This window comes from Pagrus pagrus (genome assembly GCF_965226575.1).
Source record: "Pagrus pagrus genome assembly, chromosome: 7".
In the NCBI taxonomy this organism is placed as follows: Eukaryota; Metazoa; Chordata; class Actinopteri; order Spariformes; family Sparidae; genus Pagrus; species Pagrus pagrus.
In genome coordinates this window covers 3,074,293-3,146,381 of record NC_140191.1, presented here as the reverse complement: position 1 = coordinate 3,146,381, position 72,089 = coordinate 3,074,293, and the positions used below count along the sequence as shown (strand labels likewise).

At 41.6% G+C, this 72,089-nt stretch overlaps 2 protein-coding genes and 1 pseudogene across 3 annotated transcripts; 1 reads left to right on the top strand and 2 right to left on the bottom strand.

Moving 5' to 3' along the window:
• The first annotated feature begins 20,188 nt into the window (after positions 1-20,188).
• onecutl (one cut domain, family member, like) lies at positions 20,189-34,476 on the top strand. Its single transcript, XM_084356936.1, has 3 exons — positions 20,189-20,504; positions 20,954-22,338; positions 29,156-34,476. The coding sequence occupies exons 2-3, from the start codon at positions 21,306-21,308 to the stop codon at positions 29,464-29,466; spliced, it is 1,344 nt and encodes a 447-aa protein (XP_084213062.1). The 5' UTR covers positions 20,189-20,504; positions 20,954-21,305; the 3' UTR covers positions 29,467-34,476.
• Positions 34,477-36,180: 1,704 nt separating this feature from the next.
• On the bottom strand, positions 36,181-49,305 carry LOC311260359 (cathepsin S-like). Its single transcript, XM_084358085.1, has 8 exons — positions 49,221-49,305; positions 45,678-45,802; positions 45,418-45,540; positions 42,114-42,266; positions 40,667-40,891; positions 38,441-38,606; positions 38,090-38,192; positions 36,181-36,560 (listed from the first exon to the last, which is right to left on the bottom strand). Exons 1-8 carry the CDS (start codon positions 49,237-49,239, stop codon positions 36,461-36,463), a joined length of 1,014 nt encoding a protein of 337 aa, XP_084214211.1. The 5' UTR covers positions 49,240-49,305; the 3' UTR covers positions 36,181-36,460.
• A 3,453-nt stretch (positions 49,306-52,758) lies between these two features.
• Positions 52,759-66,212, bottom strand: LOC311260071 (cathepsin S-like; annotated as a pseudogene). The gene is made up of 13 exons (XR_014624894.1): positions 66,185-66,212; positions 65,671-65,795; positions 65,456-65,578; positions 64,816-64,968; positions 63,505-63,726; positions 62,228-62,393; positions 61,617-61,719; positions 60,382-60,477; positions 59,963-60,020; positions 56,144-56,362; positions 54,024-54,193; positions 53,053-53,157; positions 52,759-52,856 (listed from the first exon to the last, which is right to left on the bottom strand). The product of XR_014624894.1 is annotated as a cathepsin S-like (transcript).
• Positions 66,213-72,089: the final 5,877 nt, after the last annotated feature.

The following is a 72,089-nucleotide window of genomic DNA, read 5'->3' as shown; positions in this document are numbered from 1 at the left end:
TAACTTATGATGGCAACGTTGTTGTTGTTTTACACTGATGTACCTTAAACTTGCCTTTAAATCCTTAAGATACAACCTAGACATGTAATAAGTGTTTTCATTACCTGGTTTAAAAATGTTATAATTACATCTACTCCTTCTACCTCAATGGAAAACCCAGAATTTCTCAATATATGCAAATATTTGAATGATCTAGAAGTTTAACTGCAGGATCATGCATCACATTTCTGTAAGTTTGATACTAGAGTTTAGCTTTCGAACTAGCTGTGATGTCAGAAACTCCTCTTGCATACATACATCTTAAACTCAGACTCAAGGTCAGCGCAGAGACGCTTTCTCCCTTCAGCAGATGAATATGGGAATAACCTTGTAGTGTCAAACTCTGCACATACATCAATCTGTTCAGCGAAGGTCAAATGTCCAAGTGAAACAATACGCAAAGACATTTTTGAGCAGATGGGGACTTAAAGTACTTCTCTGTAACATTAACTATCAAGCAATAAAGGTAAAGTTAGAGAAAAACATTGTCAGTTATAAATTAATAATCATTTAAAATTCCAAATCTGTGTGGATGTGGCTTCATTTAAATACTGTGAAATTCCCATTGCTGCATGTAGACACTTAACTGTACCTTTTCGTAACTGAACTCTATCCACTTTAAACCAATGAGAAGAGCGCGAAAACAATAAAAATACTGACATTTCTTATGTCAAATAACTGTTACTGTTCTAACTTTACAATGTTAATGCACCACTTAATCAGAATGAATGTAAAAGAAAAAAGAAAACATCAAAACTCACTAAATTACTTTTCACATGTCTAATGGTTGTAGCTACTCCTCAGTGGACTTATTTAGAAAGTTTATCATTTCAGTTTTTGGGTGTTGTGTATTTATAATCAGCTTTTTCAACTTTTGCTACACAGACATGTTAATAATATTTGTCTAAAATTATATGAAAGTCTTCCACAAACCTTGGGAAAATGCTGCTTTAAACTTACTGTTTATCTTACAATGTGTCCTATTATTGCTCAAGTCATTACCATTAAGTTCACGCTTTTTTAAAGAAATGTCTCAATAATAATCAATAAAAACAGTGTAACTGAAAGCTTTTTATCAGGCGGTAATAAATATGATAGACGATGATAGATTTGTGTGTTTTTGAGGCACAAACTTTCCTCTTTATTTATTCGATAGTTGATGAGTTGTTGATGATAGTCTTGCAATATATTATAAACGACAGAATGACCTGTGCGGAAAATTGGCAAAATCTTATCACATTATCATATTGTGTGAATAATGCGATTTCTAGCCATAAGAATTACTGCTGGTGCTTTTTTTGGCGCACACAGGATACAAGAGATGCATCACCCACATAAAATACAGTCACATTTTATAATCAACTTTACCAAAATTAAATTTAAAAAGTACTACATGATGCAGTACCTTAGGCCAATACTTAAAACTGTATTGAAATCTGAAAAAAGCCTCGAAAAATACTTGAAATACGAAACACAAAACCAGGTCACTGCAGTCTGGAAGCCTTTCACAAGTTGGCCAGAAGTTTGCAACCCATTGAATGTACATTTCATATACAGTAGCTCAGAGTTTCCACACCAGGTCTTCAGTTTGACCACATACACAATCTGCCGGAGGGGAGAAAAAGTTTGGTAGATTTTCCTCTCTCTCTCAGACGGCCTTGGGAGTTTGACTTCTGCCCTGCCAGTGTTTTCCTCCTCTCCGGGCTTTGAGGGTTTTTCATCTCACCAAGGTGCAAGGGCAGCCACTTCTCTCCTCTCCCAGCCCCTTCTTCCTATCCAGCATGCACATACACATGCCGGATTTCCATTTTAGCTATAGCGTGAGATTAGCAGCTCCACCACCCCAAGGCTGGCTTAAGACAGAAGTGCAGACATCCAGCAGTGTTGGTGGGATGCATGCGGGGGAGACGATCCCCAAAGACTTGTTTGAGGCCGCTGCGGATTCTGTGGATGAATCCTCAAAACGCTCATGTGGTTGTTTAGGATGAGCTGTGTTGTGAAGTGTCAATTTGTTGTCAACTTGATGGCCCCACAAAGGGCGAGCTCTGCACTATATGGAAAACAGACATATTTAAAAGCGTCTATTCTACCGACAGATTTTTGTCGGAGAAAGACAGTGACATCTTTGGTGTGATAAAGTGAAACATCTTAAACCCATGGCTGTTTTCTGCTCCGCACTACATAATATATATTCCTATTTTCAGAAAAGATTAGATTACATGTCTGTAAACGTCCTTCTTGTATTTTTCTTTCCAAGAATAGAAATCTATCATTGTGGATGCCAACCTCTTTAACCTCTCCTCATTCTCGATCAACTGGAGCAGAACTTGCATCACTTCCTCCTCATCAGAAATCAAATCCTGCTAACAACTGAAAAAAAAATCCATGACCTGCTTTCAGTGATTTCTAGTATTGGTTTTATTTGGCCATATTTTGACCTATCAGATACTATTTAGGTGAATCCAATATTATTTGTCATGCTTAAAGTGCTGAAATTAGATTTAAAAAATCATCAGCAGCATCATTTTTTAGAATCTCCGTCCACTTTACTCTGGTTAATCCACAGAACATGCTGTCAAAAGCCTTAAAACAGACCATTTCTTCTGTGGCATTTGCTTTAAGCAACCAAACAAAATTCATTTTGTGTGTACTGATCCGTTGATCAGAATCTTCAAAGGCAATATCTCAAAACTTAAGCAAATAAAGCCGAAACTAAATGTGTATAAACTGACAGTTAAAGCCACTTTTGGGTTATAGCTATATCTCTGAGAATTAATGCGCATTTCTACTTCAGTTACCAACCAAAACATCATATTATTTTGAAAAGCTCTTGGCAGAGTTAAGCAGGATTACATGTAGGCCTGCATTAGCCAAACCACAATGGTAGGACAGCAGGCCATTTGACCACAAACATCCAACAAGCCCGTCAGCCAGATCCGGCATCCTGTGGCGTTAGCGCCCGTTACAACTGACCCGTAACATGTGGCCCAACTACAACTAAATTGTGGCTGAATTATTGATACAGTGGCGTCGGCCGCTTTGCAAGTGGGGGCATGAAAGGGAGCCAACATGGGAATGGTCTGCTAATTTTATATGGAAGCCTCAGGGCACATTCCTCCCAGTGAAGACCAAACATATTGACATATGTGTGTAGGGGGAGAGACTGTATATAATATCAGCCTGGTGTTGAAGGAGAAAAATGGACAATTTGACTCCACATATAGACTAGACCTCAGTCAACATGTGTTGTGTGTTTCCCATTTTTCTGTAAATATGGCTATACAATCTGAGGTTGTGGACGTTGAGATGATGCATGTATGGAGAGCTTGGCAGGTTGGAGTAAATATGTATGCAATATCCTTTTCACTTTTTGCCCTCCTGCTTTTAAGATTGCTCCCCTAGAATCATTACAGCTAAACTGTCTGTTTCACATTCATTTGTCAGTGTAATATCAATACTGTACGGAGAAATGGTGAGATGAATTGTGATGTATGGGATCAAGTCGTTTAGAAGGGTATACCGGGGGGGTGGGGGCTGTTTGTAGCTAAGCCAAGGTTGTTGACCATCAGTGAGCTGGCTGGCTAATTTCTCCAGAAGTGTCCAAAAGCCTTTGTGTCCTCGGTGCACTTTTATTTCCACCTCTCTTGGAATTGTGATGACCGTGCCTCGGGGCGACAGAGACACCTTGAGGAGCGCCCACCTTTAAATCCGCTGCTCCATGACTTCAACCATGACCCCTCGCTGGAGGGATCCCTCAGGCGAGATTTAAACGAGCTCCCCCAGGTCCGCTGCGGCTCCTCTATTCACCGTCACGTTTTTAAAGACATGAATTGGCCCTCTCTGATGGTTGATTGTAAAATTTATTTGAATTAAAGAGAGAAGATTTGGATAAATTGATATAAAAAAACATACATATGTGGGTAAATGTGCCGTGACATGTATAAGTAAACACCGTGCCCAAGAGAGAAGAAAAGGGCTGGTTTTATAGTGACTGTGACAGAAAGACAGAAGGAATGCTGTGGGCCCTTGCGACATCCCTTTTCAGTTTCTTTCTTTCTTTACCCTGCTCTCTTTTTTTTCCTTTTTTCTTTCGAGGCTTATCCATAAAATAGAAGGAAATCCCAAAGCTCAAAATACTAAAACACCTTTACTGTATTTACATTCATCAGACTCCTGCCGTTTTTTCTTTTAATTTAATCTTTTTTCAAATCTTCTTCTTTCACGTTTTAATACTATCGCTTACATTTTTACAATTCTTTTCTCTCTCTCTCTCTCTTTTGCTATTATGGAGGACGAATGGCGAGAAAAGCATACAATATACAGGCTATTGATCCACGCCCATCACTGCAGAAAAAAAGTCAGTTCAGGGGGTGGGGGAACGGAGGGGGACTGGACACAGCGATCGATAACCTACTCTATCAGCCGTTTCCATGGCAACCGGCCGAGCAAGGACAGAGGGCTGCCATGCATTTTGCACCTGTCTATTTCATATACCTATTGTGATAATGAAAGTGTCAGGGAAACGAATGCAAAGGTGACGTGGGGCTCCAGCCCAGCGTCAACTTCCACAATTAAAGAAATTACATAAAGGTTAATAGCTCGGTGGAAAAGAGAGGTGAAAAATGGGAGCGAGGGCGGGGGTTTCTGAGGGGATTTCGGTGACCTCCTATTCTCCCTGATGTGGATTGAAGGACGCTCGGAGGCAAACTAGGTTGCAGCAAGTCGGGTGTAAATCCGGATGTGTGGGTTCCGGGTTATTTTCAGAAAAACATGCACAGATGACAGTTTGAAATCGGCAGTTGTTTCCTGACGGTGGAGACGGGGCCTCTTTTGTGGTTGACCCCAATTTGGAGGTCGAGCAAGCATGATCAATGTGCTGGCCATTAGCTCACCATGAGCAACTGTAGGCACAAAAGCAGAGAAATATAGCAGGGTAGATACAGAAAAGGGGCGAGGAACGGAGAAAGGGAAGCGGCGCCGTTAGTCGAGGTTAGCCGAAGCTTCCTTCAGATCAAAACCCAGCAGGCTGAGCCAGACAGACTGTCAGGAGAACTTGACACCCAGACAATCACAGAGTCTCCGTCTGTCTGACCGAGGTGGGCATTGAACTTCCAACACTCTTTGAACCGGAGGCTCATTGGCTCCAGAGCCTTGGTGCTGAGCTGGGTCGCCCCTAAGTGAAGGGGATGGATATCATGATCTGGGGCCCGTGTTGATCATGTGCCGTATTGATCGCCAATCGAAACTACTGCTGAAAACGCAGGATTGAGAGGGAGAGAGGCAGAGAGATAGTGGGAGGGAAGGCAATCAGCTGTGGCTTCTCGCTACGGTCAGTGGCCCTGTATCAGGCTGCTGTGGTCGCCAACACTGCTGCAGAGGAGGAAATGGCGGTTTCAGAAAGTGTTGTACACTACGAGCGCAAGGTATCTAGCTTACATGCATTTCTTTGAGGGTTCCCATTCTGTACTGGTCTATTCTGGTCTACTCTCATTGATGCAGCAGTCATGAATGACAAATCACAAACCGCAATGGATTTGCTTGAATGACAGCAGAGTGAAACTCGAGCTTGAACGCAGTATGTCGGCAAGTGGCAAACTGCACCACTGTGCACAACACAGCGGTTCGCCTCCAGCACCAGAGGCACTCTGTGTTTTGTGAGCTGTGACAGTGAGCTATTGACGGGCACGTGGCTCTGCCGTGTTGTTCAGGGGCCACTGGCCGCTGCACTGACCTTTGACACCACATCCATGGACTGGCCTTCATTGTTAGGGGAGAAGGAGGAAGAAAGAGGAGCAGGAGGATGAGGGAGTTGAGGGGGGAGTGATGACCCTTGGGTTCCTTGCGTTTGGATTTCTCCCTCCCCCACAGCCTCACCCCTCCCATCACAACACCTCCATCCATCCCTCCCCCCTTCCCTTACCCCTCTCCCCCCACACACACTCCACCTTATGCCGATCAATGACAGTTTCATGTGGCTTCTCTGGGCCTGCAGTGACGTGTGTCCTATTGATTTATCGACATTACTCCAGGCAAGCGAACCCAGAAGCCCCCTCTCTCAGTAGGCAGCCAGGCTCCAGCCCAGCAAAGGCGTACCTCCCCCTGTGCCGGGTGGGCCCATGCCAAGTCATCCAACTGTACCAGCCTCTCTGGAAGCAGCAGCGCATTAGCTGCACACAACCGAACAGTATTTTCATGTGGATGCATGTCTGCGTATGTCACTGAGAATGCTTTTAAGCATCACCCCCTCCCTCTGCCCATCTAGTTTCTGCCTGTCCCCCCTCTTCTCCCCTGCACTCCATGGGACATGTAATGGGGACAATGAGTGAGACACCCTGGCACTCACAAACACATTTACTGTCGCCTCCGATTTCCAGAGGCGACTATTCCACTTTTATGGTTAAAAGGTTCTTTTCTTTCGTCCGTGTCAATGTCATGCCTCTGTGGCCATGGTTCATCCTTGTGGCTATTGCTCTCATCTGCCCCTTTTCCTATCTTTTACTGGGGTGGGGGTGCAGATCAGACAAGCCCATCCTTTTACACTCAGCCCCCACCCCCCCAGGCTCTCCTGTGTCCAGTGAAAGGCCAGTGGATTCAGGGAGGGGAGGGGTAGAGGGCAGCTGGACACTCCCCGTGGCCTGACTAGCCGCTGATGTGGGGGTCGTAGAGGGGGGGGGGGATACAACACCATTAGGATAGGACTGCTGCGATGGCAGCTGGCCTTAAAAAAGGAGAAGGAGGAGGGGGGTCAGGGGAGACTCAGAGATCAGTGACCTGGCCACAGTGTCCAGCTGGGGGGTCATTTCACGGCCCACCTCCAGCCACGTGCTGGATGACCATCTGGGGATCTGGCAAACCCCAAAACAGAGGTAGCATCATCTTCTTAGTTGCAGGGACGACAACAACAAAAGTCAAGAAATCTGTCAGCCTAATCTGGAGAGAGGTGGGAGGGGGCACTGCAGCTGCCTGTTGTTGTTGGCATCAAGTGTGGTGCGCATCTGCTGTTTAATGCAATGCAGTGCAGTGTTTGCCCCTCACTTGTGCTCTGATCTTGTTTATTAATTGCAGATGTGCTCAATCCTTCCCATACTTTTAGTTTGGGATGATTATTTTCAACATCATCTTTTTTCTCTCCAAATAATTGTTGAGTCTACAGTGCATCAGAAAATAATGAAAAATTCCCATCACAATTCCCCAGATCTGAACGTGTTATCTTCAGATTGCTTGTTTTGTCCAATCATCAGTTGAACTCTGAACAATATGTAAGTTACAATAATTTTAAAACAGAAAAAGCAGCAAAAACTCACATTTGAGAATTGTGTTTGCCACTTTTGCTTTGTTAATGATTAAAATAGTTGTTTTATCTCATAGTAATTTGACGGCTTGGTTAATCAATGAATCGTTGCCGCAGTACATCTGATTCTGCCCTCCATCGGTCTATATACTGAAAATGAATAAATGAGATGCCTATAGTTTGAATATCTGCTGGACTGTACTGCTGAAGTGGGATCCCTCAGAGGTGAAAGGTGTTTCTAAATGGGATTTCTCCTCTAAAGTGCAAAGGAGCACAGGGGGTCACTCAGCAGCCCAGATGGACCGCCAGATTCTCTTTTAGCTGAGACGTTCAGTTTGATGGCCCTGATCGGCGAACAGATTAGCACTGGTTTGTTGTCAGTGCTAACCTCACCCTCCTCCTCCTCCCTTTTCTCCTCCCCTTCTTTCTTCTTCCTCCACCTTCTATCCTCCCCCATCCTTTCATCATCCTCTCCTTCTCCCCGAGCCTTCTGTCTTAAACTGTTTAAGGTGATCGAATTTTGCCCATCCTCCCAACGTGGTCGGAGGGGATCAAGGGTTGCTGACCCCAGCCTGATTGTAAAGGTTGCGGAGGGGAACCTCCATAATAAATAGAGGTCCCGCTAAACAGATCTGACCTTCTAGATGTTTCTATGAGCTTAAAAAAATCTCTGTCTTTATTTTTGGGGATTCTCTAATCCCTTTAACATTTATCATTGTTCTGCTAATGAAAGTGATCTTTGCGTTCATGTCTGATAGGTTTCTAATTAGATTCACATAGACCCATGTGGAAATGATCCAAAGGATGAGCCAAGGGAGGATTGAAGCGGTGGAGTTATTGCTCTCAGAAACACCAGAGTGCTCCCAATGTGCTGAAAGAAATTCATAAATGTGGTAGAGGGATGGGGTGGGCTGCAATTGTGCATCAGTGTAATCTTTGGTCAGCACTTCTTCATGGCCGGTACTGTGAAAGGAAAGAAATCCTCTTCTGAAATTTGATTAATTGCTGTCTCTCCGCCTCTCAATCCAAACATTGGTGGAAATGGAGGCCAGTTGACAGGACAGATACATCAGCCTCGCGAGCTGCAAGCCCCTGGCAAGCAGAGGCATTTCTTATCCTGTAACAGGATATCCACATACAGCGAGGTGTGGAAAAGTGAGAACTGCATCGTCTTCATTTGGCCATAACAAGGGAGAGGGGGAGGAGGAGGGGAGGAGAGACGGGGAGGGGAGTCAGCCAGCCAGCCAGGCAGGCAGCTCGCTAGGTTGGGCCGAGGCGTATCGATTGATTTCCCAATAGCCTCTGGTCCATGAGCGGCGAACCCTGGCCCCGGTTGCTAGGTGACCACACCATCCAAGATGGAGAGTGGGGTGATGAAGGGTGACAGCAGCTCTGAGGGTCAGCGGGGCCAGTGGTCATTCTGCAGCCCCTTTGGGACGCTCCGGACATGCAGATAATGCAATGAAACTGGACCTCAGCACGCAGGGAGAGACGAGCGAAGCAGGAATATAGAAAGACAATACCAGGAGAGGAGAGTGTTGTCCACCATCTTTGTTCTACTCGCCTGTGATCAATGCAGAGTCTGCGAATCGCTTTGTCGCTGCATGTATGTTTATGACGTACATTACAGCAAAATAAAATTGGAAAGCAGCTGTTAGATTGGTTTTATGGAGATTGTGTTTGCTTTCAGGTTTCACGTTGTGGAGATTTCCGCAAAAAATAGATTCCTTGAAAAATATTTATGACACCCGTGTGATTTCGAAGGGGCTGTTGACCATATATGAAAATATTGATTTGACAAACAAAGGGCTATTCAAATAGTCATTGGCCAAAACATATTGCCTAAATTTGAGGATGAAGGATATCGTCTTTTCACAACCACAGTAAAAAACACACGGCTGTTCTCATCACCGGACTAAAGCAATTTGCTCAAATGTGCAATTTACTAAATCTTAAAAGAAGCTGAGAAATTTATTGTCATAGTTCTGTCAAAACAAATACGCAGCCCTGAGTTGTTAGGGTCCACAGCACAGAGTGAAATTGAAAATGTATGCAGAGTATGAAATAAAGCTCTTTATAATGACATATCTTTACATTTATAAAAATAGGCTACAGGCATGTGAGTAAAACATTTTACAGCTTTTTTTATTAAAGTATGACTCATGACAAGACCTCTCCTCATAAAAAATATATGGTGTTACTTATATAATCCTCTGTTTTAAATTTTAAAGCCGATGAAATGGTTGCAGGATAAATGCTCAGTGAATGCACGCTCCTCAAAAAAACATCCGTGATCCGAACAGTACAAAAGAAAAATACTGTAAACATGAACTGGCCATAATCTATATCACATATTCCACAATGATACATGATACCGTAGCGCTTTTCTACATATCGATTGTTCCACTGTGCGAGTGAAAAATGATACGGAGGGCAAAAGAGAAGAAGAAGAAGCAGGAGGAGGAGGTGGTGGTGGTGGTGGTGGTGGTGGTGGAGGAGGAAAAGAAGAAGAGGGGAGGGGGGTGGATATAAACTGGGAGACAAATGTAAAAGGATCTACATCACACTGTAAGCTCTGCACTGAGAGAGAAGTTACCAGAAGGCAAAAAAAGCAGCACAGAAGGGGGTGGGAGGTTTTGTGTGTGTGTCGGTGTGTGTGTCGGGTTGAGGGTCACGGGGAGAAACCCATCCAGTCGGCCCTGAAAGGCCACCTTGCATTCTGGCTGTTGCCTGTGTTCTTCCTGTATGAAGGATTTCCCTTCATCCTGTGCCATGCCTCTCATGTCCTCCTCAGAAGGAGCCTGAGCGTTTTCATGTCTGTTGGAGTTCCATATCCCGAGGAGGGAGGACTTATGTGTCTCTGTGTGTGCGCTTGTGTATTTTCCTCCATCCTATCTATTAATAATATTGGGGAGAGAGAGAGACAGGGAGATAGAAGTGGATGTTTGCTTTGGTACAAGGCAAGATGTTTCTCTGTTGCAGCCCTAAGCTGTGAGCATTCAGCTCTTAAATATTCCCTTCCCTTGTGACTCAAAACTATCTCTTGCCCTAAAGGGCTGCATGGACCTCCCTGGCCAAATATCCACATACCTTTAACAGCAACTGGCAACCGAAATTTTCAAATGGGAGGATTTAGGGCCTGGATGGCTGGAGTAAGAGTGAATGAGGAGGAAAAAGGCAAAAGAGCAAAAGTACGAACCAAACTGTGTCATTTATTACAAAAAATATAAACTTTGTCCCCCAAATCTCGACCAGTGCAATAACTGAAAACCTTGACAGGTGTGCTGACTGTGTCTGATTCTGATCTCAGCTTTGAGAAGCCTCAATTTTTAGGACTCGATCCACTTTTCAGCTTCGAGCAATTTCCAGAATTACGTCTTTCTCCCATGATCCACAGAAAGTTTCGACACCTTTTGTTTCTTATAAACAAGAATATTATATATGGTGTTGTGCTGGATTCACTTAGTCTTTCTTGTCGCCGCTGCAACTTGTTCATGATGCTGTTGCTTGAATTCTCCAGCACCCAAGAGAAAGACCGCATTAACCGTGTGCTGGCCTCTCTTCATGTGCTTCCAGTGCGGTATACAATTGATTTTTTCCAAACCCTCTTCTCACTTCTCTGATCTTTAAACCTTCAAATATCTTTGAGGTTCTCGTCTTTGGATCTAAAACTGCTGCATGTTCCATGTTCAAGACTCAAACCAAAAAGTCCTCAAAACTTAACGAACAAAATCGTTGCCTCTTCATCATCATCATCGACTTCTTAAACTAAAATGTATTTCTGTGACCGTTGTCTGATCTGCGGGTTCAAAAACTACTTGGTTAAGCGTCTGTAAAGATCACGGTCAAGGTTAAATTAAGCCAGCGTTAAATATTATACGAAACAGAGTTGCACTTTTGTGACCTATCCGTCCAACCGAATTCCCCCACGACAAGGTTTTACTTACTTCCACTTTTGCCTCTGCCATAATTTGCATGGCCACAAGATGTCCTTGAGTCTTTTTAGGCATTTGAACCAGCGATCAATGCTGTTGTTTTCACTCTTGAGGACAGTCTCGCTGCAAATGGAAACTCAAAGGGGAATCGAGCCTTTGCTGTCTCTCAGACTGCGGAAATCTTTAGGTTTAGGAGTGACCCCACAGTTTACATTTCTATTCCTCTGTATTTGTTCCTGCGATCACTATTTGTACGCCACAATATGTCGACTGTATCGGTGCTGCTTGTTCGCTTGTTGATTTCTAACCTCGCCTTGAAAAATGTTGAATTTTTTACATCTCCCTTGTTAACTTTTGCTCTTTTAAAATGTGCCTTTTAAATAAAGTGACCTGACTAAATTACCACTTGAGGGCCCCGGCGCCCAAGACAATCCTCCAGCTGTGTATTTGTGTGCGAGCGTGTCACTCTTGTGTGTGTGTTTAGCAGCGGAGAGCGAGGGGGAGGTGGATGGAGATGGTATCAATCGCCAAGCCAGGCCATTGAATGTATTGATTAGTTACCTTTCTTATTAACATGCTGATTAAAGAGAGAAGGGAGAGAGAGAGGGAGAGGGAGAGGGAGTGAAAGAGAGGCGGACGAGGCTGCACACACACACACACTCCTCGCCTCGCCTCGGACGGACGGACGGAGGGGAAGCAGCAGCCGCCGCGGCCGTGAAGCAGGAAAAGGATGCAGAGTGGATTTAACAGCCGAGCGGTGGAAGGAAAATCAGGGAATAATTGGGAAGAGGAGGAGAGAGGGAAGCAAGACATGCAAGAGAAGAGGAGGAGGAGGATGAGGAAGAGGAGGAGGATGAGGAGGAAGAGGAGGGGGTGTGGGGGGGGGTAGATGCAAAAGGGGGGTGGCGGTGTGGGGGGGGGCAACCTGACTGGAAAACCAAGGAAGGAAAAAGAGAGAAACCCTGCTGCCTTTGATCCCCCACCGAGTTACACTGGCTGACTGGCTGGAGAGACTGACACACACTTTTCGGCTGTGAGACACACACATTTACACCCACACACACTCATGAGCTCACACACACACGCACACACCTGCACCCTCACTTAAGCACACACACACACATACGCACGCTGTGAGGCTGACAGGCCGAGGCGAAAGCATGCATTATCGTGGCAGAAAATAGCTCAGTGTTTGTGTGATCAATATGGAGGCTTTTTAAACTGTATTTTTATCAGCAAGTGACCATGTTAAGCAGCGCGCGGTGAGGGATTTCTTAAGATGCACGCCAAGGTTTTCCGAGAAAGGCGTTTTTTTTTTTATTCCGAGAGGGACCGGAAGGTGCGGAGGGCACGGTGGAAGAGAGGGAGGGAGGGAGGGAGGGAGGGGAGGCAGAGGATGCAGGGAAGATGCAGACTTGTTTATTTGTATGTTGGTGTCGAAGCGTTTTGAGTGGGTGTGTCTGCATGTTTGTTTTTGCATGGGAGAGGAGGAGGAGGAGGAGGAGGAGGAATGATGGAGGATTTCACTAGACAGCAGAATCAGACCAGAAACTGACACGGTGTCTTCTCTGAGAGCAGTTGCAGGCAGATTATTGTAGTTTGCTGTGTAATTTGGTGGCAGTTTCAGTGACTCCTGCTGTGTTTAATGCGGTAATGATGAAGGCGAGTGAAGCCTGCAGTGTTGATGCTGCAGGCCTGGGAGTGCATGTGTGTCGTAGAGGCCTTGTGTTGTCCATGTTTCTGTTTTTTCTTGTGTGTATGATGTGTGTGTTTTTAATGTGAACTCGCTTTCTTTAAAAATTGGCTGCAGAGATGTCTCACTCTGCTAATTTTTTTTCAGTCTTTAATTTAAAGAACAGGATGAAAACAACAACAAAAAAAAACTTTTAGAATTATGATTGATTTCTGTAGATGTTAACTATCCACAGAAATTGGCCGAAGAGACGTCTCACTCTGCTCATGTTAAACAGTGTTTAATTTAAAAAAAAAACACAGGGTACCAACAAAAAACTGTTATAATTATGATTGGAAGTCTGTTATTTCTGCTGCTTTTTTCTCTATTTATCTGCTTATTTACTTCCTGACTTTAATTGTTTTATTTGAAATGAATAATCTTTTCAAAAATTACCTTAAAAATGACCAAAATGTTCATTATATGTATTAGAAATCTGTGTTCAGGAATGAAACAGAGAAACAATTATGCAAATAATATTCATTGCCGATCATGTGGCAGCATGTTGGTCTTCACTTAACACCCAATCCACCCAAAAAAAATACAGCAGATGATTTATAATTAACCTCTGTGGTTCCAGGAACTGCTTTTAATGAGTTGTTGGAGCTTTAACAACTAATGTTATATCTCAAATTAAATGCGAAATATAACAAAAATGTAATAAAACCTCCTCGGTGGGAGCTCAGGACAATAAAAGCAGAATTCCTGCTGCTTTAACAGACTGTAAACTTTGCAGGAAATATGTCACAGAGGAAGAGCCATCTGGATTTTTCACATTTAAAAAAAAATAAAATTCTCCACCTGTGGCCAAACATAAGTGGAGGGCTGGACTCCTTCCTCCTGCTGTAGGCTCGTATGACTAATGATGGAGATCCACTAATTGTTCAACTTTTTACAAAAAACTTCTAATGAGCACTGACTCCCGAGCTGAGAGAGAAAAGAAAAGAAATAAAACTCAAGACAAGTTGGAACTTATCGACCTTTGCGCCCCCTTGAGCTCCGTTTTGCATAAATTAAACACTTTTTCCTTTTCCCCGCGCGGCTCGGGCCACCAGATAATTTCATTTGCATAAGGAATGCGGGGCCCAATTACAGAGGGAGGTGTTTTACATTTTATATGAAAAATAGTTGTAGGGCAAATAGGAGGCTGATTAAAAATGCACGGATCGATACTGGCTGGCGCGTGCTCGTGCGGAACGCGCGCTCACACAGAAACACACACACACACATTTCTAAATGAAGAACTTCATAAGAATTAAAGCTTTTATTTTTTTACTAAAGCAAAAAAAAAAAAAAAATGTCCCTGCAGCGATATTTTAGACAATTTAATGCATTCAGAAGATCATTAAACTAATGTAGCAAACAAACACTCATCAATTAAATATTCAGAAATATCCCCCCCTCATGTGAAGGTTGGATTCTTGCAGGTGAAACTAGTTTTTATTTTTTTTCCTCTCTCCCCTCCAGTTCTCGCCGCCGTAACGCATTATTGGCTCATCTGCACAGGAGGCGAAAATCCAGTGAATTAAACGAGTGGAATTTGCATTAATCCAGATATGATCGATAATAACATTATTCACGCTGCGAAGTCAAAGTTCCACATCACGGCGTACACGATCATTACTGCAACTAAAACCTGCAAATAATAGAGGGGAGGAAAAAAAAAAATAATGTGATTATCATTCATTCACTGTTACAGAGCTCCAAGTCTGTCCTGCAAACAGCTACAGTGTTTTTTTTTACTTAATCTTATAATTGTACTTTTTTTAAAGGGACTTTTGAATTGGAGCTCATCTTAGAGGAAAAATCGATTGTCAGGCAAATATGGAATCATTCAGATATGATATACAATGATTTCTTTAGATATTTTTGCTTTAACTTAAATATAAAATACACTTAATGAGCTGTGTGAGAAATATGCAGGTAGAGGTGTGTGTGTGTGTGTGTGTGTGTGTGTGTGTGTGTGTGCAGCAGGCCACACGCTGCCCATGCAGATGCACAGCAGGCCCTGCGTGGAGACATGTGGCTGCAGGTTACATGTGTGTTTACTAAGAGGGTTCATGATCCATGTGCCTCATGTTAATCATTATTATTTTTATGTTGCATAACAGATCAGATCAGACTGATTAAAGCCCCTTTAAACCTCCCAATCATCAATATTTATGTCGCACAGTCAGTCCTGCAGGTTCACAGTCAATATGCTGCTTTTTTTTTTTTTTTTCCATCGATGCTAATTTCTCACATTATTGTTATCATCATCATCATCATCATCACGGTCATTATTATTATTAATTTGGTTCGCTTTTTTCTTTCTTTTCCTTTCAGATGTAATCCGCTCAAATTAATTCAGTTATGGATTATTCACATTGTGATCTGTGTAACGCCAGGTCTCGTGGTAATAATTGATTTTATCGATTGGTTAGAGGTGGGAGAGAAATAAAAAAAAAAAAGGGGGAGTTGACAACGAGAGAGAAAACAGAAGAGTGTCAAAGTAGCACAGTTTCATTAGCTGCATGATGCTGTGTGTAGTTTAACTGTTGAAACGTCTAAAGGCTGCTTTCGATTCATAACGAAAAATAAAAGCATTAAAACATTTTATTTTTTAATATCAGAATATAATTCTCTAATTTATCTTTTTCACATAGTTTTATTTATATTGTCACTTTAGTCTTTTCTGCAATTAAACATACAAACAACCGTTTATATATGTTCAAATAATTAATATTGACAGATGCATTGTAGCACTGCTGGTTACCTGCTTCTACTCGAAATATATTTATATTTCAAAGTTCATAGCGTTAAAATAAAGACTCAATAATGATCCACTTTCAACATTGTGTCCTACAGAAAGCTAAAAATAAAATAATAATAATAAAAATAATAAAAGTAATCACAGATATTTTACAGATGTTTATAACAATGTAAGAGTTTAAAATCATATCTGTAGAGTTTCACTTCACACCTGCAGCTCCTCCAATAAAAGTTTTCCTCCATCTTTATATCTCTGCTGCACATTTTTCATTTTCAAATTTGATAAAAAGAAAATAAATGATCGCACAAACACCAAAGCGCTTCTACAGGCTGTGAAGTCAATGTTATGAAATATTATTGAATTAAAAAATACAAATTAACCTCAAAGACGCTGCGAGAACAAATTCAGCTGGTGAATAAAGTTGATTCAGATTTTTTTTTCTTCTAAATTATTATTTTATCAGTTGTAGCAACCGAAACTTACACTGTTGTTTTTGTGTTTAACACATGTGGACACGAGGGACGTGCGTGTGTTGTGAACGCTGATAGGTCGATGACACTGTGTTTGTTGTGTTTCACTGTCCTGCGTCACAAACTGACACCTGAAGTTTGACTACAGTTATTTTATTTTTTGTCACATTCGGCACGATGGTACACAAGGTAAAGTACTTTTACGCAACAACATATGGAGGCTGTGAGCTACAGCAGGAGTTCACAGTAACGGAGGTGAAGGTCCTAAAATTATATATAACATATAAGAAGTTATAAATGATACAGTGAAAGAATATAATGAGAACAACTGCTGAAAACGATTCATTTAGCCCATCTTTAACTTCCTGTCAGGAAGTTTTCCCACCTGGAGTTTTTATTTCAGCACTGAATTTATTTGTATTTATTTATTTATGTTTTACTCCTGTTGAAGTTTGACTTCAGTGTGTGTGTTTTTGTGTTGAGCTGATTTGTGTCACAAAAGTAAAAAAAAAAAGATTCAAACTTCTAATGATGTTTTTTTTTTAAATGCGCCATCTTTGCTTTTCAAAATAAGAGTTTAAAACACTGACTGTCCAACACGTGCTGTATTCTGTGTTATTATATGTGATGTAGACAATAAATAACGTGGGAAATTAACTGTGTTCTGTGTTTTGTGTGTATTATATAATGTACGGTATCTATATATGTGACTGTGTGAAAGAGTGTGTGTGTGTGTGTGTATATATAAATGTAGGCTACTGTACACACACACACACACACACTCACTCACACACTGCAGAGGCAGAAAAAGGCAGAGTGAACCTGCGTGATTTGGGTTTCAGATGACATGTTAACCACTCATTACAGTGTGTGTGTGTGTGTGTCTGTGTGTGTGTGTGTGTGTGTGTGTGTGTGTGATTAAATAATGCAGAGGATATTATCCAGATTAGATGAAAACAAAACGACCCATTTAGAGTCAGAATCAAACATCCTGCAGCACCAACATCATCATTATCTGTCTGTTCTATAAAAAAATGACGACTATTATTTTTTATTATATTTTGAAAATAAATAAATAATCATGTTGATGTCTGGGAGCTTTTTTTCCTCCATCTTAGTGAAGAAATCAGAAACAGAAGGAAGCTGTTTCTAATCCTCCAGATCAGGTTCTTCTTCCCTGATGGACCCGTCATTTAGATTCTGTTTATTTGTTATTTATTTATTTATTTTTGGCTGCTGTAAACAGGAAGTCAATATCTCATGCAACCCCGCGCGTGCGCCCCATCCATTATCATTTCCCAATAAGTGATCACGTTTGCTCGGTGATTAAACAGCAGATTTGGGGGGCGTAAAGTGGTCCGAGAGTACAGTGGATGAATAATGTTGCATTTCTCTCCGTCCTGCTGCTGCTGCTGCTGCTGCAGCTCGGGGATGCTTGCAGGCCTTTGGGGGGCCCAGCATGCACTGCGCGTCCAAAAACACCACGCTCCTGCTTATCTTTTATTTTCTACTAATAAAATATGAATGTATGAATCTTGACGAGTCACCATCCTCATCCCTTGTTCTCATTTCTCACCATATAAATAAAAAAATGTTCTGCCTCTCCTTCTCCTGATTTTTATTCATTTCCCAGCACGTGAATGGTCATTTTAAGGTCACACCGATGTCCCCTGACCCCTGACCTCCTCGCTATTGGCCCGCTTGTAATATTGTGCTGCGGGATTTGACGCGGCCGTACACGTCCCTCAGGATGAGAGCATCAGCTAAATGCCTCAAATCTAAACACGCTCAGTATTGGCTTTAGATTAAAAGCTTATTCTGCGCTCGCCATATTGAAAGTCACTTTGGATGAGAGCTCCGGCTAAATGGCTCAAATGCGAAGTATTCCTCGGTTTATTTATGGCCTGTGTTGGTAATGGGAGGTTTTGAAGCTTTCTACTGTCTCTCACTGTAACGTCCCTCTGAGAGCATCAGCAGTAAATGTCTGTAAATGTAAATGCTTTGGCTGTAATGTTGCTGATCCTGCTGTGAGGACAGTGAGTCTGGATGAGAGCAGCTAAATGGCCTCACGACACAACATCCTGAGCTTCTTGTGCGGTTAAATTCATCTGTTAACTGGGAGGAATGTGAATATATTTCCCCTCATTACGCATGAGTGGATGCCTTTTTCCAGTATGAGATTATAAGTGGCTCTAGGTTGACAAACCCAGACCCCGCACACCCCGCCGGGTGTCAGTTTCTCTGCAGGCCCGCAGTGTAAAAAAGTTGGGGGGGGGGCTCTCAGCTCGGGTGTCAGCCTTGCTTCTCGGATTTTTCAGCCACAGAAGGTGAACTTTCACCCCTACTTCCAAAAGGACCTTTTATTTTCGCTCTGTAGCCGTTGACCATTTTTTACCTCCAGCTACTCGCCATCCATACACGCATCCCTCCGTGCAGGCTGCGCGCGGGGCGGATCGATAGGGCAGCATCTGCTCCGGGAAGCCGGCGGTCCCACACCGCGCACCGCTCCGCTGTTTCCAAACGCCAGAACTGCTCATCTCTGAAAATTAAACTGACAGACAGATATGATTAGTATGCGCTCTGCCTCCCTGCTTCTGTCTGTCTGCGCGTTTCCTCGCTGAGGCGCGCGAACGTGCACGCACGGGCCCTGACCACGTAGACTAGATGTATATTTACGCTTCTCACAGGCGCCGGTGCACATAAATGGACACCGATATCACGTAAAGCAAACGTGCACACAAAGCATAGGGTATGTGTTCGCGCTCTCACGCACAAAATCATCATAAAGTCACGCACATACTCAAAAGTTAGACACTAATCCAGCCATATTTATTGCGCGTTAAATGAACCCAAAAATGGCATTAATTGGACACTCTTGCACACGCACACGCCTCCAGTAGACTGGGCCTGCAGTGTGTGTGTGTGCTCGGTGCTGCAGCAGCAGGTCGAGGGTCTTCTGGGGGAAAAAAAAAAAATGGGTCGCATTGATCTCGTTGAGGGACTTTCCGGGCTGAAGTGTTGTCTGTGTGAGTGGATGGAGCCACGAGCTGAGTGCTGATTAAGAGCTGGTCTTAAACACGAGCGTCACTTGACAGCGTTTTACTCCTAAAAGGTTAAACAGGAGCAACCAAGAAATAAATAAATACATAAATAAAAATGGGTGCAGAATGATTCTGGACTGTTTGGCACTAAAAGGGGAAGAAACAACAGGATGTGGCCTGGTGAGAGGATGGCGCACAGCAGAGTGTAGATGGATAGATTTTTTTCTCTCCCCCCTCTGGAGTCAATAAGTTACTGAGGCGATCTACATAATTGCATATTCATCCTTAATTCGTTCTTTAAAATCATCTCAGGGCCTCCTGGTCCAGTCCTGAGGTGAGACCAGAAATTAGAAATTAAAGTAAAATTCTAATAATAAAAAAAAACATCATAATAAAAACAAAGAACCCTGAATTTCTTGTGTATTATCCAGCTATAACTCATCGCATCTCCACCTCAGAGATGATTGTTGACGGTGACAAACAGCAGCAACAGCATCACTTGTTACATAAAGAAGAACTGAGCGACATTAGTTGCAGCTTGTGAAAATCCATTGATCAGATCCAATAAACAGCCGAGCGCAGCAGAATGACCAGGATGCGCGCACACAATTCATAAGTTGTTTTTTTTTTTGCATGCAATCAGCTGAAGAAGACTTAACCTGTGGGGTTATGAGAAAAGGGAGCATCTCCACCTCCGCACCTCCCCCGCCCCGTCACCCCCCTCCCCTCCCTCCCTCCCTCCCTCCCCCCGGAGAGAAAGGGTTAATTGGAGTAGGAATTTCATCGCACATCTGTCAGATTTTTAAGGCCGTGACGCACTGAAAGCAGAGAGTCAATGTGAGCAAGGGGGAGGAGGAGGAGGAGGAGGAGAAGGAGAAAGAGTTGGTGGTGAGATCGATGAAGTGGCAGGCAGAGGGAGGAGGAAAATCTCACGAGATAATGAAAGAAAAAGAGGAGAGCTGCTAGTGTAGAGCGAAAAAACGAGGCTAGACCCGGAGATTTTTTTGGGGGGAGAGTGGGAAAACAAAGACCGAGAAACGGGAGCTGAGAGAACCGAGAGAGATCCGTCTTTTCACCGCAGATGGTTATTTTTTTTTGCACTCTGGTTTTTTGGTGAATGTAGCACCCCGGGGCGCAGCGGACCAATTGTGTGAATCTGCAGGGCTGCTCGGCGACACAATCGGAGACATGCACAGGACGGACAACAGCCGCGGACGCGCTCTGAGAAGTGGATAATAAAAAAGGTAGGATTTTGGAGCCTCTTTTTAAAAAACGCACACGCGTCGATATATGTAATGTCTCTGTGTCGCCATCATGTTTGGTAATTTCGCTCAGATTCATTGCATGTGATGTAAATATGCAACAAAAAAAAAAAACGCACCGGTAATGTCCAGCTGCCCTCGCATGCGCGCTGCTGCTTGTATTCATAACTTTGCATAAGAAGATAAAATGTTCCCCAAAAAAATGAGGTTTGGTTGAAGTGATTAAAACACGGTTATCGGTGTGTTTTTTTTAGTCTGTTCCGCGGGATGTGAGAGGTAAAAAAATGACTAAAATGCTTCTATTATTGTTTCTGTTTGAAATATACAGAGTGAAATAGTGTTGGAGAAACGTTTTTCGGCTGTTTTTGCTTCTCTGTGACGATGAAAGTTTAAATCCAGCGGAGTAACAGCGCCTGTCTTGTCTCACGCAGGCACAAAAGCGAGGCTTCTGCCGAGGAACACAGCTGAGCAACCAAAGAGACAAGAGAGCAGAGTGCTGATGCACAAGTGCGAATAAAAATCACAGTTAAAGCTCCCGATGCTGTTGCAAACTCGTTTTTCTGGGAGTTTGAGGGAGTTTGAAGACAGTACTTAACGTTATCAGATAATTAATTAGACACCCCATAAGCCCGGAAATCAATTAATTCACAAATCAATAAATCCATAGTCTGGTGTAACAAGAGACCTTCCAGACTGTTAGCCCCGGCTGCTGAACAACAATAACAAGAGGAGAGCAACAACACGCAGGGGCCAGAAACACACATTTATTTGTTGAAACTGAAGATGGATGGGAGTCTAGAGGAGATGTCCCTCCACAGCCACGCTGACCTGGTTCACAGCCAGGACGGCCGGGCCATGCTGCACTCGCGGGACCTTTCAGCTGCTTTCCCCAGGCCTTCCCTCGGGGGCCCCTCCATGTCTCTGGAGCCCGAGACACGTCCCCCGGGCTTCGACCACTCCATGTCGGCACTGGGCTACAGCGGCGACTCCCCGTCCAGCACTGGCAGCACCTACACCACCCTGACACCCCTGCAGCCCTTCGACGACAAGTTCCACCACCACCACCATCACCACCCCTGCCTCCCAGTCAGCAACGTCATCGGCAGCTTTACCCTCATGCGTGAGGACCGAGCACACCTCAGCACCAACTTCTACAACCCATACGGCAAGGACCTGGCCATGACCCAAACCCTGTCGCCCCCCACCACGGGTGCAGGTCTGGGCTCCTCCATGCACGGCTACGGCAGCTTGGGCAACAGCCCCAACGGCAATGGCGGCCAGATGCTCCACGGTGGGTATGACGTCCATGGGGGGAGCATCTTCTGCAGGACATCGGATTTTGGACGCGAGATGTCACCACCAGGCCTTGGAGGAGGCGATGTGTCAGTGGGGCATCAGCTGAACAAAATGGAGGCTCACCAGCACGCCCCCAGCCACCACCCTCACATCTACAGCCAGCACTACCAGCCCCACCATCACCCAAGCCAGCAGGCCTCCAAGATGGCCGAGCACCTGCACTCATCGTCTGCCTCGTCCTCGCCCGGCGATGGCAAGCTGCCGGGCGGCGGAGGCGGCGGGGAGGAGATCAACACCAGGGATGTGGCCCAGAGGATCATCACCGAGCTGAAGAGGTACAGCATCCCCCAGGCCATCTTCGCCGAGAGGGTTCTGTGTAGGTCACAGGGCACCCTGTCTGACCTCCTGAGGAACCCCAAGCCCTGGGGCAAGCTCAAGTCCGGCCGCGAGACCTTTAAGAGGATGTCCCGCTGGCTCCAGGAGCCCGAGTTTCAAAGAATGGCCTCGCTCCGGCTGGAGGGTAAGATCTGGCTTTACTCTCTATCTGCCTTACACACACACACACACACACACACACACACACACATATGTACGTACACACACTCATGCTCATACAGAAACCACAACAACAAACAGACCCACTCTCTCCCCTTGTTTTCCCCAAACACCTTCCTTCTCCATGTCTTCCAAAAAAATTCTCCTCTCCAGCAAATCAGTATGCAGCTCAGGTTGAGACATGAGGAAAAGGAAAAGCATCATACTGATGTTTCCCTTCTTCACACCGCTGTGAATGTGTTACTGGTTCGTCTATTGTCTCAACAGCCTGGATAATCAGAACTTAGCAGCATATTGAGGACAGTTTGAGTAAGAAAGGGCCATATGTGCCGTTCCTTTGTTTACTTTGCTCCCAAACAGCTCCTATTGATTTGTACAGTAGCTACAATAAAAAAGCCACAGACATTTGCCCTCCTCTCAAATGAACCATGAAGATCAGTGTGAGCATCGGTTGGCAATTTAATCGCTTTTGAGCCCACAAAATAATTTGTGCAGATATGCCATTCTGGAGCGATTGATTAATTCGAGCAGTGATTTATATCTGCTCAGCGCGCGGCTGAAGTTGAGTTGGCAAGGTAGCTGATGCAAATTAGACTTGAGCCTTTGCCAGACGTCTTTTATCAACGTCGTCACCGAGGCAATTACTGCGAGGCTAAATACAAATGTTGTTCCTGCTCGGAGGCACAGCACCTCGCAGGTTTTGTGAGATTCTTCATATCTGGATAAACAAGAGGATGTTGCTTAACTGGAGGCGCATGTGATCCTTAGTGCTGAATCGATTAGTCGAGGGACAGATAATAAGTTGACATCTGTTTTATTGTCAGTTAATACGATTCACTCATGAAGCAAAAAAAAAAAAAGCTAAACATCTGCTTCCTTTTTGTGTTTTATATAATTGTAAATTCAATAAATTTGGGGTGTTGGACTCAAAATAAGCATTTTGAAGACGTCACTACTGGCTCGAAGAACTTGTGATTTTTTTTACATTTTTCACAATTTTATGAACCTTACTAAAATAAAGAAATGAATGTAAAGGCACAAAAATCATTTGTTGTAGGCGCAGTCGCATTTATACGGATTTAACAGGGTAAAGATTTCTTTCTTTTTTTTTTTTGAAAGGCACATTGTAATCTGCTGCTTGACATTTAATATTCTTTGGGGATGTGGATTGAAGACACGACAGCACGCTGTACAGTGCCGTGTTACAGTGTTGTCCCTCCACAGGGACCGAGGGCCCATCTGATACACGGAGCACAGAAAGAGATCCAAGTGAACACAGTAATATGAGACGAGCATAGACGAGTGTGTGTGTGTGTGTGTGTGTGTGTGTGTGTGTGTGTGTGTGTGTGTGTGTATGCAAGTGGTCTGCTCACTGCGGGGGTCTGTGAGCAGTACGTGTGTGTGAGCCTGCCCAGTTGATCACTGCTTCTCGCTCTCTGTCAGCACCTCGACTGATTAAGCCCAACAACACAATAGGGTTCATAGGTAATGATTGTGCACTCTTGCAATCCCTTCACAATTATTGATCTTTGATTGTTCGGCTCTGAGAGCACATGTGTACATCCTCCATTCAGCAAAACGTTACAACAATCACACCCCAAAACCTCTTATCTAAAGATGACTTATCTCCTGGTTTTGTTCTGTAATTTGACAGAAAATGTGGGTTTGATTAATCCAATCCCGCGGCGTGTGAGTGCTTTGTATGCAAAAAATGGCCTCTTCCTGTCACACAAAAACCCTAATCTGCCTCATGATAAAAACAGCCCTTTGTTCGTGTGAGCAGAATCCTAATCATCAATCATTCCTTCTTTTTATTTCCAGCATCCTTGTTTCTTCATCTTTTACAAACACAAACATTATTTTAACGAGCCGGCCCTTCCAAGTCAGAGCAGCGGATCAATCAGACTCATAAAAAATTAAAGTCCCTACACAGAGAAGTGTGCTAATGTTTGACAATGCTCCTCTCTCGCTGCTCCCACACACTCTGAAATTGCATATTTAGTTCTTGGCAAAGCCACAGTTTGGACAGCTCGGCACTTTTCTACATAACCTACTTTCCGAAGGGGGGGTTGTTGTTTTTTCCCCCCCCTGGCCAACCCCCTTTTGTTTAATTACAAGCCTCTATTGATTTCCATGGGAAAGAGCAGCACGCCTTGCCCACACACACCTCGGCCGCATCGGCAAATCGAGACTGGAATTAGAATGCGCGGTGCCCTGTGCTCCCCAGTCTGAAGATAGCTCAAGTGCTCTCTGCTTCACGCCTCAAGTTTTAAGATGATCCTCCCTAATGCAGCACTCGCTTAAATACATAGAAGGCCCCTTCAGTGTCAGCCAGCAGCCCCGTATTATTTCCATAACTGTGTCTCTTCTATGCGGAGGGCTGCAGAGCTCTCAGCCAGATGCACGGTAATTATGGAATGAAGTTGCTGCCATTTTGTCTTTTCCAATAATTGTCTTTCTGCAGAGACATTTTGCTAAACACGGAGGAGGTGATCCCTGGGATTTATCCGCAGTATCTTGTGTTTTTGTGTGTGTGTGTGTGTGTTTGTGTGTGTGTGTGTGTGCGTATACTCTATGGATTACTGTGCTGTATATGAGATGCATCTCTAGCCCAACCTCAGGCTGTGGAGGAGGCAATCAGGATTTAGTCAGAGAAGAAGGCAGGATAAAGACTACACAGCCATGCTCCGACACTTAAAGTCGAGGAGGTGGTGGTGGTGGTGGGGGGGGGATCAGAGACTATAACTTTAAAGATGATGGCCGAAGCCCTTGACTAAAGGTCTAAATGAATAAGAAAGGTCAATGCGGTTTACGTGTCGGCTCCAGTGCCTGCACCACCCCCACAGTAATGAAAGCCACAAAGCCTCGTCCACCTCTCGCTGCGTACAGTTCGCATTCTGCTAGCGAGGCTCAAAGGTCAAAGCCGATTCCATTTGCATATCAGGAATCGTAAACAGGTCGACGTGGCCCGAGCTGCGCAACACCTTACAAACAGGGTTGTTGTTTTTTTTTTTTTTTGTTTTGTGTTGTTTTTATCTGGCTCATGCAGCTCCCCCCACTCCGGCGCTGAAGGGGTTAACCAGCCTCTGTGGGTCGAGGAGTCTGAGCTGCACAGATTTAATCAATAATTTCTATCAGCCCCTGGCCCAAGAAATCAGCAGGGGGTGGGCTGGGGGGGGGCTGGGGGGTGGGAGGGGTTGGGGGGTGTGTTCTGGCTGGGAGGGGGGGTGTAGGCTGAGACGCCGGGGGGTAGGGAAAGGGCTTTCGATCACGTTTCAGCAACACGAGACAGGGGCATACATCATGATTAGAGGCTGTTCCCACGATCATAAGAAGCCTATAGGGGAATATTTATGTCTGCAGGAGTAGCCCCAGCGTTGGGGATTTATAGCATGGTAATTGTGAGCCTTTTACACATGATTACAGCATAAGGAAGCATTTACTTAATGGTCGGCGTTATGATCGTCAGTAAGGGAGAGAGCCGAGGATGGGATGGAGGCGAAGGGAGGAGGAGGAGGAGGAGGAGAGCGGCAGGACACCCTGACTCCTCCAACAAGCCATAAATCCACACTACAAGCAAGCTAGCCAGCACTATCATGTCATTCCTTTCATTACTACATGAGCTGAGAGTGCACCACTGTATATATCCCCTCTATAGCTGCAGCCCACCTCCCAACCCCCAGCCCAGAAATATTGATGGCGGGGATGGTGTAACGCCCGTGAAAAATGTAGCATTTTTGAAAAAAAAGAGAGAAAAAAAATTATTTCACTTGTAGTGATATTGACATGCTGCTGACATCTCGGCCTGTTCAGATTTTAATGAGACGTGGTTCGATAACTCTCAGAAATGCAAACGAGCTCTGGATGCCTAAAAGCTAACAGGCACCTGTAATCTCAAGTTGACAAGAGTGCATCCCCGAGTCAAAACATTTCCTTCTGATAATGATTCGAGAGGAGAACGTACAGAGGGAAATCACGGCCAGATTTATTCATGTCCAGTTGAGTACTTAAGTTTCAGAAACTCAGCTGGATGTCAGAGCAATCAAAGTCTGACGGCGCCGCGCACACACACACCCGGCTCTTGATGCTGCTGTTGTGATGGCACTCGTGTGGAAAAGACAGCAGTAAGGTCACACTTATTTCTCAAGCGCTCTGCTAATGAGGGAAAATTTGCTGCTGTGAGTTTGAGGAGTGAAGAGCCGGTCATACAGTAAACATCAGCAGCAGCCCTCGCTGTGTGAGATGTTTCTCAATGGGAACATGTAAGCCAATCAATTGATCTTGTCAGTGCTGTTTTGAGAGCAAACGGCAGCATCTGTGGTTTATATAATGTATGTTTGTAGCGTGTGTGGTTTTGATTGAGTCTCTCTGTGTGTTAGGCCCTAAAGTATGGGATTTTTAGGTTATTGCGAGATATCTCCCTCTAATCAAGTCATTTTTGTCGATAATGGAGTTTCATAAACCCTGTTTTCTTAAAACAAGTGAAGAAATCTTCCAGTGCAGTGATATTACTTCAGCCTGTTTTATTTTTTCTAATTTATATTTCTCGGTTCTTGTGCCACTTTCTGCTTTTTTGTGTGTTATTTCAAAATAGAAACATTAATTTCTGGATCATTTCCTGTGGAAAAGTTCATTTGAGTTGGAAACAGGTTTAGAAAAAACTTACCGTTTGGCACATTTCCTCACTTTTTGTAAGAGAAGATGAAATTTGAGACTTTCCCCAGTAAAAAAAAATGTTGAAGGATTCAGTGTTACTCGCAATTTTTATTCTTCTGAAGGTGTGAACGCTTCTGAAACATCATGTTAAATATCCTGGATATTATAAGTCCTAATTTAAAGATGCATTAAATAAAAAATAGTGTTGATATTGAAAATATTGTTTCATATTATTAGCAAAAAGGAAAAAGAAAAGTACACCTCTGGTTTGTAGCTTCCAGACCCCCAGGCCAGCATTCAGTAAAAAGTCTAGCATCGGCAACACTGGTCCTCCCTTAGTGTGTGTGTGTGTGTGTGTTTTTATTTGTGTGTTGGTGTGCACGCCCTGTTGTGTCGTGTGCTTACACTTAGAAACGCATTTGATACCATCAGCAAAACAGTCGCTCAACCGCACAGTGCTGATTGAAACCTCTTAAAAGTGTGCATTTAGGTAATTGCACGACTCTCCCAAATATGTTTTAGTCCACTTAAGGCTTCTAAACACCCCGGGCAATGCCGACTCTGCTTGTTTCACTCACCCCTGACGTAACCCGCCTTAAATAGAAAATAAATTAGTTCCCCCTAAAGTGATTATTACTCACTCACTACCGCCACATGTAAATGACTTTTATGAGAAACTAATGATGTTGAAGTGTCCACTAAGGGAAAGGGAAGAGATGAAGTGCACGGAGATGGACAGAGAAAGAGAGAGAGAGCGAGGGGGGGGTGGGGAGGAGGAAGGGGATGGGAAGTTGGCTCGGTACACAAAGGCAGAGGTTGGTGTTGTGTTTCCTGTAAATACAGAATTACAGCGTGTTAGGGGTGAAAGGTTCAGCGATGGATATGCAGAGGAACATGCAGCCTGAATTCAAAATGCTCGTCTGATTCTCAAAATGGATCTGAGCTCAGCCCACAAACATCAGGCTATTTTTCCTCCTCACTGAACAAAACTGGCTTTTTTTTTCTTCTTTTGCACAGTAATTTTTTTTTTTTTTAAATTTCAGACTTTTTGTGAGGAAATATTGATTATATAATTGGGCTGGCTGCCGCAGTTACAGTGGTGTTTAACCCAGACCCTGAGTTTATATTCCTTGGTTGGTGTAAGCAAGACTGACATTAAAAAAACAAAACACCAGAGGACTTCATCACCTCTATCGCCGCTTAAAAAAGTTTGAATATGGCCCTTTTTGACACCAAGCTAATCTAGCAAGAAATAATGACTGTTTTTACTCTCTGTGGACTACAGTTTGAATAACAGATACATATACAGTATGTGAAGTAAAGTAGAGTCTGACTAAAAATGTGGCAACTTGCACTTACAAGATGTTAAAAAAAAGTAATTCATAGTTTGGAGTTGTTAATGTGTGTTACTAGTCTGGAAGTAAATGGTTTAATTTCTCCGGAGTTTGCCTCTTTGCTTTGGCCTCAGTGTTGCTGTCTGTCGTGCCTCTGAATGTAGATTGCAGATTAAAAATGTGAAACGGACATGCATGAATTCAAGCCAGTACCCACTCATACTCTAATAGATTTAACTATCCCCTCTTAGAACAAATAAAGAGCAGAAATTACATCACAGCGAAAAAAAAATGAAGGTGAAAGATTTGGGCTGAAAATGATTACAATGAAAAAAAAAAGAAGAGAACTTGTGCATCTGCGCATCTGTCTGAATGTGATTAATTTTTCTGGAAGACGGCCATTGTCAGTGGATGACGACACCAGATTCTGCACTTTGTCTCCAGGCCAGATACATGTAAAAATATACACTGTTATCCAAAAGGGAATGAGCATAATGAAAACCACAAAGAGCTTTGGCCTTGATGTAGTTATCTGTTTTATCCCAGCAGCCTACAGCAGCTCACTGGCAATAAGATGTGATAGCTTGAACATCTTGATTCCTTTACTGCACAATGAAACAAGTTGCTGATTCATCTCTTTTAACTAATCAAAGTTGCTTAGCTAATCTGTTTTCTTTCAGCAAATCCACTTTCCTTCAGCTTAATCCATTTGTCCTAGTTAGCCAGCCAGTCTGTTAGCTAACCTGTTTCCCCTTTCCTTTTTTAATTTATCTTTTATCCATCTGCCTGCAGCCTGCAAGCGGAAGGAGCAGGAGCAGAGCAAGCTGGAGCGCAACCAGGGCCCGAAGCGCACCAGGCTGGTGTTCACGGACCTGCAGCGGCGCACGCTCCTGGCCATCTTCAGGGAGAACCACCGCCCGACCAAAGAGCTGCAGGTCACCATCTCCCAGCAGCTTGGCCTGGAGCTCTCCACTGTCAGCAACTTCTTCATGAACGCCCGCCGACGCAACCTCAACAAGTGGGCAGACGAGGGCCGTCCCTCCTCCACGGGTTCCTCGGGCTCCAGCGTTTCCTCCTCCGCAGTGTCCTGCAGCACGGCATGATGACGGACCGCCGAGGAGGTGCGGTGGGGAGGGCACTGAGGGAGCAAGGGGGCACATAGACTGGTCTAGGCAGAGATCAGCCGTAATAAATGTCCTCCTCGTTATCAGAAGGAGCGACGGAGCCAGCTATTATAGATGATTTTATGAAGATGAAGCATTTTCCCAAACCAAAGTTGATCGCTCCCTTGAAATAGAAGGGGGCGATACCCAGAGTGATATGATCGCAGGATGTGAGGTCCTGCTTGTATAGACAAGGGTGCAAAGATGATTTGACTCAAAGAAGAGTCACACCCTTACATAGACACCATCTCATTGCATTATTTTGATTATCTAGATTAGAGATAATGAGGGTATTACAAATCAGGAGAAAGCATATTTTGGTGTACCTTCAAATCTATAGTCATCTCTCCAAACGTGAAGAATCAAGAGGTGCCGTTTGCTCACATCTGGAGAGCTCCATTGTGTAACTTCTTAATCAAAAGTGTTCGCCATCATCCAAAGACGTTTATCCTCCCCCATTGTTCTTATGGTCCTGTTTCTCCTCAAGAATCAAGGTGAAAGAGGAAGAAACAGCATTTTTTTTTTTTTTTTTACATCACATTTTTTTTCTGAAGAACCTAATTCCCCTTTTCTTAGCATGTGTTTCCATGGTGATAGTTCCCAGGACTGTATGGCGTTGTTCCAAGTTCGGAGCCTGGAATTATCTCGAGGGTTCTGTAGCGTCCGTGACTCCCAGCCGTCAATCATTTACCAACAACAGGAGCCCCTCCTGTATTTTGCGAAGAGGGTCCCGCCTTGAATGAATCAGAGTTTTCAAGGGGGAACCGCAGTGCATCTCGCCGTACGCCAGGACAGAATCAATAAACACAAGCAGGACGCAGAAAACAGACTCGTTGGTGCAACTGTCTAGCTTTAAGACTCTCACTGAGCTTCCAAACGAAAGCTCCACAGCCATTTTTTTGACTCAAAATCAAGCCAAAAAAAAAAAAAAAATGAAAAAATGAAAAACAACCTTTGAACACAAAGGCTCCACGGGGAAGAGATACACCTGACACAATGTATAGTGACATTGTAGTATTTTTTTCCACTCATTTCCAAACAACTGTAAACACCTCTGCTCCATTATGAAATCTTTTTTTTACAGATGTCTAGAAAATGGAGGAATGTGATTCTTTCAGCCCTTTTTGTACAGATTTCAAGCACATCGCTCTATTTATAGAAACACGTTGGAAGTGCAGGGCAGTTTGTTTCAGCCCTGCTGACGTACAAGGTCATTTTTTTGGTCCACAAAGGAAAGGCTTTAACATGCCTCCTTATAGCCAATAGTTAAATCAAACCAAGAACGTTTCAAATGCAATTGCTGATCTGATCAATGTATTTATTACTGCATTTGTGTATTTATTGTTTTCCCTTTTTCTTTTCTCTCTATTTATTTCGTTATTTATTTATGCTATCTATATACTGTAAGTATTTATTTAACAATGCTCTGTATGTCTGTGTGAAACTGAAGACTTTTTTCTGATGGGCACTTTTAGCTGTAGAATCCCATCGTAATACCAAAGATTAACATTGCCTCCCTGAATGTACGGCCTGAATCCCTAAACCCAGTACCCGATCCCAACCTGATCCAGCCCGACCCACCCAGTGATGTTACGTATCTCTCTCTATCTTCAAGGCCTGGCCTTTTTTTTTTGTTCTTTTTTTTTTTTTTTTTTGTAGAATAATGGGGATTTCTTTACTCTTGCAAATGTCTCTGCGGTCAGCTCTTAACGCCAAGGCCAAAGCTTGTTTGAATGTTGTGATAATATTTATAATTAATAATACTATGAATAATGACAATAATAATAATAATAATGACGATTATGATGTGGCATCCCATAGGTTCACAGGTTGCTTGTAAAGTTGTGTTCAGACCAATGCCATCTGATGGAGTGTGTAAAGTGTCTGGGGACCCACTTAAAGCGCCGTCTGAAGGCCCCATAGAGTGTGAGTCCTTCAGGGTCACATGCAAACATGCGTACTGTGGTTCTGCCTGGGGAAATGCATGGTTGTGACCCCCCCTCATCTCCCTATCTTGCCCCCCCTCCCCTCCCCAGTGCAGTGCAGACACTCCTGTCTATGTCCAACTCAGTGTGATCTCACCGTCCTCCATATGCCAAGCCCTTCTGCCAGTTGTCTCAGTTCCAAGAGGATTCTTAGGGTTTGTTCCTGGACCTCCGTTGTTCTTAAAGTGTGTTCCTCATCTTCTGAAGATCTGGGGTCTTTGTTCCATAGTTTCCAAAGACTTTAGGGTTTGTTCCTGGTCTTCTGGGGTGTGTTATGGTGTTTCCTCATCTTCTGGGGAGCTTGGGTTTATGTGCCCAGGGTTCTGAAGGTCTTCCTGACCTTTTAGGGTCTTAGGGTTTGTCCCGGGCCTTCTAGCGTTCTTCTGGTTTGTTCCTCATCTTCTGGAGATCTTGGGTTTATTTGCAGATGGTTCTAAGAACTTAGGGTTTGTCCCTGGCCTTCTGGAGTTATTCCAGTTTGTTTGTCATCTTCTAAGGATCTCTAAGGATCTTAATTGCAAGGCCTCTTAGGCTTGTAGGCTTTTTCCCTGAATTTTTTAGGATCTACGAGTTTGTTCCATCTTCTAGGAATCTCCCAGAATTGTTGCAATGTTTCTGGAGCTCGTAGGGTGTGTCCCTGTCCCTCTTAAAGCATTGGGGTCCATTCTTGATCATATGGGGGTTCTTGGAGTTTGTTCCAGATTCTCTAGGGATTCTTAGGGTTCCCCAGCAACTTGCAGAGACACAGGTGATTTGATTTGCCAGCATTTTGCATTGTGAATGCCTAAATCAGGTGCAAATAACCCAAGATCTGATTCTCTGACCCCTGTGTAAATGCTGCCAAAGACTGGCAAGGATTGCTTGGCCATTTTCCACCCTCTCTCTCTCACTCTCTATATATAACTCTTGTTCTCTCTCGTTCTCTCTCTTTCTCTGTCTTTAACGTTGGAAGGGGCGGATTGCCGGGGCCCCCTTCACAGCGTGCACTTGAAAGACGGGCGGTCATGAAAGAGGCCATCGACTTTTTCTCGGACTTCAAAGGGGAGGCTTTTTTCATCCCGTCTCCTCTCTGGGTATCTGGTCTGGGGTCCGCTCTTGGCCAGACCTGTGGGCTTTAGGGGGCATTCAAAGGGGGCGGGGGAGATCAGAGAGGAGGCTGAATCATCCAGAATGAGGATGGTGGTAGCGGTGTGTGTGTAGGAAAGGTGGGAGGGGGGTTGTTTGAGGAGTAGGAGGTGTTGGAGTAGTGGGGCATGGAGCTGAATTAAACTTTAATGAGCAACAATTGTAAGCATGCTGAGAGCGAAGGGGGCGGTGGTGGGGGTGTGCGGTTGGGTCTGTACAGGAGGGAAAAAATTAAAAATAAAAGAGCTGGGAGGCTGCTCTGCTGACCCCTGCTCACTACTGTCATTGTATCAAAGCTGAGGTGACACCTTTCAGGTTTCCCTTTGTCTCTCTGACTGGGTGCCTAAAATGGAGACAGAGCTTTTTGTATTGAGCCACCTTCTGCTCCTGTCAAGCAGGGAAGCTCTTCCCTTTCTTTACAGAGGGGAGGCAGGAGGGAGTGGGTGAGGGAGGGAGGAATGAATCCAGTTGGCTGCTGCAGGTGATCTGCATTGCCATCTTAGCCTGCGGCACCCCCTAGTGGGTTTACCACAAACTTGACCCTGTAACAAGTCTGGCAGCCGAGGCCATTGCAGAGCAATTCTGAGGGGAGTGGAAATAATGAAATAGCAGAACTGAAAGCCAATATATACTTTCAGAATAAAAAAGAAAAAAAAAAGTTCATAAAAATTACATTTTTTGATAATGTTTAAACCAAAAAAACAACCAAAGATTGATGGGTAACTGCTGAATCATTATGTATCATGGGTAGTTTTAGCAGTTCCCTATCAGAGCTACCGTAGCACTCAGAGGATTCAAAAAAGCACCAGTGGGATTCCGCGTGCTGATTATTTATGTTGCATAAAACAGTATTATGTTGAGCTGGAACTGAGAAACTGACATGAGGCAGTGTCTTCAGATGGAAGTCTTTTGACTCTGTAAAACCCAGTGTCCCCCTGTCTGTCCCTGCCCTCTCCCCTGTGTGTACATGAAGACTTTACCCATCTACCTCAACTGTGTGAGATGTTGTGTGGCAAAGATATTCCTTAACCAAAGAATCCATCCTGTCAGGGTGTCTGTCTTATCTATCTATCTATCTATCTTGTCTGTCCATCCGTCTCTTCTTCATGCCTTTTACTCCAAAACCAAATGTGCTGGAATCAATCCGTTACAGGAGCCGAACGAGGCCTCCGTCCAGCCAAAGCTTTAAATCCAGTATGCTAGAGTGTCCCATTGATCCATGTTCTGTATATAAAAGAAAATCATTCTCAAGACCAAAAAAAGAAGGAGGTGACAATCCAAGCAAGGAGGATCTTGCTGTAATCAACGTTGCCTATTCCTTGTTTTCCGAAAAAACCTGAAATCATGTGACTTGCTGTAACAGAAAAGCCCAAGAATCAAGCACTCATCCCAAAATAAAAAATGGTAGGAGGAGACAGAAGCTATTTTTCCACATTTGTAAGCCACCCCTCCCACCCCTGTTTTTTCCAAAATGTTTAGTGTAGTTGAAATACTGTTCGATCCCACTGTTGTAAGTAGGAATTAATGAAATCCATACAAAAAGCTTTAAACGAGGAAGAGCTGAGGGAAATATTATATTTGAGTCTGAGTTTCCTCAGCTCGGACTCGACCCACCATGCTTTATCGTGCCATTCTTGTCCATGTGTTAGACTTACTAATGAATGTGGCTAACCAACCAAAGGCTTTAAAAAAAAAAAAAAGATACACAACACTTTAAACGTCAATCATGGTGGGACATTTTGTATCAACAACTAAAGAAAATCCCTTTGAATACCTCATGTGAAAATTGTTTGTTGTGATGTTGCACTAAAAAAATAAAAATGACTCATTTGTAACCCAACACTGTACTCTGTTGACTTTGTTCTGACCTTGTTGGAGGTGTTAGCGTTGAAGCTCTTTGGGTTTTAAAGGCCAACACTGACACCAGTGTTTTTTTTAAACTGCTGTTATCCGATATTAAACTATACTCTTCAATTAGCTTACAGTCATCCAAGAAACTACGCCGATGAATCCTGCTATTCTACCCAATGTTAACACAGCTTTAGTAACTTCTTTGCTAAACATTATAGAGTATATTTAGGATTTAGCATCTATTCTGTCAGCTCTACAAATATGTCCTATGAAAAAAATTAAAACCATAGACATCTTTCTCATCATCAAAAGCAAGTTTTCCAGATCATCTGTTCAAAATTTAAGGGTTGTTCCGACACCAGTATCGGAATTGCCCCAGAAAATGCTGCATCGATCTGACACCACGTAATTTATATAATAGAAACAGGACCCTGCTACTTACCAGTAGTGTCCTGTACACCTGTATGCAAGGAACGGATTTTGTTACTGTACAAGTAGCCAGTATCCATAAAAGGCAAGCCATTTGTGTAACTTTAGGAACATCCATAAAATCAGGGGTTAGTCATATGCAGCCATTTAAAAATAAGTGAACTGGTATTAGTTGCTGCACAAAGTTCAGGTATTGGAATTGCTCTTGGGAATGAAGAAAAAGTGAACTGGTGGATGTTTCAAATTTTTTAATAAAGATTTTCCCCATATTCAGCTCCAAGTATTTGGTATTTTGAGAGGTTTTGGATGTCCATTAATAATCAAAGTGAAGCTGTGTGGGTTTAAATAATACTTACTAATAAAAGCATGGGTTTCTTGAGGATGGACTACTGGTGGAACTGGGAACTGGCAGCATTTAAGAGATTAAAACAATTCAATATTTTTCTCTTTCCAGGATAAAAAAGCCTTTAAACTTTTAGACGGTAAAGCTTTAAATCAATATATAGCACAGGGAAACATCTTACTTGGCACCAGCTAAAGGTTTACAAAGAAATTTTGCAGCACCTCCAGCTGCACATAATCTTTTTGTAAAAACACAACCTTTTGTTTTTACAGGTTTATGAATGCATCAAATAACTGATGTGCTAGTATTTTGTTACCCTTTTTACACTTGCATTTAGTTTGGACCCCCATTCCCAGTCTTAAATCTATGTTTAGCTTCCGGCTGTAGCTTCACATTTAATTAGGCAGATGTGAGTGGTATCTATCTTTGCTCAAAAAAGCATATTTTCTAAACTGTTAAACTATTAATTTAAAAGGACTTTCTGTAACAGCAGCTTAATGCTTCAATGAGAGGGTCTCTAGAAAATAGGAACCTACCACAAGGCTTTTCTTCTTGCCCAGGACAGTGCAACTTGCCTGCAGGCATGCTCGTACAGGATACACTACCGCATCAGCATGTGCACAGGACAGAGATATTTACCAGACACACAAGTATTGATTTTGGCGTTCCTTCTGTCGTAACATGTAAAAGTTAAATTGACCAACAAGCCAATTTCCCAAAGAGTCGATGGAACCCTTTCAGACCGTTTTCATGGCAGGTTTAACAGACTGAAGCTGCTGGTGTAAAGTCAGATCTTCACCTTCATCGCATCTACGGCACAGAACACAGATCTGATATTTACTGAAAGGCCGACATCAGACTGATCGATAAACTGATATATCGACCCAGACTTGGCATGTTTCACTGCGACTGAGCCTCAGCAAGGAGTACATCTGTCTCTTTATTATAGATTCGTACACACAGTCAGTCAGAAACAAACAAGCACACGGTCTCACAAGACAAGGTCAGAGATGGTAAACTGTAGTATTTAAAGACATTTTTGTCTTTTGTCAAAAAGGTACATAAAAAGTAGTTTAAAAAACAAAGCAGAAAAATGTTGAAATCAATGTGAAAATAAACTTTAAAAAATATTGTTTACATAAAAAAGATCGGGAGATCTTATAATTTTTTTACAACAGTTTCAATGCAGTTCCCTCTGCAGCTACATGATGGGGTAAATGGCTCCCAGAGCGATGCCACACTGGTCGTTATTGTTGCGTGACATCCGGATGTAGCCCTCGTCTCCGAATGAAGTTCCCCAGCTGCACGAGAAGAGCGGAAAAACAGAAGAATATAATTAAAGGGATACACCAAGGTTTTTTTAAAAATGTGATTCATTAGTAAACATCCATGTAAAGTGTATAAATAAATGAATGAATGCAAATTTTTTTCGGACAAAACAAAACAAAAAGTTAAATTAGTTCCACAAATAAGCAAACAAAATTTAAAGCATGTTACAAAGTATATTCCATTACAAGCATGTTTAACAAGCATTGATGTGCACGTAAAGGGGTAGGAAGAAGTAAACACTTATTTAATCCTACCCCTTCTCCACAACTCAGTAATTAATCATAATCAATTTACTTCCACTCCTGAACCTGTGTACCTTCATACACTCAATTCCATATACTATGTGTACAATTAATAAATCACATACTTACTATAAATATGTACCCATGTATGCATATATACATGTACTTAACACATGTACATATACATACCTACATGTGCACACATCTACGTACATACACACACACACAGCTTTTATATATATATATATATATATATATATACACATACATAGACCAAATTTCTATACCTTATTATAAAAGTTGTTGCAAATTTATATTTCATAACATATTAATATTTCATAGACACAAACACATGCATACATCTATGAAAACACCTAGCGATTCCCTCATCGCTGTGCCTTTTGAAAATCCTCTCTGTGTCCCTTTTTTTAACTGGATCATGCTTTTCAACAGTTTCACACCACCCATTGAAATGCACTTACTTTTTAATAGTCGGACGAACAGCTAGCATCTTGAAATTCAACTTTTCCCTCAAATTATGACCCCCCTCTCTATCAAAAATAAGTTTCTGAATATTACCTGGTAGTAGTTTGTTTCTTGCTTTATACATTATTTGTGCAGTTTGATATTCAACCAGGTCAATGAACTTTAATGCACAGGAATTTAAAAACAATAAGTTATATGATGAGAATATGGACAGAAGTCGCTCAATCACTAGCGCCCCATACTAAGAGTTTAGCATACACTGTTTTCAGTGTTAAACAACACAGAATAGCACAAAAGTAACAGGAAGTAGCAGTGGCCTTTCCCCACTTCTAGATGAAGAAGTTGAATGTGAATTTCTCGCCTGGTGCTTACGTCATAAAGGTTGAAGGTTAAGAAATGCACTGAGCCATGAGAGAAAGTGGATTCAACAAGCTAAAACAGGCCTGATGTGTTCAGCAATAGAAGATGGGAAGTTGTGTTTCTCATGCAATAACTGATGAGAAATGAAACTTCTTCTCTATGACACACAAATGATTTCATGACACCGCATGAAAACCTCAAGAGGCAGATGTTTGCGATATTTTCAGTCCATCACGGCACTTCATCTCTGCTCGTTGACACAGTGTACCACCCTGCAGAGCTCCGACTTCCCTGTTTCACTTCCCCCGTGTCCTCGACTGCAGCCAGTAAATACCACACAGGGAGGAACATAAAAAGGAGCTACACAGTATGTGAGCATGTACCAGGTTTTGGGGGCAACAGAAACATCTCACCTGTTCTTTACCAGCCAGTAGTCTTCTCCGTTCAGCGTGCCGTAGCCCACAACTAACACAGCATGGTTCACTTTCTCGGCGCAGGTCGCGTCATTGTACACTCCTGAAAAAGGCAGAAGTCAAAATAATAATAATGATAAATTCATGGCATTATACTCATGTTTCATCAGTTTACACACACTTTACACTTTTTTCTTACTCTTGAGCTGCTGTAACAAGTGAACTTCCCCAGTGAAGGATCAATAACAATGAATTCATTAATTCTTATTTCATCTGAATAAAAAAATTAAACTTAATCAAATATCATGCAAGTACAGATGAAGCCTGTGGGGCTGATGACGTGCGACGTACCACTCCTGTAGAAAGCAAATCTGGGTCGTGTGGCGTCAATCCCCACTGAAATGGGTCCGATGGTGGCGACCGCCTGCTTCAGAGCCCCCTCGTCGCCCTCAGGCAGCCAGCTGTACTGGGAGCAGTTGGCAGCGCGGTAGCTGGGGTTGTAATGGCACTCTGACTCCTGCAGTAAGGAGACAAACTGAGGTTAAAGCTGATGATTTACACAGGACCTGTTTTTAAATATACCTGATGGTAATAAAAAAAAAAGCACCTCATTAGGAAAGTTAGCTCGAGGCACAACTTTACCAAACAACTTGGGTGATTATGTCCATGTATGAAAAATGTTAAGTTTTTATTAATTTTCTCGGCTGCAGTTTATTTTTTTTTTACATTTCCCAGCTCTTGGCAGAGGTGAGCGAGAAAGTGAATTGCAAGCAGAGACGCTCGTCAGTGAGCTTATTAACAGAAATATTTCACATCACACATAAGAGTTTTTATTTTATTTTTTCGGGTGAATTAGAGGCACAACACCTCCGCGAGGCTGCAGCAGTCTGTCGGATCCGCTCAGAACTGCCCTCCTCCTCCACACAAACACGAACAACGGGCGAACCAGATGAAGCCTGGAGGACAAACAACGTTGTCCGCTCCGATTAATTTATTGTTGCTCCAAAGAGACATTAACGGCAGACCACAGACAAGTGAGAAGAGTGTTGCTGTCTGCAGCCCGAAGGGTCGGACTTAACTTCTTGTACACCCACATCGTTGTCTCGTACAGGAATTTCTTAACTATAAACCTGAGTTTGCACTGAATTTCCCATATACACCATGTTTTAATCTCTTGTAACCGTAGCGCAGCGTTAGCTCATCTCACGCTGCAGTTTCTGGGGCTGCAACTGCTGATTACTTTCATTAAAGTTTATTTTCAATTAGTCGATTAATTGTTTGTACTTTTAATGTCAGAAAATAGAGACAAGTGTCCATCACAAGTTCCTCTTTCCCACAGTAATGTCTTCAAACGCCTTGTTTTGTTTTTTCGAGAAGCTACAATCTGAGTTGTTGCCATTTTTGCTTTAAAAAATGCTTGAATGGTTAATTTCTTATCAAATGTGTTTGATTGCTGCAGGTCGAGTGGTTTCTACATAAAAAGTTAAAATAAAATGCATATTACCTAAAACATAGCACAAAGTAAGCTTATGGGAGCCATTACAAACTCAAGCTCACTTTGTGAAGGACCACAACAGAAATTAACTTTTAGCTGTATTGTATGTTGAACTGTGCGGCTGTAGTCTTAGCATTGTTAAATAATTATAAATTGCACTGAGATAAACTTGGTTTTGTCATCAGTTACAATCATGTAACATACTTGAGTATGGATCCTTATGTAACACATCGGCTGATGTTTATTCTGATGCATTTCTGAAAAGCTAAAAATCAAAAACACTTAATCAGACATGGAACTGGGAAATGTAACTTTTAAATTTCAAAAACAATCTCAACACAAAGTCCTAAACTGTCCGAACTCCCTCTGCTGATGAAGACCGCTCAAAGCTCCAGAACAGCTGCTTAATTATCTTATTTATTACCAATAAATAAGATAAACACACACTTTGTGTGTGTAGCCACCATTGCAGCCGTGGTTCCCGTATTTAGATGAACAGTCCACCAGGTTCTGGGGGCTCAGGTCCACCAGCTTCCCCGTCTTCTTGAATAACTGGCCCTCCAGAGCCCCCACGGCACTGAAAGCCCAGCAGGAACCACAGGCACCCTGGATACAAAATGAGTCTCGACAACAATAAAGACTGCTGTGCCTCTGCTACATTACGACATTAAATTCAAATTTGTGACACTATTAAAGACAGTGTGCAGTGTTTCCGAATCATAGGCTTCACTTGGGCTGCACACCCAGGGAGATAAAAATCCAAGGGGGTTTACTTGTTTACATAAATGCGTCTGCCACAGAAATCATGTGGCAAACTGAGGCCAGAGTGCTGCCAAGACTGCCATCATCTGTGAGTAACAGCAACTTCTAATGACGTACTGACAGAGACGATCTTTGGGAATCTGACCTTTTGTTTTTGTTTTTAATGACTTCCCACATTTGTCTGCCCGTCTATAACCTCGAAGCAATCGGATTTGTTTCCCACATGCTCTAAACATACTCAAGTTGAATGGATTTTCCCTTTCCATCCCTTTGATGCATCTCTGACCAGCAGCAGCAGCAGGATTAAACCAGTGACTCACATGTCCTGTGTAGGGGTATGAAGCGTCAGAGTCGATGCCCTGGTTGTCGATGACGTACTGGAAGGCTTTGTCCATGTAGCCACCATTGCAGCCGTGGTTCCCGTATTTAGTTGAACAGTCCACCAGGTTCTGGGGGCTCAGGTCCACCAGCTTCCCCGTCTTCTTGAATAACTGGCCCTCCAAAGCCCCTGCGGCACTGAAAGCCCAGCAGGAACCACAGGCACCCTGGATACAAATGAGTGGAGTTAAACAATGCAAAAAAACAGGTTTATTAGCTTCAAACATAAATGAAACACTTTTCACATTTCCATGTTTGGCAGCACAACATGAGTTTGTAAAGACGGAGCAGTCGGAGTTGAAGAGGTTAAAGAAGTCTTCTGACTCTTTGGGGATTTTTATTGTTCGTCAATTATATTTAACATGTTGCACAGAACAGAAGGAAGTCCAAAATCAATACTTGTGTGTCTCTGGTTGAATGATACTCATCAGCACAGCACAAGTTTGTAATAAATGGAAAATGTCTTTTCATTTCTCTGCATTGTAAAGTTTCACTACACTTCTCATTTATTTTTCACAGCAAGACCTTCAGATTTCTCATCGATCATCATGTCTTCAACTTCTTACCACTGACATTTGTCTGTAACTTCAGGAAATGAAGCTTTGTGAAGGAAGAATTAATGTGATATAATGTGAAATAATATTTATATAGGAGTAGCTGTACAGTTTAATATTATTTCTTCATGATGAAACTGTGAAAGTTGACAAAACATCAGACAAAGATTTACAGACAAACACGTAAAAAATCTAAAGTTTATTTCCCACCATCACAAGACTGACCACAAATGTCCCTCAGAGGGAGACTTTTTACTCTGATACTCTGAGTACATTTGAGTGTATGTACTCAGTACTTCTTTTTTTCTTTTTACACACGTATCTACACGTATCTTCGACTGGCGTGAAGTCTTTGTATCAGGAATCACAATTAACAAGGAAGGAAATATTAAAAAGCCTTTATTGTCGCAACGTGTTTCAACCAGCAGGTCTTCATCAAGGCTCCAAACTAATAAAACCATGTAGCCCCACCTGTATACACATTTCTAACTTTTGTTTCAATAAAAAAAAAGCTTAGGAAACCGTTTAGAAAAAGCTGAGATATTTCCTCTTCTGCTTTCTGGAGCAGTGTGTCGGGCAGTGATCTTGCTCAATGTGTGGACGGGACAAAAGACTCGGCGGTTGTGGCGACGACTTCCCGCCTGAACGAGAACCGATTGGACGAATGAGGAACAGGAGGAATGAGGTAAACGAGACTTGTGGGATGATGACACTGTCGAACGCATCACACATGAGACACCGCATGTTTCTGCTCTCACCAACACCACCGATTAATCCTGCTGACCTATGAGTCACTGATTGGAAACACTGCGTCTACATTTATTTATTTTTTTACCTGCATCTTGACTTTGGTGACATAGCCCTTCTCTCTCCAGTCGACGGTGTCTGGTGCGGCAGCGCCTGATGTCCCAGCGAAGGGAGATGGTGCCCTCTGGATGCCAGTGGGAGGAATCAACGTGGCGTAAGACTGCAGGATCTCCTCTGGTGTCTATGAGGAAGCAGATAACAGCTAATGAAATGAGCAGCACTCAGTGGACTACTTTTACTGAGCAGGGTTGTAAAAACAGCTTTCTAAAGGTCAGATGTCTTGTGAAAGGGTGAACGGTCTGTAATCGATCATTTATTGACTTAAGAATCATTTCCATCACTGATAATCTTATTTTCTTGATAAATAAATAAATAATTCTACACCAACACGTATAGTGACTGTAGTGTTTTATTAATTTTGTACTTTTATTCCTTTTTTTTGAGAGAATTTGTCGCATTATTCAGCTGAAGCAACACTGACCAATACTTTAGTTTCCAACCAGGTGCTCCCATGTATAAAAACAAAGTTGCATACAGGTGAACAGAACGCTGTGGGGAGGAAGCAAAGTCCTGATTCTGATAGATAAATGATGTGGTATTGGATCGATGCACACACTTGTGTACTCGCCGATAACAATTCAAACATTTTAGGCCATATCGGAGGCCTTTACAACACTGGTATCAGCAGCGGAAACACCACATATCAACTCTGTAACATAAAAGGTGTCACTCGTAGTAAAAAAAAACCCAGAGAGTTGTCACCAGATCCTCCCTACAGAAGTTTCAGTTTCTTTTTGCTTTTACTGCTCTCATTATGGTCATTTCAAACTACAGCAAGCATCTGTTTTAAGTGGACAAAGCTTGAATAAACCTGGACGGCTGTTGGACAAAGTTAAGTGAATACTAGCTGAACAAAATCAACACTCTTCACATATATTTTTATTGAATCTACTTGTATCTGTAACAAGCAACATCTAAGGAGAGCGATCCCTCCTCTGTGGCTCTTCCTGGAATTTCCTCCAATTGTTTCCCCCCGACCTTCGGACTCTTTGGCCCTGATCTGGCACATGAAGTGTCAGTTTTATTCAAACCAAAGCTAAAAAGGAGATTAAATATTTGACTTGCATTCGTCTGGCGGACACAAACATGACTACAAATGAATGCTAATGTTGCTAATAGGCAACTTTTTGTGATAATAGTGTCAGTGTGTGTTTAAAGTTTCCCCCAAGTGAGCAAAAATCAATTAATGACGCTTAACGTATAACTTCTCTAAATAATAAATAAATGATGATGAGGTCATGTTTGATAATCCCTTCTGGAAAAATAAAAACCTTGCATTGTAACAGGAACAACAGGAATAATATCAAACTTTTATGAGCACATTGTCCCTGATAACATTCCTGTAAGCACGCAGAGTGAAGCCAAGAGCAGATAAACAGGCTGAAACTCAGTTTACTTCCTCTTTAGTTTCCCAAGAATCTGAGTCAACGTTTCTTGTGGCAAAGATAATGATTGATAAACTGGAATCAAATGTAGTCTGTATATTTCCAAAGAATCTCTGATGCAGACTGAGACAAGGTTAAAGGACAGGCAGAGAGTTTGCTCAGGGGTTTTCGGAGACTTGAACTGAGCTAAGAGAGACTGTCAGATTTAAATGTATTTGCAGCAGCAGGTGTTTTTGTGTTGAACATGCGGTTGCCAGTGGGTCTTAAAAGGTTATCAGTCAAGCTAACGCTACAACTGACAACATCAATAACTAGTGTTGATAGCAGTTAAAATATAAAGCTTTATACTTTTCCACTGACCTCCAGTCAGGTGGTAAAGATTAGAAATAATTCTACCGTCAAGTAGTTGATAAAACGCTTTTCTAACTGTGACTGGATCATGTGCCCGACTATCTTAACTGAAAAGACTGGTGGCTGTGAATCGCTGTTAAAACCCCTCTGGGTTGATTGTGTCGATCCAGGTCACCTGTTGCAGTGTGTGTGTGCAGACTGACTCTTAATTAATGATTGAGAGCAGCTTGGGGCGTTCGTCTCTCAGCCAATCAGGGCGTGATGACGCCACACCTGGGTCACTCTGATTCCTTCCTCGACACACTGCAGGCGTCGACCTATCAAATTCTCAGCCAGAAACTCGGCTCTGTTTGGGCCCTGTGGAGGTTTCTTTGCCGTCTTTTGTTCTTTTATGATTGAGGGACTCAAAAGTCACCGTTCAGCTGTAGGTTACCTGCATCAGGAACGTGCACGGTGCTGTTTGTGAGAGAACTGCTTGCCAATAGCGCCTGCAGGTTTCTTTTATCTTCACTAACCTCTGACACCCAAGTAAAGGGTAATAAAAGTTAGGAATACATGTCAGTGTCATTATCATTAAGGTATTTGGGAGAGTTGAGATTCCCCATAGATATACATATATTTTTATTGAGTTTGGGACAGGATCTCAGGCGTGTTCCCACCAGAACCGCCACGACAATAACAAAGCTGAAGACGCCAATCTTTGAAATCGGGTCAAACAAGTATAGTTTCATTTCGAAATAAAAGAAAATGCCTAAAAACTCGATCCGACATTTATCTAATGCAGATTAAACTACTGTAATGCTCTCTTCAAAACAATCCACTGATGAACTACAATTAATTCACAACTCACCCCAGTTTTAATGAACCTGCAGTGGCTCCAGGAATCTTTTTCCCCAGTCCTTTACTTGTTTATAAGGCTCTGAATGGCTTGGAACCGGCCAACATTACCAACTTTTGGTCCTTTTTATAATCTTTTGGAGGCACTTTTAATCGTCTACTGTCGTTTTTTAAATACAACTATCACTTAAACAAGAAAATCAGAAGCTCAGCCTTTTTTAACCTCACACCAAAACTTCGGCGCTCCTAGCTAAAGGCTATAAAAGATGCTATTTTTAAACGGCCATTGGAAACTTATTTATTCAACATTGCATTTAACTTACTGGCATTCTGCTGTTCTTGTTATTATTTAAACAGACTTGATGTGCTAGTGAGGATTGTGTTGTCAGCCTTGGTCCACATCTTTTACATTAATCTTTAACCTTTTTTAATGGTTCACATCCAGAACAAATTTGCATCACAGAGCCTCTGAGGCCTCTTGCAACCTCGTCAGTATTGTAGCATATATAAAAATAAACCGGACTATATTTCATTATAATGATTAGCTGTTGAGCTTCAAAGTTCAAACTAGTCATGATGCATCTACTCCGTATCCTTCTGACCTTCTGCTATCATTAAATTCACGGTGATTAGCGAATAAAAGTTATAATCATAAATCAATTAAAACCTCCAGTTTAAACCAGTAAACGAGTGTCTCACCAGGTCTCCCATGTGGTTCATGCTCAGCTCATACGTGTGAAGTCCCATCGAAGCCTCCAGGTTGTGTTTGGTAATGAGCATCAGATTCTGCTCCCACAATTCCCTGCGGCTCACTTCCTCCACCTCAAGACGTACAGAGAGAGAGAGAGCGCGTGAGGTCAAATACTGTATAAGTTTATGATAAATCGTACGTATGGATTTTTTAGGGCCAATAAACAGAAAACTTACATATTTACATCCACTTGTTTTTTATCACATACCTCGTCTCGGTACGACTTCTCGTGATTCTTCTTCCACAGCTCCCAGTGGAAGTCCAGCCGGGTGTCAAACATGGCCGCCGCCGTGAGACACAGGGAGAAGAGCAGGACGCTCCCCAACATCAGGCCTGTAAACACACACACACACACACACACACACACACACACACACACACACACACACACACACACACGCATGAGACGTCAGGATGTCGCCTGCTAGCTGACACACCAAGACGACAAACCTAGATGACATCAAGAGTCAGAAACATACGAATAGTTTCCACTTCATAAAAACCACACAGAGAAAAGACATCTCAGAGAAGAAATGACTGAGCAAAGAAGAACACGTCTTGTTTGTTAATTCAAGACCTCGACCTTAAGACATGTAGATATTTTGTGTAATTCCAAGGTATTGCAGATTTAACTTTAATGGCTAACTGGCACAAAGGAAGCAACAGTTAAAGATTTTGATGGTACGTTTGTAGTCATAAAGGAGAAATCCCAGTTTCAGTATTAATGCATTCATTTATTTCACACCACTATGGATCACTGGAGCATTTTTAATTTGAGATTTTATTGTATTTTGTCCTCCAACATTTCTTAGTTGGCTGTTTTTTTTCTTCTTTTTTAATAGTTGCTGTCCTTGGAAACAGAAATAAGATAGTATAACCAAATAATAAACAAAAAGTCAGGTCTTTTAACTGCAGGTTAGTTTTTAACTTTTTAACTTTACTTTACTACGGACGGGGATCTTTCGATGTTGCAGTAAAGTCAAGGTGTTTGTTGGACCTTAAGCAGCAACTTTTTTCTGCCAAGTTTTGTAGGATCTGCCTCAAAGAAAACAAGCTCTGAAATAACACAACACTAACAACACTAATGCATGCCATGCTTGACGATGCAAACAGTTGTTGTGTAAGCAGGAAGTGGTTTTCAGGAGTTGGCTGCAGGTTTGTGTGGCTCTGTCCATCAACCAGGTAAGAAAATGAGCAGAAACACATCGGCATTGATTTATGGTTGAACTTCAGTTTTTACAGTTTCATAAAGTTTATGCTTTGTCTTTGTGTGTGTGTGGCCGAACCAGAAAATGCAATGGAAAAGTTAAGCAAGTATTCATTAAATTACAGATGAAGATGCAAAAATATCACCTATAGGCTGAATTCATACGTGCCTTTTGTTGCATTTTACATTTTAATTTCACTTCTGAGGTCAAACTAAGTCTTTTCAGTGCCTCCTGTGAAAACCTCAGACCTTTTGTTTTTTAATTAATAACTACAAGTTAATAAAAAAATAAAGAATATGACATAGTGGAAAAATGTTGGCTTCACACTGCAAGCAATGCAAAGGGCACGAAACTCAACAATGGCGGTGTTGACTGTTCCTAAAAGCTAAAAGTACACATCCATACTTATAATGAAACTGATCCTCTTCTGACCTGAAGGTACTTTCGGGTAACAACATGAGTCACACTGAAAGAAGCTGAATGTTTATTTTCTAATATTCAATGTAATGTTCATATTTTATAGATTAAAGGAGACACATTATGCTCGGTTTCATTTCAGCTCCTGTCTCTTCAAGGCTCCTCCCTCCTGAATACCAAGTCTTCTCTGATTGGTCAGCTAACACATGCCTGAAACCAGTACCGCTAACAACAACAATAACAACAGCAACAACAGAGCAGCTGTGCTACTCAATTCCTACCAGTCAAACTAGCTGTTAGGCTTAAATAATGCAAATGTGTGACATGGTGATGTAGTGTGATGTCACAAAGTCACACAATTAAAGGCGGGGCTACTGGTGAGGCGTTTTGGGGGCAGTGTTTTCTGTGGGAGAGGGGAGCTTCTTTTGGCGTGGACTTTGACCTTTATAACTTTCCTTTGACACGCACAATAACGTATATAACAGACTGAAGGAAAAGACAAAAACAAAAAAGCATAATGTCTCCTTTTGATATGTATGCTTTTTCAAACCACTTGGTAATTAAGCCATGAGCTAATTGGCTAACGCCAGCTAGCTACAGCCAAGGATAATTAGCAAAGAGCAGCTAGTTAGCATTAAGTTACCTCTGAACTCTGGCAATATTTCACAGATTACACCTTTTTTTAAAATGTAGGCTGTTGAAAATGAAAGTATTGAAATGGAGTTATTAAACAAATTGTTTTGAGGCTCACCACTGGCCCACAGGCTGGACTTTGAGAGCCCCCACTGATTTAAATCACTTCTCATACATCTTAACTCATAGACTTGTCTTATGTGAGTGACTGGGGGTGTTCAAGATCTGCTTTTCCCAGTCAGCAGCAGCAGGAAGTATCACTTCCACAAATTTAAAGCTATTGAACTGTACATAAATCCCAGAGTGAGGCAACTGTCACAAGACCAGAAGTGAAACTAATGAACAAGCAAGAAATTTAGTCCAACTAAGCATCAACATGAGTTACTGTTCAATCAAATGATTATAAAGGACGAGTTACAGCAGCTTTAGACACACAGAGAGAGAGCATTTAAATACAGGAAGTGTACAGAGCAGGTGATGTTTGAGGTCTGTTCGGTCTCAGTGTTCAGTATGTAGATCTGCTAGTTTCACCTGATCAACAAGAAATGACACGGGAATAAATAATAATCACTCGTGACAAAAGTCTGTCTGTCTGCCTGTCTGTCTCTACATGTACATAACAAGAATCTGTACCGTCTATATTTGTTTATACACAGTGGTGGAATGTAACTAAGTACATTTACTCAAGTAAGGTTCTTAATTACAATTTTAAGGTTATTCTTTTTGAGTATTTCCATTTCCTGTCACTTTATACTGACATTACTACATTTAGGAGGTAAATACCGTATTTTATTTACTCCACTACATGTATTTGGTAACTTTAGTTACTAGTTACTTTGCAGATTACATGCTGCATCAGAGCCAAAGTAGCTTGTACTTTTTGATACTTGGGTACATTTAATATCAGATACTTCCAGGCTTTTACTCAAGTACTATTACTGTGTGAGATTTTCACTTTTATCAAAGTAATATTTTTACACGATATGTTTACTTTTACTCGAGTATGACTTCGGGTACTTTTTTACACATGAGCTTTGGACTTTTCAGTGACTAACAGGAGATACGTTGAGTATCCAGCCGAAGAAAATGACCTTGATTCGTTACTTTTATTGATCTTAATAATCATTTTATATAAATAATGAGAACAGGAAATATCTCAGGCCCACAGTTTGTTAAAGGGTAAAACTGTGGCAGACATGAAGCCGACAGCACATCTTTTAAAACATCTTTGGAGAATGAGCAGATGAATTGTTAGAATAGATAATGTGTCATTAATAAGCGCCACAGTTATAAGTACATGATGTTTGTGTTTTAAAGATCTCCACCTGTGGCCGAACACAAAAGATCTCATGTTACATGAAAACACCAAAAACGAAACTAAAAGCAAACACGCGTTAAAGCTTTAATAAACGGACTCTGCTTTTTATAAACGTCTCGACTCTTCTTATTAGAAACATTTTGACCAAAGTTTAACATGATGGTGTTGAACTTGCCTTGTCGTGTCGGTGTCATCGCTGCTGCTGTGCTGAACCCACCCTGACTCTGTGTTCCTGCTCGATATTTAAGAAGGAAACGTCACATGATCCCTTCTTCCTCTTTTGAAACTGAAATCTGCATCATGTCCCTCATGTTTCAGTCACCTGAAGCTTCGGTCCATATAAGGCTGATACATGAATAATAAGGAGGCAGAGGTTATTTATGTGTCTGCTGTCAGAGCCTCAGAACCGAACCAGAGAACCATAACTAGTCTTCTGAGGATCAGGAGGAAGGTGTCTCGTCTTATTTTGACTCTGAATAAAGGAAAACATTAAAATTCATATCTTAAAAAAACAAAGTATCAGTCGAAAGTGTCACTAGCAGCCCCCACAGGCTGTAATGTGAACTGCACTTCACAATATTACATTGTTCTGTGAAGCAAAAACAGCAGAAAATACTAGAGACTGTAACTAAATACATTTACTCAAGTATTTCCATTTTCTTACTACTTTATACTTCAATTTGGAGGCAAATATTCAACCTTTTGTAATACGAAACTTTCGTTCATGCTATTTGATTGCTAATGAAGCAATTATAAACATTTATTAAGAAGTTGTGTATTGTAAAGTTGCAAATGATTTTTATGTAATAAATAGATAAAAAATCAACTCATGTAATTACAAGAATAATGCTGAACATCGGATCTGATAAACGACCAGGCATTATATACTTTACATGAAAATATATGTAGTATTTACTTTTACTTTTGTACATTTACTGGCAGAAAGTTACTTTTGATACTTAGAAAATAATAAAGATGATATAATGATAACAAAAGCAATAGAAAATAATAAAGGTAATGATAATAAACTTATTTTAAATGGCACTTTTCTTAGCGAGGACAAGTCAGATAACATGAGCGTGAAGGACATGAACAATAAAATGAATTAGATCAAATACGAAGATATAAAGAAGTTTATTAATGAGAACGAGAACATGTATCAGAAGTTTTTCTCAATGCAACTCCCGTGGGTGACTTTCACTTTTACCAAAGTTTTATTTTAACATGATATCTTCACTTTTACTCAAGAATGACATGTATGTATGTTGTATTATTTGAGATGCTTTAATATTTGATAAATGTCGTGATAATAGTGAGAGTTTGAGATATTCTCTTTGTTGGGGGGAAAGAAGTGAAAAACATTCCTCCATTGTCGAGAATGAATATGTTCAATAAATTTGAGGGCAAGCTACTTTAATGAATTTAGATACAGTATTTCAGGTGAAGCGGTGAAATTTTTTGGTATGATGGTGCTGTAATAGTAAAGGTCAAGAAAGGTCACTTAAAGTGTCTGGGGATCACGAGCGAGTAGTTGCAGGGAATGTGGTTCTGGTCCAAAGTGGAGGTCAAGAGGTAGTTTGACCTGTCATGAGGCTGGATGGCAGGTCAGGAGGTCAGCGTGTTTTATGGCAGGCTGCCAGGTGTTGTGGAGGTCTGTGGACCGACGTGTTGGATGGAGTCAGAGTGATATAAAATGTCAGCATTGTAGTTAAGTACATAAATGTAAATGTAAACCTACTGTATTATGTTTATGGCCCTGAACATACAAATCATGTGCCAGATTATATTTATATTATTTGCTTTGTACCACATGCTAACACTGTGCAAAGTTTAATATGACAGCATGACATAATTCTACTTTAGCTGTTCTACCAAGATAAAGTTTATACATTTTACATTAAGATATTATTTTGAAACTTGCGAATTAAATACTGTATATTTCTTTTTTTTAGGACCTGAAAACCAAAACGTACATGGTTTTACAAGAATTTTAATTACATGGAAAGCTGAAACTCTTAACCAAAGCTCAGACTAATGACGATACTTTTAATGACCGGATTTTCATCGGTTCAGTTCTTCCCCGAACCGGGCAGGAGGATTCTGGATGGGGAAAAGTGAAAGGCAGCGCTCGCCCTTCCTCTCATTACCACCACTGAGGCGCCCTTGAGCCCTTTTAACCCCGACCACTCCAGTGGAGCTGCTCAGTGGCCGGCGGATCAGGATCAGACTGTGGTTGTACTGAGCAGCTTCCAGGTGTGAATGTGATCAACACATCCCTGAAAAAAAAGAGCTGCACCTCCCTGAATTAATTAAAAGCAACAAAATATAAGGGGCTCTTTAAGGTCGGCTGAACCCCCTCATTTCTGTTGAATCTCAGTGAGAAACTCTAACTAAGTAACATAAGTGAAACAATAACAGGTCTGTAATAAAGTGCTTAAAGGTTTTAAGTTTCTTTCAGCATTGTTCTCTGGTGAGCCAAAACTTCACAGACACGCTAGAAACACAATCCCATATTTCCTTACTTTCAGTAATTGTATTTACATTGTTACAGTAGATTTATGAAAATACATTGTTTAAAACTATGAAAAGCAAACGTTCAGCTTTCCTCAGGGAGTCAGATTTGGCACAGGGACGATTATTTGTATATCAATGCAATATAACTTCTATAGAAAGCAACTGATAAACCAAATCAACCCATGCACGTATTTGCAGCAGGCGTCAGATATTAATTGGAAATCCACAGGATATGAGGACTTCCACACTGTGCTATTTTAAGCTGACAAGAATTAATTTTCTTAACAACAAACCATTCAAGTGTACAGTATCAGTCATCAGACTCGCCACAGAAAAAATCCAAAGAAAGAAAATGAATTGCTACTAAATGCTCTGTGTTTCCTGAACTTTGTGCTCTGAGGAATAAAACTGACGCATTCAGCTTAAAAATTAGAACTTTAATCAGTTTCATAGAAAACATCAGTTTTACAATTTGATCATCAGAAAAAGTGCTGAATTGAACAACAACAACAAAAGTCGACACAATTGAGAGAAACAACGATTACGATTTTTTAAAAAGGACTTTGCATCGACAGGAGAGGAGGAGCTCCCAATGCCCAGCAATGTTTCCTGTCGCACTGAATTAAAACTCTGTTAGTTTTCACACAAAATGAAATCTATAGGGACCAAAACTGTCATCAACTACCTGCAAAATACTGTGAAATGTAAACTGGAGTCCTTGTATGTGTACACACACTTGGGACGATAGAGCAGAATCTGATTTTGAAATGCTGGCTGTGCCTGGTGGGTTTGTATATTTAACTCTGGCACCAAACCAACCTGTTGCTCTGGCTTAGCGTTACGTGCTCTGCGGCCCAGAGGTCCTAAATCTGTGTTTCTTTTCTGGACGCGACCACAGTGGAGGCCTGCTGGTTTGGAGATCAAACTGAGAAGACTTGAAGGGTTTAAAGTGCATCAAATAACTCAAGATAACCAAACCTCCTTATCATAGTCCACATACATTTAGCCCTTTTTGTTGCAAAACACCAGTCTGAATTTATTGTTCTTATGCTGTAAATCAAAAATATGTGTGCTGTGTAAACAAAGTAAAATCACTGATATCTGTAGCGGTTGCTGACTTGCTGGAATGAACATTTCTGTGTATAGTAGTTTAAGCAAAGCCCCTTCGCCATTCCTCATCTTCCTCTGAGCTCCACACTTCACATGATGGGGTACCTGGCGAGGTTGGCAATGCCAGAGGTTGCCACGTTTGCGTGCCATCAGGATGTAGCCTTGTCTGCCCCAGTTCTCGCTCCAGTTGTCAGGGGAAAAAGACAAAACGTGAGTTGTTGAGCATCGCCAGGAGTCAAACAGCACTTCAGCTCATCGGTTTGTCACCGACACGGCGGACAGACGGCCATCAAATCAACGCTACGCCAACAAACAATCTCAGCGTTTCATTTTGGCGGCCTTATGAGCCACCTGATGCCGCTCAGACAGGTGATGTGACCCACCTGTTCTTGACGATCCAGTACTTCTTCCCCTTGACGCTCACTCCATAACCCACTGCCAGCACGGCGTGATTGATGTTGTCTTTGTTACAGTTGGGGTCGTAGTAAACACCTGGGCACATGACAGAGAGGAAGAGTGAGGAGAGAATCTGAGCTGGAGGGACATCGGTGAACCAACATATATTCATGATGTAGCCTACAGTGACCATTTCACTGTTAAAGATATTATCAAGTAAAAAAAAATCCTCTATGGTGGTGTGTTCAAGGACATTTTTGTAAGTTTAATTTCCCAAGTCGATCCAGTTTTAAAGCCAGTTCCACGTTGCTAGGATGAAAATTTTGGTGGAGAACTCCCGAATTCCCTAAAGCAGTCACATTTACAGTTGCAATCCGTAAAAATTTTTAAGAAATCAGACATTTTTGCTATGATTTTTTGGCAGGGGTCGCCACAAACACAGCTGCAGAAGTCCCAACGTCTGAACTGCAGTCACTTGCTCGGCATGAAAATCAAGTCATACACCTGTAATGTGAAAGTGATATGGAACAGAAAAACAAATCATGCGTGTAATTCAGTCAGTTTTACAGCATGTCAGAGTCGTATTAAGTTCCTGCTAATGCAAACTGAACATGCTGCTACTGTGAAAGTTTTCGTCACCACAGTTGGAGCTAACACAATCATTCATCAAAAACACATCTACGAACAAGATGACAGTCAGTTTGGTCATTTTTTTTGTGTCAGTGATCAGTTTGAGATATGTCAGGGAGAAATGCAACAAGAGGTGATCTGTTAGCTGAGGAGCTGCAGGGGACAGGCTGCAACACTGAAACCTGAGGGATCGTAACTTCAAAAATATTGGCCCCTAAAAATACTTGGACCAGCATGTAAGATACAGTTTTTTGATCAGTAGAGTTTCAAAAGTGAGTGATTAAAAAATATTCATAATTAATAGACTAAATGAATAATAATGAATCACTGTCCTCGGCTGTAGAACTGGAAGCTGCTCAGCGTGGCGTCGATGCCAATAGACACCGGACCTACTTTATACAGCGTCACAGCCAGTGCATGCTCGTCGCCCTCTGGGATCTTCTTGTAGCCTCTGCACTCAGCTGCCATGCCTGATGAATTGTAGCGGCACGGCTGGTCCTGTACACGAGACAAAGGAGGAGAAAAACACTGAAAAAATCTTATTTCAGATTTCTGTATTTTCTCTTCTCTCTGGAAAAAAAGCTTTTTTTTGCTGTCCTGCTCCTCCTATCACTGCATGGTGATACCCTGAATTTTTAAAGATATTTTGTCCAAAAACACTCTGCAAAACTGGGAAAAAATGGGAAATGCAGAGCTGCAACAATAAGCTAATTGATTAGTTAGTTTATTTTATCCTTCAGGTTCTCAAATATGAGAATTTGCTGCCTTTCCTTGTCTTGTACCGCACTAAATTAAATATTTTGGGGTTTCTGTTTGGAAAAAACAAGAGATGTGGTGATACAATTATAATGATAATTTTCCAGATTTCTGATGTTTTATAGACCAAATAAAGAATCAATTAACCAAAAAAAGTATATTTTTTTGATAAATCAGTGATGGAAATAATGATTAGTTGCATCAAACCGTGTGATTGAACTGTCACATGCACATTCCACATGATGTGTTTGCACAGTAAGAATGTGCCGAGGCTGTGATTAAATAACAGTGAAACTGCAGCCTGTAATCATTAACAAGCACTTCTACTTCCTTCTTGCACCAGAAGATGACTAAAGAGGAAACGATGCATGTTTTGTAAGACAATGGGAGAGTTTCTACTTCACCATTTCTGCTAAGTCATCCTCATTTAGTGACGTTCTATCTGTGATTTGTTTTCTTTGACATGTGACTTGACCAAGTGTGTGAGACCCCGACAGCCAATTGAGGAACTATTGACCACTTTGGTTTCAGTCTGTGTCTTCAGCTGTGTTGCGGTAAACAGACGATTTCTGGAAGTTGTCCTCATTTAGATTTTTTTTTTTTTAAGACTGCTGAGTTTTTAGTGTCATTATCACTATCAGTCTCATGCTTTTGAGTGCAATATAAAACTGGAGCCATCTTAGCTTAAATGCTTGAAATAGCTTGCTGGCTGTCTGACGGTAACACAATCTGTCTGTTCTTCTTTTTAATTAAAGAGTGTTGTCTAGACAAGCTCGACTTGGAAAAGTGTCATGAGATGACTTTTGTTGTGAATTGGCTCTGTACAAATAAAGTGATTGTTTTTTTGCATTGTTTTAAGCAAATGAGGTACAGCTTGTGTTAATAAGTAGTCCCTATGAGTGATAATGTTCAGGTCTTTGTACCACATTTGGCTGGCTCCGTATCTCACCTACAGATAACAGTCATGGTAGCAACAAGAAAAGTTTACTAGAGCTAACTAGCAGCCTCCCAATGACTACGTCGAGACATATTATTCAGCCACTGAAAATGACAAAAGAAGCCAGTTACAGTATTGAGGTGATTTATGGAGTATCCTGGTGGCTTTGCTACTAAAGTCAGCACTAACTGCTGTTAGGTAGTTAACCAAGGCCCTCACTCATTAGTAGGTACAAAAAGCATGTCACAAATTATGTTTTAATAAAGAGAGGGTTGGTTCTCCTTGAAATGGGCCAATTACTTAGAAATTATGGGACAATACTTCATATAGATCTTCACATATACCAGTCTAACCCAGAGGGGTGTCACTTGGTGGCGACAAGGGCTCAGATGGAAAAAAACAATACAAAAAAATAACATAATTTTAACGGTCTTCAACGCAGGCAATGTAATAAGGGGATCATATGTGATTTGAGTCAATAATCATGTGAGGAAATATATGCAAAAATGCTATTGAGTTGAGTGTCTGAATTTCATCTGACCCACAGTGTCAAAAAACTTGTCTGAAACTGGTTCTGCTTGTGGTTTGTGGCGACAGAACAGGATGTCACAACAATAACAGAAAGAGAACAAGTGCGAACACATGACAAGAAAGACATATTAAACTACTCTAAAAATATTCTAACCTCTGGACGCACGTGATAGTTTATTAAGATGAAAACAATAGCAAGAATTTAGTTAGCAAGTCTTTCTTACCACCCCGGCGTACGGGTAGGCCTCCTCAGAGTCGATGCTTCTGTTATCCTGCACGTACTTGAAGGCGTTGGTCATGTATCCTCCTCTGCAGCCTTGGTTCTCTGAGACGCAGTCCACCAGGTTCTGGGGACTGAGGTCCACCAGCCAACCCGTCGTCTTGGCCAACTGGTCCTCGAGGGTCCCAGCTGAGCTGAATGCCCAACAGGAGTGGCAGAAACCCTGTCAGGAGTGAAGGAAGGGGTTTAGTTTGATGATACAGTGTGCACAAATCTCTGTCAAAGCCTTACTGATAACAGTCAGAAGAAGTTAGAACTTGCACATGATTGGTTAAGAATAAATATGTACATTGCAAAGTAAGATCTATAAATAAGAAGGGAAATCAAACTGATGAATGAGAGATGAAAAACAAAAAGCGTGTTAGTTTGTGTCTTCCTCTGTGTGTCCACTGGGGGGCAGACTTGGACAACTTTGTTTGACATTTCTTGATTGTTTGTTTGAGCAGTGCAGGCTGGGAGGAGGAGTGTGTACATGTCACACAGTGAGACACTGGTGCAGTGTTTTAAATTTCTTCCTAAAATCCTTAACAGCATTTGGAGCAGGATTACCCAGACTGGGGCCTGCAGGATGAAGTTTGGTCCGCCTGATGTAAATCAACATTTATTCTGCTCTATTTATGCGATAGGTAAAAAAGGCTCTTTAAATATACAATGCCCCTAATGATTATTTTTTGTTTTTGGCCCCTGGCCCCTCATTAAAACACCCCTGAGTCAGAGGATTATAGGACAATGAAGCTCTCCACTGAAACCCAGACTAATAACAGTGTTAAGAACCCTTCCAGTCAGTGTTTCACCTTTTTTTCTTCAAGACATATCAGTCCTTTATACAAAGTATAGGCTATAAACCAACCAGTAATATATATAAACCATGGTTTTAGATGAGTAGAAAGCAAACATATAAGTTACTGTTCATACTGTTCAGTGGTTTGTGTTTGTCTCTTTCCTATTGCAGCATGAAAGCCTTTTTTAGGGCCCAAGCACGAATCACGTGCGGGGACCTATTGTATCTGTAGGCGGAATTCATTATTATTCTTCCATCCCCGAGATCGCATTTTTGGCGGCCTGAACATACCCCAAAACTCACCAAACTTGGAACATACATCACATGTATCATACATCACATTTGATAATTCAAAATAATTGGGGGTGGGTGTCGCCAGGGGACTCCATAGCACCACCTAACGTCGTTTTGTCCCCGCAAACTTTTTCTCGGATCGTCTTGAAATTTACAGGAGTCATGGGTCTCAAGGATTTAGGCTGGAATTATTTTTGTCAGAATTTTTGACGCAACAGGAAGTCGGCCATCTTGAATGGCGTGCAGCGATTGTCATTTTTCCGACGCATTTGTCGGGACTTTAGGATGTTCGCAGACTCACCAAATTTGGCCTGTAGCTCCTTACCCATGAGTACGTTAATTCGATACCACAACTGCCCTCATGCACAGCACGACAGCTCAGTAGCACCCCCTAACGCCCCCTTATGGCTTTTCCCATTCATTTTTTGTCATGTTTTCGCCCCGTACTTTATGTAACTTGTCCTACAGATTTAACGCCACAGACTTCACACTCACTACATATCATCTTCTGACCTTGATGATGACACCTTGTGAAAAGCTTTCGCCTCCGATATACCTGGTGGGCGTGGCAGTGTGATGACCCCTTATGGCTGTTCCCATTCTGTAGGAATCCTTTTCTAAGCCTCGTACATTAACTAACTCCTCCTACAGATTTTACACTACAGACTTAACCTTCGCTCAGTAGCATCCTCATACCTTGATGATGAACAGTTGTGCTAAGCTTTTGCCTACGTTATTCCTGGTGGGCATGGTGATACGGTTTATTTCAATGACCCCCTTATGGCTTTTCCCATTCTGTAGGAAACCCATTTCTAAGGGTCGTACATTAACTAACTCGTCCTACAGATTTAACACCACAGACTTCACATTCACTCAGAAGCATCCTCATACCTTGCTGATGAAAAGTTGTCAAAAGCTTTCGTCTATGTTATTCCTGGTGGGCGTGGCGGTGTGATTAATTTCGATGACTCCCTTATGGCTTTTCCCATTCTGTGCGATCCCAATTTCTTAGTCTCATACTTTCACTAACTCGTCCTACAGATTTAACACCTCATACCTTGAACAGCCTGTGTTACACCTGATGGGCGTGGCGGTGCGGTCAATTGTGATCCTTCGCCATCTTGCAGGAAGTCCTTATAACTTCAACATACACTTGCCCATCTGCATCAAACTGCTCACACATGTAGAGGAGCTCACCCTGAATACGTCTCTGCATCAGTACTGTGTCATATCTATAGCGCCGCGCACTGGACACAGGAAGTCACTGAATATTCCACTGTTGTGTTTTGTGTGACACGTATCCCATTTAGGTAGGACATTTCCAAAGGCAAAGGGTGAGTACACATCTGGGCACACGGCCTCCGACGGCACCACAGCTCAACGTACGTGGGGGGGGGGGGCGAGGGCCCATTCATCGCTGCTCGCAGTTTTAATTAATTTTTATTATTTTTTATTAATTTTTATATGTAAATATTAGCATTTTAGCTCAATAGCTTCCAGGTCATGTGATCAATTGACTCAAAATCAGTGTGGGATCATGTAACTACACTGGTTGCATGAGATACGCCTTTTGTTTTTACGTTTTACATCTCTTAATATTTTTTATTAATTTTTATAAATTTTTACATGTAAATATTAGCATGTTAGCTCAATAGCTTCCAGGTCATGTGATCAATTGACTAAAAATCAGTGTGTGATCATGCAACTACACTGGCTGCATGAGATACGCCTCTTGTTTTTATGTTTTACATCTGTTCAAATTTTTTATTATTTTTCATTATTTTTTATATGTAAATATTAGCATGTTAGCTCAATAGCTTCTAGGTCATGTGATCAATTGACTCAAAATCATGCCGGGATCATGTAACTATACTGGCTGCATGAGATACGCCTCTTGGTTTTACGTTTTACGTCTCTAAATATTTTTTATTAATTTTTACATGTAAATATTAGCATGTTAGCTCAATAGCTTCCAGGTCATGTGATCAATTGACTCAAAATCAGTGTGGGATCATGTAACTACACTGGCTGCATGAGATACGCCTCTTCTTTTCACGTTTTACATCTCTAAATATTTTTTATTAATTTTTATTACTTTTCATTAATTATTACATGTAAATATTAGCATGTTAGCTCAATAGCTTCCAGGTCATGTGATCAATTGACTCAAAATCAGTGTGGGATCATGTAACTACACTGGCTGCATGAGATACGCCTCTTGGTTTTACGTTTTACATCTCTAAATATTTTTTATGCATTTTTATTATTTTATATTAATTTTTATATGTAAATATTAGCATTTTAGCTCAATAGCTTCCAGGTCATGTGATCAATTGACTCAAAATCATGTTGGGATCATGTAACTACACTGGCTGCATGAGATAGATTATTTTCCAAAATGTTAAACTATTCATTTAAAGGACTTTCTGTGAAAGCAGCTAAATGTTTCAACGAGAGGGTCTGTAGAAAATAGGAACCTACCACAAGGCTTCTCTTCTCACTCAGGACAGTGTAACTTGCCTGCAGGCATGCTTGTACAGGATACACTACCACATCAGCATGTGCGCAGGACAGAGATATTTACCAGACACACCGGTATTGATTTTGGCGCTCCTTCTGTCGTAACATGTAAAAGTTAAATTGACCAACAAGCCAATTTCCCAAAGAGTCGATGGAGCCCTTTCAGACCGTTTTTATGGCAGACTGAAGCTGCTGGTGTAAAGTCAGATCTTCACCTTCATCGCATCTACGGCACAGAACACAGATATTATTTTTCACTATAGGCCGACATCAGACTGATCGATAAACTGATATATCGACCCAGACTTGGCATGTTTCACTGCGACTGAGCCTCAGCAAGGAGTACATCTGTCTCTTTATTGTAGATTCCAAACACCCACACACAGTCAGAAACAAACAAGCAAGGCCAGAGATGGTAAACTGCAACATTTAAACACATTTTTGTCATAGGTACTTAAAAAGTAGCAAAAGTCGCAAAAGTAACAAAAAAGAAAAATGTTGAAATCAGTCTGAATATAAACTTTAAAAAATATTGTTGAAAAAGAGAAGGGGAAATCTTTTTTCAATGCAGTTCCCTCTGCAGCTACATGACGGGGTAGCAGGCATCCTGAGTGATGCCACACTGGTCCTTCTTGTTGCGTGCCATCCGGATGTAGCCCTTGTCTCCCCAGTTGCTTCCCAAGCTGCACGAGAAGAGCAAAAAACAGAAGACTATAATTAAAGGGATACAAGAAAGGTTTTTTGAAATGTGATTCATTAGTAAACGTCCATGTAAAGTGAATAAATGAATTAATGCAAACAAATCAAAACGAAACAAAAAGTTAAATTAGTTCGACAAATAAGCATAATAAAATGAAAAGCATGTTACAAAGTATATTCCATTAACAAGCATTGACGTACCCGAAAAGGAGTAGGAAGAAGTAAACACTTATTTAATCCTACCCCTTCTCCACAACTCAGTAATTAATCATAATCAATTTACTTCCATTCCTGAACCTGTGTACCTTCGTATGCTCCCATCTAACTATATACAATTCCATATACTATATGCACAATTAATAAATCACATATTATATATAAATATATTTATTTTTACATATACATACCTACATGTGGACACATCTATGTACATACACTCACACACATACATAGCTTATAATATAATATCCATGCTATATACTGTATATAGACCAAATTTCTATACCTTATTATAAAAGTTGCTACCACAAATGTATATTTCATAACAAATTAATATTGTATACACACAAACACATGCATACATCTATGAAAACATCTACCGATTCCCTCATCGCTGTACCTTTTGAAAATCATCTCCTTGTCCCTTTTTTTTAACTAGCACATGTGTGGACGTTGCTTTAGCTCCGTGCTCATACCATTCCACAGTTTCACACCGCTGATTGAAATGCACTTACTTTTTAATAGTCGTACGAACAGCTAGCATCTTGAAATTTAACTTTTCCCACAAATTATAGCCCCCCTCTCTATCAAAAAGCTGTTTCTGAATATTACCTGTAAGTAGTTTGTTTCTTGCTTCATACATTATTTGTGCAGTTTGATATTCAACCAGGTCAATGAACTTTAACGCGCAGGAATTTAAAAACAATAAGTTATATGATGAGAATATGGACAGAAGTCGCTCAATCACTAGCACCCCATACTATTAGTTTAACGCACACCATTTTTAGTGTTGAACAATACAGCATAGCAAAAAAGTCGGGGATGGGGAGGAACATAAAAGGAGCTACACATGAGCTCAGTATGTGTGCATGTATGAGGTTTTGGGGCAGTAGAAATGTCCCACCTGTTCTTTACCAGCCAGTAGTCTTCTCCGTTCAGCGTGCCGTAGCCCACAGCTAACACAGCATTGCTCACTACCTGGTGGCAGGATGGGTCAATGTACACTCCTGAAAAAGGCAGAGGTCAAAATACTAATAATGAATTCACGTCATTATATTCATGTCTTATTATTAAGACTTGACAATATTCTAATTTTGATTCACATGTATTTTGAAAGAAGTTATACGGCTGGCCATTAAAACATTATTCTAGCAGGTGAAGGATTCACTGTCTAGTTTAAAAAAAATTAAAGCAGTGTTTTCATCAGTGTAGTCAGGTCAGAAGTTAAGAGACTTTGAGGGGGTGTTAACTTGAGCTTTTTGTATAAATGTGAAAGATCGATATGTGAGAATGTATATTGTGCACATAATCTTTATTTGATCTAGTTTCCAGTTTTATGTAACAAGTGAACTTCCCCAGTCTGGGATCAATAACAATCAATTAATTGATTCTTATCTTATCTGATTAAAAAATTAAACCTCTTTTATGACCTTTTCGATCTCCACCCCTCACCCTTCTCAAAAAAATAAAGATTAGTAAAGATGAAGCCTGTGCGGCTGATGAAGTGCAACGTACCACTCTTGTAGAATCTAAATCCGGGTCGCAAGGAGTTCACTACCACTGAAATGGGTCCGATGGTGGCGAGCGCCTGCTTCAAAGCCTCCTCGTCGCCCGAAGGGAGGCAAACGTAATTGGAGCAGTTGGCGGCGCGGTTGCGGGGGTCGTAGTAGCACTGTGACGCCTGCAGTAATAAGACAAACTGGGGTTAAAGCTGATGATTTACACAGGACCTGTGTTTAAATATACCTGATGGTATTAAAAAAAAAGCCAACTATCAACTCACTTGGGTGATTATGTCCATGTATGAAAAATGTTGTTATTATTAATTTTCTCGGCTGATTTTTTTTACATTTCCCAGCTCCCGGCAGAGGTGAAGAAGAAAGTGAATTACAGTCACAGAGACGCTTGTCAGTGAGCTTATTGACAGAAATATTTCACATCACACATATTTTATCTGCAGTAATTCAGCTGAAAGACGTCCAGACGTCGGTTATCTGAACTGTCAGCCTTTTATTTGTTTTTTTCTCGGGTGAATTAGAGGCACAACACCTCCACGAGGCTGCAGCAGTCTGCTTAATCCGTTCAGAACTGCCCTCCTCCTCCACACAAACACGAACAACAGCGAACCAGATGAAACCTGGACAACAACGTTGTCCCCTCCGATTAATTTATTGTTGCTCCAAAGAGACATTAACGGCAGACCACAGACAAGTGAGAAAAGTGTTGCTGTCTGCAGCCCGAAGGGTCGGACTTAACTCCTTGTACACCCACATCGTTGTCTCGTACAGGAATTTCTTAACTATAAACCTGAGTTTGCTCTGAATTTCCCATATACACCATGTTTCCACTTAAAAACATCATGTTTTAATTTCTTGTGAACTGGGTAATAAAAACAAAACTGTAATATTCAGTACGACCTGTTTTAGTTTAGGGTTAAAGCCTCACAGAGAGAACAACGATCTTCCTCCTTTAACGGTGAATAACCAATCAGCCCCTCATGACTGATTACAGTATGAAGTCACCTTTTACAAAATGTAACCGTAGCGTGCGTGACCTCATCTCATGCTGCAGTTTCTGGGTTTCTGGGACGATCTGTGTGAAACTGACCTTTTGTTTTTGTTTTTAATGACTTCCCACATTTGTCTGCCCACCTATAACCTCGAAGCAATCGGATTTGTTTCCCACATGCTCTAAACATACTCTGTAGAATCAAAGTTGAATGGATTTTCCCTTTCCCTCCCTTTGATGCATCTCTGACCAGCAGCAGCAGCAGGATTAAACCAGTCACTCACCTGTCCTGTGTAGGGGTATGAAGCGTCAGAGTTGATGCCATTTTCCATGACATACTCGAAGGCTTTGCTTAAGTAGCCACCGTCGCAGCCGTGGTTGCCGTAATCAGACGAACAGTCCACCAGGTTCTGGGGGCTCAGGTCCACAAGCTTCCCCGTCTTCTTGACCAACTGGCCCTCTAAAGCCCCTGCGGCACTGAAAGCCCAGCAGGAACCGCACTTACCCTGGATACAAATGAGTGGAGTTAAACAATGCAAAAAAACAAGTTTATTAGCTTCAAACATAAATGAAACACTTTTCACATTTCCATGTTTGGCAGAACAACATGAGTTTGTAAAGACAGAGCAGTCGGAGTTGAAGAGGTTAAAGAAGTCTTCTACTCTTTGGGTACTTTTATTGTTCGTCAATTATATTTAACATCTTGCACAGAACAGAAGGTCCAAAAAAGTCCAAAAGATACTTGTGTGTCTCTGGTTGAATGATACTCATCAGCACAAGTTTGTAATAAATTGAAAATGTCTTTTGTTTGTTTTGTTTTTTTTCTTAACTTTTTTCTTCATTTCTCTGCATTGTAAAGTATTAAAATACTACAATTCTCATTCATAACAAGACCTTCAGATTTCTCATCGATCATCATGTCTTCAACTTCTTACCACTGGCATTTGTCTGTAACTTCATGAAATGAAGCTTTGTGAAGAAAGAATGTATGTGATAAATGGTTCTTGTCATAGAAATAATATTTATATAGGAGTAGCTATATAGTTCTTTAAATATCTCAGTTTTGACCATAAAAATACAGAAGAAATGTAATTTTATTTCTTCAGGTTGAAGCTGTGAAAGCTGACAAAACATCAGACAAAATATAAAGATTTAGAGACAAACACATAAAACATCTAAAGTGGAAAGATGCATTAAAACATGTGCAATTAAAATCTAAGAGTTAAAAGATAGAAGATATAAAATGTCCATATAGAACAACTATAGACCTGTACTGTATATTAACACATATGCAAGGAGATGAAGTTCACATGTGTACTACAGTAACTGAGATGTACACAGAGGTGGGGTGTAACAACGTACAAATACTTTTTTTCCCCAGGTATTGACTATTTCTTATTCTTTTTTTTTTTTTTTTACAAACGTATCTTCTATTGGAGTGAAGTCTTTGTTTTAAAAATCACACTTTGCACAGAGAAATGCAATCCAGGCAAAAAGGTAATATCAAGAAACGAGGAAGGAAATATTGACTTATGAGTCACTTTTAGAAACAGAACCCCACTGCGCCTACATTTAAAAAAAAAAAAATGTTTTACCTGATCCTTGACTTTGGTGACATAGCCCTTCTCTCTCCAGTCAATGGTGTCTGGTACAGAAGCGCCTGATATCCCAGGGAAGGGAGATGGTGCCCTCTGGATGTCAGTGGGAGGAATGAATGTGCCGTAAGACTGCTGGATCTCCTCTGGTGTCTATAAGGAAGCAGATAACAGTTAATGAAATAAGCAGCACTCAGTGGACTATATTTACTGAGCAGGGTTTTAAATACAGCTTTAAAGGTCAGATGTCTTGTAAAAGGGTGAACGGTCTGTTTTTGATTCTGATTAGACTGAAATTCATCATCTATCGACTAAAGAATCATTCCCATCACTGATCAATCTGCTTCTTATTTTCTTGATAAATAAATTTTTTTTTAATAAAACATTGGAAAACAGTGAAAAACACAAAGATATTCACTTTACCATTGTATAAAATCACAAAAAAAGGGTTCTTAATTCACGTACAGTCACTGTAGCATATATAACGATAAACGGGAACTAGTCATGATGCATCTACTCCGCATCCTTCTGACCTCCCGCTATTATTAAATTCACAGTGATTAGTGAATAAGTGTGATAATCATAAATCAATAAAACCCTTTTTTTCCCTCCAGTTTAAACCAGTAAACGAGTGTCTCACCAGGTCTCCCATGTGGTTCATGCTCATTTCGTACGTGTGAAGTCCCATCGAAGCCTCCAGGTTGTGTTTGGTAATGAGCATCAGATTCTGCTCCCACAATTCCCTGCGGCTCACTTCCTCCACCTCAAGACGTACAGAGAGAGAGCGCTTGGATTTTAGGGCCAACAAACAGAAAATTCTTACATATTTACATCAACTTGTTTTTTATCACATACCTCGTCTTGGTACGACTTCTCGTGAGTCTTCTTCCACAGCTCCCAGTGGAAGTCCAGCCGGCTGTCAAACGTGGCCGCCGCCCTGAGACACAGGGAGAAGATCAGGACACTCCCCAACATCAGGCCTGTAAACACACACACACACAGACACACACAGGGAGCACATGAGACGTCAGGATGTTTTCTGCTATCTGACACACCAAGACGGCAAACTGCCTGGCTGACATCAACCTTTAACCTTCAGCCTCCTCTGGATCAGCCTCCTTACTTTTAAATACTTATCTAAAATACTTGAGAATTGTTGCTGATCAACTGACTGTCCACCTTTCTGCCAATAATCTCTTTGACAATTTTCAGTCTGGTTTCCGCTCCTGTCACTCTACTGAGACTGCCCTAACTAGAGTAGTTAGTCACTGCTGACTCTGGATCAGCCTCCTTACTTTTAATTCTTGAATTAAGTTCGGCCTTCGATACCGTAGATCATTGTGTGCTTCTACACCGACTGGAGCATTACATTGGTGTTCACGGGCTGGCGCTGTCATGGTTCCAGTCCTACTTATCTAGTAGAACCCAATGCGTTAGTTTCAATAACTCTTTGTCAGAATGCTCTACGGTTGTAGTGTGTGTGCCCCAGGGGTCTGTCCTGGGCCTTCTGTTGTTTTGTATTTACATGCTCCCTCTGGGTAGGATAATTGCAGAATATGGTATACAATTCCATTTCTATGCTGATGACACACAGCTATACATCCCACTACAGCCTAATGACCCCTCTCAAATACAAAATCTGGAAACGTGTAAGCCGAATCAAGATCTGGATGAGTCAAAACTTTTACAGATCAGCTGTGCTAATCAATTCCTACTAAATAATGCAAATGCGTGACATGGTGATGCAGTGTGATGTCACAAAGTCACAGAATTAAAGGCGGGGCTACTGGCGAGGTGTTTTGGGGGCTGTGATTTCTGTGGGAATGAGGAGCTTCTTTTGGCGTCGACCTTTCTAACTTTCCATTTACATGCACATATATAACAATGAAGGAAATGACAAAAACAATAAAGCATAATATGTCTTGATAATAATATTATATATCTTGATATGTATCTTTTTTCAAACCACTTGGTTAAAGTTAGGGAACACTTGTGGTCTTGGTATGGTCACTCGACTGCCACCTGATCCATGGCTAACTTAGCCATGAACTAATTACCTCATGGCAGCTAGCTACAGCCAAGGATAGATAGCAAAGAGCAGCTGGTTAGCAGCAGGTTACCTTTGAACTCTGGCCTTATTTTAATAAACTACACATTTTTTTAAATGTAGGCTGTTGAAAATGAAAGTATAGAAATGGTATTTTTAAAGAAATTGTTTTGATGCTCAACATTGGCCCACAGGTTGGACTTTGAGAGCCCCCTGATGTAAATCATATCTCATACATCTGAATTCTGAAATACATTTAATATCAGATACTTCCAGGCAAGCACTATTACTGTGGCCGATTTTGTATTTTTATCAAAGTAATATTTTTACACGATATCTTTACTTTTACCCGAGTATGACTTCGGGTACTTTTTTTATACATGAACTTTAGACTTTTCCGTGACTAAAAGGAGATAAGTTGAGTATCCAGCCAAAGAAAATGACCTTGATTGGTTACTTTTATTCATTGCAATACTCATTTTTATAAATGATAAGAACACGAAATAACTCAGGCCCTTAATGAATGTTTTTTAAAGGGTATACTGTGGCAGCAATAAAACCGACGGCACATCTTTTAAAACATCTTAGAGAATGAGCAGATTAAATGTTAAAATAGATGACATTAATAAGCTCTAAAGTTTGTCTTTTAAAGATCTCCACCTGCAGCCTGAACACAAAAGAAGCATTAAAGCATTAATGAACGGACTCTGCTTTTTATAAATGTCTTGACTTATCTTATTAGAATATTTGCTGATGGTGCTGAACTTGCCTTGCTGTCTCGGTGTCATCGCTGCTTCTGTGTTGAACCAACCCTGACTCTGTGTTCCTGCTCGATATTTAAGAAGGAAATATCACATGATCTGTTCTCTTCCTCTTTTGATACTGAAATCTGCATCATGTCGCTCAAGTTTGTACAATCACCTGCAGCAACTGCGTGTACATACTGCACCATATAAGGCTGTAATATGAATAATAAGGAGGCAGAGGTTATTTATGTCTCTACTATAAAAGCCTCAAAACTGAACCAGAGAATCATAACTAGTCTTCTGAGAAAAAGGAGGAAGGTTTCTTGTCAGTTGTCTATGTAGATTTTACTTTTGTAAATTTACTGGCAGAAAGTTTCTTTTGATACTTAAAAAATAATGATGATATAATGATAATCAAATCAATAAAAAATAATAAAGGTAATGATAATACACTTATTTTAAATAGCACATTTCTTAGCAAGGACAAGTCGAATAACATGAAAGTGAAGGACATGAACAATGAAATGAAAAAGATCAAACATGAAGATATAAAGAACTTTAGAAATGAGAACAAGAACTTGTATCAAAAGACTTTTTCTCAAGTATTACACCCATGGGTGCTGGATGGATGGATGCTTTAATACTTAATAAATGTTGTGATAATGATGAGATATTCTGTGTGTTGGGGGAAAAAAGAAGTGAAAAACATTCCCTCATTTGGGAGAATGAATATGTTCAATATATTTGAGGGCAAGCTCCTGAATAAATTTAAATATTTCTGATGAAAAGGGGACATTTTTGGTATGATGGTGCTGTCAGGTCAGGACGGTCAACTAAAGTGTTTAGGGATCACAAGTGAAAAGTCTTGGAATGAGTAGTTGCAGGGAATGTGGTTCTTGACCAAAGTAGAGGTCAAGAGCTCTCAGCACCTCTGCAGCCAACACCCTCGCCCTGAGCTTACATGAGTTTCCACACGCCACACAATCCACCAGCACCACATTGAGAAACCTATCCTCCTCCTCGCTCCTCTCCGACGGATTCTCCAGCCGAAGTTTCTCTCCACCTTCACCTGCATATACCTTGTGAAGTATTAAATAAATCTTCTTGCACTCAACTCCCTGCCTCATCTCCCAGCTCAGCCACCAGATCAACCTGCTTGCCTCCCAGCCACCTGCAGCCCCCTCAGTTACACCCTCCACTATGAGTAATCCAACTGCTACGAACTCTGCCGGACCTCATTCCCCGTCGACCAGGGAAGCTTTTGTTCCACCTCAAGCCCTAGACTCACAAACTACTTTTGTGAATGAGATGCAGAGGGTCTTTGATCACCCTGTACAGGGTTCGGTGGCAGTGAGTAGGCTATTTTCCTTAAGCCAGGGCTCTCAGTCAGCAGCAGCGTACTCCATAGATTTCCATACCTTAGCAGCCAAGAGTGGTTGGAACGAGCCAGCGCTTGTAGGCTTTTAAAAGAGGGGTTTATCTGAGAGTTTACAAGACGAGTTAGATTCCAGACAAGAGCCAGCTTCCATTGAGCAACTCATCTCATTAGTAACACATCTGGATAACCGTCCTAGGGAAAGGCAGAGAGAGAGGCCCTCCACCAGCCGTAGACCTGATAGCTCCACCCCAAGTCAGATTCCCCAGTCTCTGCCATCACCCCAGAGCTCCCCACATCCCACCCGGATCCCCAGAGCTCCCCCTGCTGCCCTGGAGGGACCTATGCAGGTGGGAAGAACTCGTTTGTCTCCAGAGGAACATCAACGCCGTGTTACAAGCCAACAGTGCATCTACTGTGGTCAGTCTGGACACTACCTCGCCTTCTGCCTGGCTCTGCCCAAAGGACCGGCTCGCCAGTGAAAGAGAGCACATTGGTGAGCCAGACTTCCTCAAGTTCCAGCCCTCTTATTTGTCTCAATCTACCTGCGTCCCTCCAGTGGTCACGTGAGTCTATCACATTCATGTTTTTGTGGACTCCGGAACTGACAATAGCTTCATTGACTTCGACCTGGTAGAACAGACGCATCCCCATTGAAACCCTCGACACCCCCAAGACAGTAAACGCCCTAGATGGACGGCGTTTGGCCACCATAACCCATCGCACTACACCCATCACTTTAACCATCTCTGGAAATCATCGGGAGTGTCTCCAGCTGTTCATCATCCCCTCACCCTCTTCCCCGGTCGTACTGGGTCTCCCCTGGCTAAGGCTTCACAACCCCCACATAGACTGGTCTGCAGCCTCCATTTCCAGCTGGAGTGCCTTTTGCCACTCCCACTGTCTGCACATCTTTTCCCTAATTCAAGGGTGGTGCCCCGAGGTGATCTAATGTAAATTGGATCTTATTATTTATCATCATTAATAATTATTCCTGATAATCATTCTTTATTATTGACAGCCAAATTAAACCCAAAACTCCCTTAATCCATTAATGGTGCATGAAGCACCACATATGGTGCCCCGTGTGAGGCAGTGTGCTGTTGGCAATCATTCATAATTGTACAATATTACTTTCTGCATAATTTGATATAGTACATGTTAATTAGATTGTTTGTTTTCATCTTTGTGTTAAAAGACGTTTCACACTTGCACAATATAAGGCATAAAGGTTCAATGTTGCCTACCTCTGTCAAGTTCTCCAAAACCCTTCGACCATTACTAGCTGTTATGGTAATTTTGGTTGTAGTTATTCAGTTAATTATATATCAGAGTCACCAACTGACAGTTGGAAAACTTTGAAACTATGAAAAGCAAAAGTTCAGCTTTCCTCAGGGATTCAGATTCGGCATAGGGACCATTATTATTTGTATATCACTGCAATATAGCATATATTCTTAGAAAGCAACTGATATTTCTAGTGTGACAAAAATAGATTATTCGACAAACTGGATCCTGTGGTGATACATTAATGTGTGAACCAAATCAACCACTATCTGTATTGCAGCAGGTGTCAGATATTTACTGAGCTAAATGCAGCACATTCAGAAATCCACAGGATATGAGGACTTTCACACTGTGCTATTTTAAGCTGACAATCATTTGTTTTCTTAAAAACAAACCTTTCATGTGTAAAGTATCAGTCATCAGACTTGCCACAGTAAACATCTAAAGAAAATGAATTAATTACTTAATGTCGGCTGCTCTCTATTTGCTGAACTTTGTGCTCCTTTCCCCTGTTTAGTGTGAGGAATAAAACTGACGCATTCAGCTTCAAAATTAGAACTTTATTCAGTTTCATAGAAAACATCAGTTTACAATTTGATCACCAGAAAAATGCTTAACTGAACAACAACAAAAGTCGACACAATAGAGAGAAACAACAATTACGATTCTTTGAAAATGACTCTGCATTGACAGGAAAGGAAGAGCTCCCATTGCCCAGCAATGTTTTCTGACACACTGATTTAAAACTGTTAGTTTTCAGACAAACTGTATTTAAAAAAATGTAATCTATAGGGACCGAAACTGTCATCAACTACCTGCAAACTGTAAACCGGAGTCCTTGTATGTGTACACACACTAAAGCCGATTCTGATTTTGAAATGCTGGTTATGCTTGGTGGATTTGTATATTTAACTCAATATTTGGCACCAAACCAACCTGTTGCTCTGGCTTAGCGTTACATGCTCTGTGGCCTGAGGTCCTAAAAACTGTGTTTCCTTTATGGACGCAACAACAGTGGAGGTCTGCTGGTTTGGAGATAAAACTGAGAAGACTTGAAGGGTTTAAAGTGCATTGAATAACTCCAGATATCCAAACCTCCTTATCAGAGTCTACAACATTTAGCCCTTTTTGTCGCTGGAGGAGGTTCACTCCAAAAACACCAGTCTGAATTTATTGTTCTTATGCTGTTAATCAAAAATATGCTTGCTGTGTAAACAAAGTAAAATCACTGATATTTATAGTGGTTGTTGACTTTTTGGAATTAACATTTCTGTGTGTAGTAGTTTAAGCAAAGCCCCTTCATCCCTAATCTTCCTCCGAGCTCCACACTTCACATGATGGGGTAGCTGGCGAGGTTGGCGATGCCGCAGAGGTTGCCACGGTTGCATGCCATCAGGATGTAGCCTTGTCTGACCCAGTTCTCGCTCAAGCTGTCAGGGGAAAAAGACAAAAGACGACGATGACAACAGAGGAAGGAAGATGTAAGTTGTTGAGCATCGCCAGGAGTCAAACAGCACTTTAGCTCATCAGTGTGTCACCGACACGGCGGACAGACGGCTATCAAATCAACGCTACGCCAACAAACAACCTCGGCGTTTCATTTTGGCGGCCTTATAAGCCACCTGATGCCACTCAGACAGGTGATGTGACTCACCTGTTCTTGACGATCCAGTACTTCTTCCCCTTGACCCTCACTCCATAACCCACTGCCAGCACGGCGTGATTGATGTCATCTTTGTTACGGTTGGGGTTATGGGGACATCAGTGAACCAACATATATACATGATGTAGCTTACAGTGACCATTTCACTGTTAAAAT

Excerpts from the sequence above, each read along its gene's own strand:
- onecutl (XM_084356936.1), top strand. The coding sequence starts at position 21,306 with ATGGATGGGAGTCTAGAGGAGATGTCCCTCCACAGCCACGCTGACCTG. Across the intron at positions 22,339-29,155 it reads GGCCTCGCTCCGGCTGGAGG|CCTGCAAGCGGAAGGAGCAG; the intron begins GTAAGATCTGGC and ends ATCTGCCTGCAG.
- LOC311260359 (XM_084358085.1), bottom strand. Across the intron at positions 42,267-45,417 it reads TGAACCACATGGGAGACCTG|ACACCAGAGGAGATCCTGCA; the intron begins GTGAGACACTCG and ends GCTTCCTCATAG. Across the intron at positions 36,561-38,089 it reads TACTGGCTGGTAAAGAACAG|CTGGGGAACTTCATTCGGAG; the intron begins GTGAGATGTTTC and ends CTTCTCGTGCAG.